Source organism: Lycium barbarum, chromosome 8 (genome assembly GCF_019175385.1).
Source record: "Lycium barbarum isolate Lr01 chromosome 8, ASM1917538v2, whole genome shotgun sequence".
NCBI classification, from domain to species: Eukaryota; Viridiplantae; Streptophyta; class Magnoliopsida; order Solanales; family Solanaceae; genus Lycium; species Lycium barbarum.
Window position 1 is genome coordinate 128,954,379 of NC_083344.1, and position 72,089 is coordinate 129,026,467.

Sequence of the window (72,089 nt, forward strand, 5' to 3'; positions counted from 1 at the left end):
ACAAACATTTTCGTGTCCTCGTCCATCCGGTTCCGGTAATAACCGGCCCTGACAATTTTTCGAACCAAAGCCTCTGCACCGGAGTGGTTGCCACAGGTTCCCTCCTGTACCTCCCTTATCACGTATTCCGTCTCCCCGGGACCCAAACACTTGGCCAGAGGACCGAGGAAAGAGCGTCGATACAGTTGGCCGTCCACCAATCAAAAGCGGGCAGCCTTGGTCCGTAGCGATCGTGACTCCTTCGGGTCATTTGAGAGCTTACCATCACGCAAGTAGTCGATGTACTTGTTGCGCCAATCCCAGGTCAAGCCCATTGTATATATTTCAGCGTGCCCGGTTTCTATGGCCGTGTTCGATAAGTGTACCGTCGCCCCGAGGTCGATTTCCTCCCCTTCGACCGAGGATCCCAAGTTTGCTAATGCATCGGTTTCGCTGTTCTGCTCCCTTGGTACATGCTGCATGGTCCATTCTCTGAATTGATGAAGTACCACTTGGGTTTTTTCGAGGTATCGCTGCATCCGTTCGTCCTTTACCTCGAATACGCCGTTCACCTGGTTTACGACCAAAAGCGAGTCGCACTTTGCTTCGATTGTTTCGGCTCCCATGCTCCGAGCTAATTCCAAACCTGCAATCATAGCCTCATACTCGGCTTCATTGTTAGTTAGTCTAGCAGTTCTAACGAACTGTCGGATGACCTCCCCGGCCGGGGTCCTAAGGACAATCCCGAGTCCGGAACCTCTAAGATTCGAGGCCCTGTCCGTATGTAGAGACCAAACGCCCGTGATCTTTCCCGAGGTCAGCAAAAGTTCCTTCTCGACCTCGGGGACCATGGTCGGGGTAAAGTCTGCCACAAAATCGGCCAAGATTTGGGATTTGATGGCTGTTCGAGGTTTATACTCGATATCGTAACCGCTAATTTCTACAGCCCATTTTGTTAATCTACCGGATAACTCAGGTTTATGCATGATGTTTTTTAAAGGGTAAGTGGTTATTACACATATGGGGTGACATTGAAAATAAGGTTTGAGCTTTCTGGAAGCGCTTACCAATGCTAATGCCAGCTTTTCCAAATGGGGATAACGGGTCTCTGCATCCCCCAAAGTTCTACTTACATAATAGATAGGGAATTGCGTACCTGATTCTTCTTGGACCAAAACGCCGCTTACCGCCATTTCGAAGACTGCTAGGTAGAGAAAAAGCGGCTCATCGGCCTTCGGTGTGTGCAGTAACGGGGGGCTGGACAGATACTTCTTCAACTCCCTTAGGGATTTTTGGCACTCCGGTGTCCAATCGAAGTCGTTCTTCTTTCTGAGCAAAGAGAAGAAACGGTGACTCTTGTTCGAGGACCTCGAAATGAAGCGACTCAGCGCCGCTATCCGCCCGGTGAGCTTCTGCACGCCCTTTATGTTGTTCACGACCTCGATGTCCTCGATGGCCTTGATCTTTTCCGGTTGATTTCAATTCCCCGGTTCGACACCATGAACCCCAGAAATTTACCGGACCTTACGCCGAAGGCACACTTCTCCGGGTTGAGTTTCATGTTGTATCTGCGGAGTACATCAAAGGTTTCCTGCAAATGCTTTAAATGGTCCTCTGTTTCCAGGGACTTAACAACCATATCGTCAACATAAACCTCCATTGTTTTCCCTATTTGTTCTTCGAACATCCCATTAACTAGGCGTTGGTAAGTTGTACCGGAATTTTTTTAATCCGAAAGGCATGACGTTATAATAGTAAGTCCCATAACGCGTGATGAAGGATGTTTTCTCTTGACCTCCGGGTGCATCCAGATTTGGTTGTACCCGGAGTAAGCATCGAGAAAACTTAACATTTCATGTCCGGCCGTCGCATCGATCATTCTGTCGATGTGAGCCAATGGAAATGAATCCTTCGGGCATGCCTTGTTTAAATCCTTATAATCGACAAACATTCGAAGTTTATTACCTTTTTTAGGCACCACCACCACGTTAGCAAGCCAATCCGGGTATTTCACCTCCCGGATGGAGCCTATATTCAAAAGCTTTGTTACCTCGTCTTTCACGAAGGCGTGTTTTTGCTCTGACATAGGCCTTCTTTTTTGCTTCACCGGTTGAAATTTTCGGTCCAAGCTGAGTTTGTGTGACGCTATTTCCGGCGATATACCTGTCATGTCTATATGCGACCATGCAAAGCAATCGGCGTTAGCTTGAAGAAATTCAATTAATTTACGCCTGAGCTCCGGGGTAAGCCCCATGCCCAGGTATACCTTTCTGTCCGGTAAGAACTCGAACAAAATGATCTGCTCCAGCTCCTCCACGGTTGACTTGGTCGCGTCCGAGTCATCCGGCGTGACGAAGGACCTGGGCGATCCGAAGTCATCCTCTTCATGTACTGGATCCGGTCCAGTGCTCGTTAGTTGCTATTGGGGGACCTGCCCTCCGGTTGTACCCTTCTCTTCCTGAGCCGGCTTCTCGGGCCGGGGAGCTGCCTCGTCTACTGTGAACATTTCCTTTGCTGCGGGCTGCTCGCCCCGGATGGTTTTCACCTCCTCCGGAGTGGGGAATTTCAGCAACTGATGCAGTGTTTAGGGTACTGCCTTCATGCTATGTATCCAAGGTCTGTCCAATAACGCATTGTATTTCATGTCCCCTTCGATCACATAGAACATCATTTGCTGAATGGTGCCATCCACGTTTACGGGCAACGAGATCTCTCCCTTCGTGGTTTCGCTAGCCATATTGAACCCGCTGAGTACCCGAGCTACCGGCACAATCCTATCAAGCAACCCTAGTTGTTCGACCACTCTCCATCGAATGATGTTGGCCGAGCTACCTAGGTCAACCAAAATGCGTTTAACCTTAGTTTTAAAGACAAGTACAGAAATTACCAGTGCATCGTTGTGCGGCTGAACGATGCCTTCCGCGTCTTCGTCATCGAAGAAAATAGAGCCCCAGGTCGGATGGTCTCGGATGCGTTTTTCATGAACAATTGAGACCTTAGTCCGTTCATTACCGGTCCCCGAGGGACGTCAATACCCCCAACTATCATGTTGATCGTATGCTGGTGTTCGGCCGGTTCGACCCTTCGATGAGTTTCCCGCTTTTTGTAGCGATTTTTGGCTTGCTCGCTCAATAGGTCTCGAAGGTGGCCGTTTTTTAATAACCGGGCCACCTCTTCTCTCAACTGGCGGCAATCCTCAGTTTTGTGACCATGGGTTCCGTGATACTCACACACCATGTTAGGATCCCGCTGTCCCGGGTCTGACCTCAGCGATTTCGGCCATCGCACATCCGGTACTCTGCCGATGGCCGATACAAGGCCCGAAGTATTGACGTTGAAGTTGTACTCCGAAATCTTCGGTGGACCCCTATGGTTGACGGAACTCCCGGCGTCGCTCCTGAACGAGAGTCCCCGGCTGTTTGACGGGCGCTCGACCCGCTTGCTACCCCGACCGGAGAGGTGGTTTGGGCTCTCCCTCGACCCTTCCGACCTGAAGTTTGGTCTCTCCGAGTGAGAGTATGGCCGGAACCTCTCTTTTGACGATTCAGACTTCATTTCATAACCCTTCCTCGACTTCTCGAAACCTCTATCCACTTTTAACTTCATCGGGGAGAGCTCGCACTGATCATCCTCTACCCGAATCTTAGATTCATACCGATTGTGGACATCGGCCCACGTCACGGCCTCGTATTCCAACAAATTTTCCTTTAACTTGGCCGAGGCAACTGAACTTAGCATGTTGAGCCCTTTTATGAAAGCTTGTGCGGCCCATTCTTCTGGCACCGGGGGTAGTTCCATCCGTTCCCTCTGGAACCGGGTGACGAACTCCCGTAGTAGCTCATCGTCCCTTTGAGTTATCCGGAATATATCGGCCTTACGGGCCTGCACCTTTATGGCACCGGCATGTGCCTTTACGAAGGCATCGACGAGCATTTCGAAAGAAGTGATCGAGTGCTCGGGTAGATGGTCATACCACGTCAACGCTCCCTTCGACAGAGTTTCCCCAAATTTTTTCAGCAATACCGACTCGATCTCATCTTCTTCCATATCATTGCCTTTTATGGCACAAGTATATGAGGTCACATGCTCGTGTGGGTCCGTGGTGCCGTCATACTTCTGTACGTTAGGCATTTTGAACCTCTTCGGGATCAGTTTCGGGGCCGCACTCGGTGGAAAAGGCCTTTGGATGTACCTTTTCGAATTCGACCCCTTCAGTAAAGGTGGAGCCCCCGGTATCTGCAGCATTTCAAAAATTAAGCGTAAGTTAATGCCGTCGTTTGGCGCGTCCGGTTCTCTCCGGCCCCGATCCCGGGATAACGTAACGGAATGGTGAGTGTTGAGAGGATCGGTGGCCGGTATGGCGGCGTTCTCTTGATTTACGGTATTTTGCCGGTTGAGTCCTTCCCTTGAATCAACGGGGTTCGGATCAGCGGGGTTCGGCAATGCTCGCAGCCCACTCCCTTCGTTTTCCGCCACGATTTCGGTATTATTGGCATGACCGGATTGTTTGACGTCAGCCATTCGGACCGTTTTCACAGAGATAGGTAGGGACGCTTTTGGTTTTGATGAATATGGTAGAAATCAAGGCCAAAGACCACTATTATCCTAGCCCCACGGTGGGCGCCAAACTGTTTACCCCGGATTCGGATAATCAATTAAATTTGTAAATTGGTATAGGATACGTGCTTTGTTCTTGATGTGTGTTGGATAAGGAAAGTGAATATTTGAGAGCGCCTTAGTAAAACGGCTAAAGACGATAATTGGCTAGTAACACAAATGTCTGTGTATAATGTATGATACTTGATGGATGGAATGCAATAACAACAAAAACGAGTGGCCTTGGCCGAATCAAATAATGAGAGAGATTGTATATATGAATTCTTCTATTACAAATGTTCTTGGAAAGTTAAAGGAGCCAACCTCCCCAAAGGAGGGGGATATGGCCTATTTATAGTGACCCTCCCATGGTTCTCCTACAATATGAGTTAATAAAATAATGATAACAAGGACTGTTCTGCACGGATTTGGTGGGATTGGACTGACGGCGCCGCCTGACACACGCAAGGTAGGTAGTTGACTATGGCAGGACGCTACTGGCGCGTGGCCCGCATATACCGGTCACACGGACCAACGGCTACTCGGACTAACGGCCACGAATGCTCGGGTCATCGGGCTTGGATGTTCTAACGATGTCGAAGGCAGACCTATCGGTGCCCATGCCCAGCTCCGGTTCAAGCATTACCTCGGTCTAGGGCGAACGATATCGCCACCCCATTCCCATTCCTTGCTCCAGCTTCGTTCCTCCGGTTTGTCTTGTATCCGGTATTATCCGTATACAGTCTTGTCTATGAAACCTCTAACATGGGTCTGAAAAACACGTAACATACTTGCTGGGACAAGGCCCCCAGCATACCTTTAGATGCAAAACAAGATAAAGAAAGATAATGCCTAAACCCCTAATGAGATGGGGCTCACCAATAAGCTGGTACGTGCAGATCCTAATGAGCAGAGGCATCGTCCTGTAAATCTGTACCTGCATCGTGAAATGCAGGCCCCCGGGCAATAAAAGGGGACTTCAGCACATTGAATGTGCTGGTATGTAAAGCAACTGAAAGAAACAACATGAGACATGGAATAACATGATAAGAACTGAAACTGAAAACCTGGACATGAACATGAGCATGAGTACATATATATATATATATATATATATATATATATATATATATATATATATATATATATATATATATATAACATAAGTAAAACACGATAAGTAAGGAGAACATTTCATAAACCGACACATGATATCACCACGTGGATACGTGGAGTCTGGTACCTCGCCGGACCAGCAGAGCCCCTATACCTTGCCAGGGTATAAGGTGGTAACTGGATCCATTCAGTGTAAAATTAAGGTATCGTTCTAACTGGGCAGAGCGATCCTTGTCCTATGGTGGCTACATAGTTTCAGGCTATCTGAGCCTTCTCGATAATTCGTGCAACTCCCAAAAACATGAACGTAATATAGTTGGCTAAGAAGCCCATGATTTTCGTGAATTAACTTGTACTTGTCTTGTAATCATGATTTCACGAAATAGCTTGTAAACATGGTTTCATGAAATAACTTGTAGACATGGTTTCATGAAATAACTTGTAGACATGGTTTCATGAAATAACTTGTAAATATGGTTTCATGAAATAACTTGTATTTAGTATGTATGTATCTTGTATCATAGCATGAAAGTAATTATATAATATAGTTGCATGAAAACTTGTAGACATGTAGGATATTCATGAAACAATCATTCTTAGTCAAAAACATGCATGCAAGAACCCATGGAATACAAGGTATGGGTTTTCATAGATTACGGACGGATTCTCAATAATCATAAAGAAATATTAAGAACTCAATGATGGAATTATGACAATTCATACATAATATAATCATGGACATGGACCTAGGGTTATCATGAGCATGGTATAGAAACCCTAGTTTTTAGTAGAGAATCATAATTTTATGGATTATGAGGCGTGGGGAAGAACAATGATGTTCCCACACGTAGATAGTAACTCTACATACCTGGTAATGCTCCAAACTTGAATTAAATATTTGAACTTGAAGAAGATTTCCAAAATCTTGGTTCTTGAACCTTGAGATGGGTTTTCTTGAAAACCCTAGTTTATGAACAATGATTTCTTGCTTAGATTACAAGGATATATTTTAGAATTGACTTGGAATGATTAGAATAGGCTTACCTTAATGTTCTTGATGATGGGAGAGAATATAAGGTCATTCTAGGGCTTGGGGGTGTGAAGACTGAAGTGAAAAAGCCTTAGAACGAAGTTTTAAAATTTCTTTCGGACCCATTTTACGCCTCATTTTACGTCCCGTATAATTTGTACGGACCGTATATCATACCATACAACCATTCCAGTGATTTGGACTTTCTGGACCAATTTTACTACTGGAATATACGGCCCGTATAATTTTTACGGTCCGTATGTTCCACCGTATAATTTTTACGGTCCGTATGTTTCCACCTTAAATCGACAAAACACTGTTTAGTAAAACGGGCATAACGTTTTGTACATAGCTCTGTTCAAGACACATAATATACCGTTGGAAATCTATTTCAAAGGGCTACAACTTTCATCAAGGAAGTTTTCTCAAATTCCAAATTAATAAAGGGGTTATGGTCGTTGGAAGTAAGACCTTCTACAAACTCACTTGCAAACATGCCCCGTAGAGTAGCTTTCAACTTTGCTTTGCCCAAAGACTCTTCTCATGTCTTGATTGGGTTTTCAAACACCATTTATACTCAAATTGGGTTCATTATACCCCTGTCTTATGAGACAAATCTTAGCCCGAATGCACGAGGTGTTACATAACCGATGATGAAGATGATGATGATGTTCAAGTTTGTATGACCAATAATATTCCTCAAAGCCAAAACCAACAAGAACCAATGCACCACCACGTACAATTCAGTGGCATTCTAACAATATCCCTTATCTTGACAGCCTGCAGGGTCGTGATGACGCATTTGTCTTCACAAGAGAAGATGCTGATAGTCGCCAAAAAACTTGGATTGAACCAAAGGATCTCAACAAAGATCGATGCTACCTTGCAAAGGGAATGTTGTTCGCATCCAAAAAGGCGTTGCAACGGGCTGTCAAAATTTATTGTTTTAAGGACATGAGGGAGTTTAAGGTTGATCAGACGAACACAAAAATATGGAGACTAGTTTGTAAACGACGGTATCAAGGCTGTGAGTGGTTGCTTCGGGGAATTGTTAAGCCTGATGGTATGTGGGCTATCACAAAATTCCGCGAAAGACACACTTGTGATATGGAAGAAAATCGAGTAGATCATTATAATTTAGATACAAACATGATTGCTCAAGTATTACTTAAAGACGTTGCTGAAACGCCAAGGTAACTTATCCTACCTAGTACATTATATGTCTTATATCGATTAAAAGATCGATTACTAAATGTTGTTTTTTTAAACTTGTGCAGGATCCCCATCAAAGATTGTATTCGAAACGTTCAAACCGTATACAGTAAAACTATAAGCAATAGAAAGGGATTTCTCGGGCTTAGACGCGCTTTTGAGATGGTCTTTGGAAATTGGCATACTTCTTTTCAATCGCTGCCAAGGTATATGGCAGCTCTACAACATTTTAATAATGGTACTGTTGTAGAGTGGCGGCTTATAGAGGGTAAAATCTTCAACTTCGTATTTTGGACATTCAAACCATGCATTGATGGTTTTGCTCACTGCCGACCAGTGATATCCATAGATGGTACGCATGTATATGGTGCTTACGACATCAAGCTCCTAATTGCAATAGGAATGGATGCCAATGGGTCAATATTTCCTCTTGCTTTCGCAATTGCCGCTAACGAGAGCAACGACACATGGGGGATCTTTTTGACCCATTTGAAAACTCATGTTATTAAGGATCGTACAGGAATATGCGTGTTGTCTGATCGTCATAAAGTCATATTGCACAATATGGCTAATTTACCGGGGTGGCAGCCTCCCTTTGTTTACCATCGCTATTGTTTAAGGCACTTGAAGGCAAATTTGCAATCAACGTTTCACAATGGCACTCTAAACAAATTGATGTGGGGGGCTGCGATGGAGCATCAACAACGAAAATGGGCTGCAAAAATGGATCTGATCAGGGCAGTGAGTGAACCCGCATATGTTTGGTTGATGAAGCTCGAAGTTGAAAAATGGACGTTTCATGCTGATGGAGGCAAAAGATGGGGCATGCTCACAACAAACAGCTCAAAATCTTTCAATGGCTTGCTGAAATCTGCTCGAGGACTACCTGTCACCGCAATGGTGAGAATGACTTTCAAGCAGGTTGTGGAGCGATTTGTTGTTAGGACAAGGCAGGCTAGAGCGATATTAGCCGACGACGGGACATGGATGCCAAAGCCCTTCAAAATTATGGAGCATTATAGAAAAAAATGTGAGCATCACCAAATGACCGAGTATGACCCAATTCAACATGTGTATGAAGTTAGGACGGGTTATCACAACAGTAAGGGTGGAAACGTGCATACCATTTATGAGGCAATAAGAACATGCACTTGCGGTAAGTGGCAAACGTATCACATGCCGTGTTCTCATGCTGTCAAGTGCTTCGAGAGAATGAGAAAAAAGGTAACAAGTTATGTGGCGGGGGAATACAAGGTCCACAGTTACCTTAGAGCATATTCCGGCCAATTCCACCTACTTAGTAATGAAGCTTATTGGCCAAACGAGCCGTTTTCGATGGTTGCTAACAAGGATTACATCAGGAAATTGGGCATTAACTCACGGAGTCGTAGACCCAATCAAATGGATGTTAGTGAAAGAACTTATTCTCGCAAGTGCTCTACCTGTAAGCAATATGGCCATGACAAGCTTTCGTGTGGGCAACAAGGCCGTGGTAGTACAAGCACATCTCGAAGTAATAGTCTCTAGAACTTGAAAATTGTATTATTATTGTAATTTATTATTGTATTACTTTGAATTAGTATTGTAATTAAATGGAATGAATTATTTTTTAATTAGTATAAACCTCTCGTATTGAATGAATTATTATTAAATCAAATATTTATATTTGTACATTCAAATATAATAAAACACTTAAATCAAAACCCTATAAATAGACAAATTTCAAAACTTACTTCGGGGCACTTTAGAACCCCTAAAACGGCGATCCAAACGTTTAGGTGGACTTGATGTAATGAGCCGACATTATTGTACGCAAAAAAAGATATTAAGTTTTATATAAAATATTGATATTTTGGGGTTTTGAAACATGACTAATTTTTGCCCAAAGTATAGAAAAAAATGTGATTTGAAAGGTAACACAAAAAAAAAAAAAAAAAAAAAAAAAAAAGGTGTGCTACTTCACGCACGAATTTCGTGCGTGAAAGGCTCAAATTGCAATTTTGCAGTTTGGTCCTTTCACGCACGAAATTCGTGCGTGAATCCTATTAATGTGCTTTTTTTTTATACTAGTTTGATTCAACTTTTCTTTTTTTGTACTACTTAAGTCGCGGATTCGATTCTTTTTATATCCATAGTGTCAATGTCAACTTGCACATATTTCGATTATTCCATATGATATTTGCTACTTATTGATATTTAGTCTTAATCTCTCATGATTTTCATTCACTTCATTAATAACTAAATTCTTAGAAGCAGGTTTAGACTAAACTATGCCTCTCAAAGCCCTTTTTTCACCATGTACCTCTAGATTCTCATTCACGGTGTAACTCTATCCTAAAAAAGAGTTTATTACTCTCTTCGTATTAGTGTATGTGACATAATTTTCTTATTTGTCTGTTCCAAAAGAAATGATGCGCTTTTATATTTGGAAAATATTAAAACTATTCTCATTTTATCCTTAATGAGAAGTTTTTATATCCACACAAATGTTATGTCATACGTTTCAAAAGTTTTACAGTCGCACAAATATTATGTCATGTTTAAGGTCTCAAAGTTAAAAATCGTCACTTCTCTCTTGTAACTCTAAACCGATGTCGCATAAAAAAATAAAAATAAAAAGAAGGGGGAGGGGGGGGGGGGGTTGTTCCAAGAGACGTTTAAATGTCCTTGTGTTGTGTGACATCGTAAACCATAAGATGCGTTCTCAGAATTTCCTACTATTCGTAGATGCCTTCTTATAAGAGAGTTGTGCAAGTAAATAAGAATGAATAAGCAGAGATTTTTCAGTTTGCGGGGCAATAGATTTCATTTTCTCAAGTTGTATGGGGCAGCAAAGGCCAGCGAGGTATGAATTGAAAGGAGCAGCTAATAGACGTGGAACAAAAGCAAAGAAGTAAAGCCCAATGACACATGGTTGTATTATGTATGGAATTGGACCATCTAGCAATCAATTTCTACCATATTGAAGTAAACTTGAATAGGACTTCAATAGCAGAATTGCACGCTCCAAACTCTAAAAATGGAAAGGAGTATAAGTTATATATATATATTGATAATATAATTAGTGTAATTTAACTTGTTGCAATTGATTACTTATAGAATTGATGATTAATTCACTTGATGAGTTTATTGCCTTCCGTAGTTGAGGAGAATTGACGATTAATTCAATTGGTGAGTTTCTTATCTTCCGTAGTTGAGATGAAGAATTCAAACTTCATATGTGACTTAGTATCCCCTCGCTTGATGAATAAAAGAAAAGGTTATATAACATTTATTAAATATTATCAATCAATCAACCCTATTTTGAAAACTTTTCTTAAGCCGAGGGTCTATCGGAAATAATCTTTGTACCTTATTATAAATATAGGAGTAAAGTTTGCGTACATCTTACCCTTCCCTGACCCCACTTATGAGATTACACAGGGGTATGTTGGTGTATCGAACTTAAACTCTAACCTAAAAGAGTGTGATAGACAACCTTCTCTCTATTAGGCGTTTGTCTTTTGCCTCTTTTTTTTTCTTTTTTTTTCATAACGAAGCAGTTAATCGAAAATACTAATTTAGGAGATTTACAGACTTTTATTTAGCAAAAATGAATCTGCAACAACCATGATTCACGTCACCGGTCATTGGGAATCTTCACAAAGAAAATGAATATCCTTTTCCACAGCATAAATATCCTGTAAAATAATTTTTGTATATATTTTTATGCAGTTTTGATTTTTTAGGTCCATAACAACTACTCAGGAACATAATTCAAGAACTATTTCCATCTTATCCCTAAATGTAAGTTGTTATTTTCTCAAACAAAATTTAAGAATGGGTTGGGGTTTAATTTGGTTTAGTTTCGTGGGTCACGGGCTAGGTTAAAAGAGGGAACAAGTAATTTCAATTGAGATCGTGTTATTTGGGTGGATTTGGGGTTTCCATTCAAATAGGAGTACAAGTGTGAAGTTTGAAGACAACAAGGGTATTTTTGTTCACAATTGCTAATGCAGGATAAAGTTAGCTAATAAAACAAAATAGAGTGGTATTTTTGACCCTTTATCGATCAACACTATTAAATAAAATAATTTGTATTATTTGTTAAATGATCTGATTGTTTAAGTATTTTTTATAGTATTAATGTATCGAACTTAAACTCTAAAAATAGTATTAATGGACAACATTCTCACTGTTAAGCTTTTGTCTCTTGTCTTTTTTCCTTCATAATGTAGTTGTTAATGAAAAATACTATTAGTTTAAAAGATTTATGGGATATTATTTAGCAGAAGCAGATGTGCAATAATCACATTCGTGTCATCAATCGTCGTGAATTCTCACGAAGCGAATGAAATTTCTTTAGCCACTGCCTAAACATCCTATAAAATAATTTTTTGTATATAACTTAAGCAGGTTTAGTTTTTAAACTTTTTAAGTTTATCATAGCTGCTCAAGAACATAATTAAAGAACTACTTCCATCTTATCCCTAAATATAACTTTGTCATTTTCTCAAAAAAAATTTAAGCAAGTTTTGCCAAGAAAATGTCGAGGAAATAAGATCTCTTGGCCTCTTACAATTTGAATAGAAGAAAAAATAACCTTTTCAGATCTCTTGTGTGTTTTTTTAGATTTCTTATATGTAAAATATGAAGATCTCTTGTAAAAAGTTGTAAAACTAAAATAACTTTGTAAAAGGGCCAAATAACCATTTCTCCCGAAAATCTCGTTTAGATTTTAATGATAAGAGAAAATGACACAATGATCCCTTATGTTTGACTATAGGATCAAAATAGTCCCTTTAGTATGCAATTAACAGTTTGGTCATTTAAGTTTGTCAAAAGTTAACACTTTTAATCCCATGATAAAATATATATCGACTTTGTTGCTTAGATTTGATAGAATAGTGAACAAATTAAATATATTTAACTATAAACACCAAGAAAGTCTCATCATTCCTAAAATATGCAACACAGAAAACTACACTAGACACTAAAAAGATATAAAAAAATAATATTACAGTAGTAGAAATTAACCTCAAAGGACTGCATCACGCTTTAGAAATAAATTTAAAAAAATGAAAAAATACAGAAAAAAAGAACATATCTCTAAATGTGAGTTCTTGCTTATTTTGTTCATAGTTCCCGTCAAATCTAAATGACAAAATTCGGTAAGTATTTGATGGAGACTAAAAATGTTAATTTTAATAAACTTAAAGGACCAAAACTGTTAAGGACAAACTTAAGGGACTATCTCAAACGTATGGGACCATTTTTGTCTCTAATGATAAATAAATGTGTAGTTTGGTACCGGGTAGACCCGATTGGGTGGGGAAAACCCGATTCGTTTGTGAAAGAAGGGGATCCGCAAAACCATATACAAATCCCTTCTTCATTTTCATTGTGAAAACCCCTCTTATCGAACCTCCAGAGATCGGAAAAGCACCATATACACATGGAAGTGACCGCAGAGAAGAGAGAATTGGATAATAACAATAAGAACAATCAAACCCTAAATATCGATCCGTTGACTGCTGTAGAGGATCGCGAACGCATCGCTCTTGACCTTAAAGCCGGCTTGCATCCTCTCAAGGTTTCACTTGTTTATCTTTTGTGCTATTTCTGCAATTTTTATTTCATTTTTATGTTCGTCAAGTTTAAATGTTACATGCTTTTGTTCGTATGTTTTCTTATGTTATGTGATGCTATTTGCAGCTATTTTGTTAGGTTTGATGCAATTTGTGAAAAATGTTTTCTATTTTGTTAGATATCGTAATTTTTAGGTTTATCGAGTTTAAATGTTACATGCTTTTGTTCGTACTGACGTTGTTTGATGCTATTTGCAGCTATTTTGTTATATTTAGGTTTATCTAGTTTAAATTTGTATGATTTTGTTTATACTCGTTGTTTTGTTAGGCTTGATGCAATTTGTGAAAAAACGTTTTCTATTTTGTTAGATATCGTAATTTTTAGGTTTATCGAGTTTAAATGTTACATGCTTTTGGTCTTATGTTTTGTTAGGTTGTTTGATGCAATTTGCAGCTATTTACTGATAATGTTTTCTGTTTTATTGTATCTAGTTCTAAGGTAGAGAGGCTGTTTGATGCAGTGTGCAGCTATTTACTGAATATGGTTTTGATTTTATTATATTATTTTAGGTTTAGGAGATTAATTTTATATGCTTTTGTTCATACTTGTTGTTTTTGTTAGGTTGTTTGGCTCAATTTGGGACTATTTCTAAAAAAAAGTGCTTTCTGTTTTATTTTATGTTATTGCTAGGTTCATCAAGTTCAAAGTTATATGCTTTTGTTCATACTCATTGTTCTGTTAGGTTGTTGATGCAATGGTTCTGAACTCCTCAGTGTGTGACTGCTTTCGTTTTATTTTATGTTAGTGCTAGGTTCATCAAGTTCAAATTTATATGCTTTTGTTCATACTCATTGTTCTGTTAGGTTGTTGATGCAATGGGGCTGAACTCCTTAGTTTGTGACTGCTTTCGTTTTATTGAATAACAACAACAAGAACATACCCAGTGTAATTTCACAGGTGGGGTCTGGGGAGGGTAGAGTGTACGCAGACCTTACCCCTACCTTTAGATGTAGAGAGGCTATTTCCGATAGACCCTCGGCTCAAAATAGAATAACGCAGCGAAATAGCAAGATATGAAACAAATAGAGCAACAGATAATAATATACATTGAAAGAATAAGAAACTACGCGATAAATAAATAGTACTACTAAAATAAGGAACGTTGAATGAATAGTATTAAAAAGTAGGTGCCCGGTGGAATATCCCCGGTGCACACAAGTTAGCCTGTACACCACTGTTGTGAATAAAGGTTATTTTAAGTTAACGAACAAGTCAATTGAAGGTATGAGTTATAGGCCCCCATTACATTAATACAAGGAAATAAACTTGTCCATATACTTTTTGAACCAGAGATATAACTAAATGTGTAACATAGTAACTACTAGTAAGCCACTTCCTATTAGAGAAAGGAAATACAACATAAGGTATAAACATATGCACAACTAAATCAATGACCTTGGGTGATAAGGATTGGACATAGTGCTTCTGAGAGAAATCTGCATCAATATCTTACCTTTATACTTATATACTCCAAAGATTTGGTAAATACAATAGCGTCAGGTGTTGGAACTGGGAACATGAGTATGGAGTATCAAACTTTGAGCATCATATGTCCCATACAATTGATGCTTACTTACTGAAAGTCCATAGTAGAGCCTGATAATCTTGTAGGATCCTGTGATTCAATATTCTTGCATTTCTTCTCCGTTTTATTAGCACCTCCATTGTTTAAACAATCAGCACCTATATCGGTGGTCAAGTTCCTGACATGCCTCCAAATTTCTGCTTTTCTTTTTTGGAAATGGCAACGCAAATATATTCATCATTGTAAGTACCACTCAGGCCTGGAAGATTTTAGACTAGGATATGCTTGCAGCTTATTATCATGCACTATTTTCCCACTCTTTATAAAAAAATATATGTTTGGGACGCGACTTTTTAGTTCCATATGCACATTTATTTTGTAGCCATGTTTACTTTTCATCATTTGCTTTCTTTTGTGAATTGTGCTTCTGGTACTCACTTAGCTTCATTGTCATGATCAGAACAAGTTTGTTTTCTGGTACACCCGCCGGACACCTGGGGTTCGAACACAAACATCGTACGAGGATAATATAAAGAAAATTGTTGATTTTAGTACTGTAAGTCAATTTATCTCTGGCCATTTTGTCAATACGTGAATTTGATTGCCTCATTAATAAATTCTGTGCTCATCATCCATAGGTTGAAGGTTTTTGGGTTTGCTACTGCCACTTGGCTCGTCCATCAACATTGCCCAGCCCAACTGATTTGCATCTTTTCAAGGAGGGTATTCGTCCATTATGGGAGGTTAGTTTTGGTGCTCATGCTAACTATTGCTTTACTGCTTCCTCAATTTCGTTGAAGTCCTTAACTATGTATCTCTTACCCAAGTTAATTTCCTGATTATATTTGTCTCTGAAGGATGCTGCTAATTGCAATGGTGGGAAGTGGATAATTCGTTTTAAAAAACCTGTCTCTGGACGCTTTTGGGAGGACCTGGTAAGCAAGCTGTCTCAGTGATTGTTGTTTTCTGTCAACTTAACTGGATCATTATGGCTATAAAGCCATTAAGTGGAGAAACAAATTTTTAACTCGACGAAAGTAGGATTGTAAGCTTCAGACAGTATAAAAAATGACTACCAAAATAGAGAGCAACCTTCTATTCCTTTTTATGCAAAGAATGATGAGATGCCACTTAACAAACAATCTCACATAGGTTTCTTGCCATAAGTAAGCACGAGCAGTTGATCAGAGAGCTCACCAGGGGGGAATTGGAAAAGCCCCTGCTTATTTATGCGGGGGTCAGGGTCGGACCAGACCTTTTGTCAAGTAAACCAGCCAGCTCCATCGAGTCTGGTTGGGCCTTTCATAAATCTCCAGCTGAAATACATTGGAGGTGGGGGCCTAACCTTTCCTCCACATACATCTTAAGATTGCATCAATCTATACTATAGATGGTCAGCTAGGCTTCTCACAGAATCATATACAAAACAAATTACATACAAGAGAAGCCGCCTATCCATCCAAACTTGAAGTTATATTAAGGAACATCAAAAAGGTTAATTCTATACAAGGTCCTATCTACAGTGATAGAGTTTGTGCTTGCTTTCATCCAGAATGAAGAGTATTGAAGTTTATCCATTCTGAACTCCCTCTAGTAGCTCTAGGCAGCTAACAACAACATACCCACTGTAATCCCACAAGTAGGGTCTGGGGAGGGTAAGTTTATGCAGACCTTACCCCTACCTTGACAGGTAGAGGGGCTGTTTCTGATAGACCCTCGGCTCAAGTAAAGCAGAAACACAGCAGTTAGTAGCTCTAGGCAGGTGATGGAAGGAATTGAGCCAAGTTATCTGTCTGAGGTTAAGCCATGGTTAGCAAGAGAGGCTGCTACTCTGTTACCTTCCCTAAAGCAGTGAGAGATCATTTTTCCATCCATTAAACGTAGTCGCCATCTAGTATCCTCAATAATGTTGGACAAGTTCCAAGGAATCTTACTATTGTAGGTCACCCAGTTCATACGAAGCACAGAATTAACTTCGATCTCGATTCTGCTAAAACCATTATCCACACACCAAGTTAAGCATGTATGAAGGCTAAAGCTTCAACCTTGTTATTAGAGGAGATATCAAAAGGAGTAGCAGAAGCAGCAATCAGATCACCCTTATGATCTCTGACAATACCCCCATATCCACTAATCTGTTATCCTGAGAGATGTCTTGTTTCATTGACGTTTCTCCTCTTTTTTTGTCAGTAATTACTCAGCTGGTCTTTTCATCATGCTGCCTTAGATTCCCAGTAGCTAACGAAAAAGTGTTTTTTTTTTCCCCTTTTGACAATGCTAACGAAAACGTTGTCTGTTTGAAGTATTCTCATCTTGGAGTGTACATTTGCTAATTGTAAATTTACTCAAACAGATGTTGGAAGGTAGGTTTGAAGTTTTTGTTGCCAAATATCTAATTATTAAAACTAAATTAATCAATCAACTCCTCAATCCTGTGTCAGTTGGGGTCAACATTAATTTGGGAAATTTCACTAGACAAGTAAGCATTAATCTGGTAAACTCTTTTAAAATGATTTGTCGGACTACCCTCATGATCATGTTTGTTTCCTAAGCTTTGCCAGAGGAAGAATTATGATACTTTCTGTATCATTATTTTCTTTTTGGAGGATAAGAGGATGATATGTTAATAGCACATTCATCACTACAGCACATCTGAATAATGTAATAAAATTCTCCCTGCATCCTCAAAAAAGAAAAATTGTTAATTTGACATCAGCTAAGATAAGATCAATGTGACTTCAGATGCAAATTTTGGCAACTGTAGGTGATTTCTTCACATCTGTCCAAGTCTTGAGGGACAAAGTTACCCGGTACCTGTGTTGGTGGGAGGTAGCAGGTACCCTGTCCAAGTCTTGGTGAATACACACTTTTGTAGCAATTAATATTTTAAGGTGGGTGCACCAGACCAAGACTGGAGTGCAACGCCTAGGCGACACTTGAAGGCCCGATAGTAAGCCACTTTGATGGGCCTCCCCCCTAAGAATTGACAGCCACGTATCAGCGATTGCCTCCCACTGTTGTGTATCATGTGCATAACATCAGGGTCACAGGTTGTCTGGTGATGTTTGAATTCCTTTGAACTTATGAAATGTTGATGGATTTCTTGTCTAGGTTCTGGCTTTGGTAGGTGATCAACTCGATTACGGTGACAACATATGTGGTGCAGTTTTAAGCATTCGTTTCAATGAAGACATATTGAGCGTGTGGAATCGTAATGCATCAGATCAGCAGGTATGCTAATTGTATCCCTTAATCCACACCACTTTATTCCATATTAGGCTAAACAAGTAAACATGCTCACATCATCTTGGTTTTGGTAGGCTGTGATGGCATTGAGAGATTCAATCAAGCGACACTTGAAGCTTCCCGCTGGCTATGTCATGGAATACAAAGCCCATGATGCTTCCTTGCGCGACAACTCATCATACCGCAATACTTGGATAAGATCATAAATAGTTGCTAAACTCTTATTTTGCTGTTAAACTTTCAGAAGAGAGATTGCATAGTTTGGTTGGTATTCGGTCAAGTGATTTTCATGGCATGTTGTACGAGCTACCAGTCGTGGCAAAATCTCAGATTACCAACACTTTGATCTTTTAGTTGTCTGTAGTTCGTCTAAAGTGCATGCACTTGACTCTATTGAGTATTGACAAATGGGTTTCCCAGTAGTTTGTTACTAGTTACCACCAGTTTAAACTAGCAGTATTAGCTCAAGTATAATTGACAATGAATTATTCCCAGTAATATGTTAATCTAGTTACCACCACTTTAAGGTAGCAGTATTCGCTACATAATGCTAGTTCGTACGATTACAAAAAGTTACATATAAACGACATGCGTGTAATATGGAATTCCAGTGTTTGTATTTGCAGACATTGTTTTCGACGACTGGTGTTGCATAACTAAGGTGGCATTACTTCAAAACTTCGAAGCAAAAGTTTGTAACTGTTTCACAACAGGACTAAAATTGATTAAAGGTAGAAAATATAAACTGTTTTTGACGATACTGTCTTCTTTAAGTGGAATTTTCATATCATATTAACGCAGAAGCAGCTCCGGAGGAAGTTGACATAGGGTAAAAATTTACTTGCACATGGTGTTTACACTAACCCAATATAAGTATTTACACGTGTTTTACACGCTACTCTTATTACTAAACTATAATTAATTAATATATAATTAAACCTTAATTTATAATTTAACCTGATAAATTAGTATGAGTTGATGCGAATACCGGATAAGATTAGATTCGCGGTACGGGAGCTTCCAGACAAAGGACTATATTTTGATATGCCAAAAAGTATCAACACATCAGAGTGGCGCAGCGGAAGCGTGGTGGGCCCATAACCCACAGGTCCCAGGATCGAAACCTGGCTCTGATAATTTAGTGAAAAAAGAGTAGCTTCCACTCCCAGCCATCATTTTTTATAGAAAAAACTTTTTTCTCATTGTTTTAGCTCTTGGCAATCAGTTATAAATTAATAAAAGAAGAAAACAAGAGATAACATTAGCTTTTGCTCCTAAGCTATTCTATAAATATCAGAAGGAATTGCTTGGACCAATAATAAAGAGATATGCTTATTTAACATATTTTACTCATTCTATATCAAAACAGAGTCTGTCTCTCAAATTTTCTCCTTGTTTTTAGCGCTTGGCAATCAGTGTCTTAACTACATTTGCTAAAATGAAAACAAAATAAAACAGGAAAACAAAAGGTAATAGTAGTAACAAAGACCCTTGATATTTTTAACAATACCAAGAATACTAAAGGGGATGATAATCCCAAAGAGACTCATATGGATCATGTACAATTTCCATGTAATCTTGAACACCATTCACTGCATAAAGTGATGCTGATATTTGTCTTTCCACTTTCATTACCTCAAATTCTGAAAATCCCATCTCAGTCTTGGTTGGAATATCTAACAATTCTAGAGCAAATTCGAAACCTTCTTCAAAATCCCACGATAATTCTGGCTGTGAAGACGAAAAACAAGAACTTGAGAAACAAGAAGACGTTGGAGACGGCGATGTGCCTATGTCTAAATCAGGCTTGTACAAGTTACTGTCATCAAACAGTTGACTTTCTTGTATAATTTCTTGATCACAAGACATTACTGTTTCATAAAGGTAGCTCCTTTTTGCATTTTCACTAGAAATTGGATCATCAAAATTGCTAATTGGAGTAGTAACATTAGTAGTACTTTGAACAAAGTTACTATCAAACAGTTGACCTTCTTGTATGATTTCTTGATCAGTAGAAAGTACTGGTTCATAAAAATAGCTCATTTGTGCTTTTTCACTAGAAATTGGATCATCACAAGTGCTAATTGGACTAGTTGTCACACTAGTAGTACTCTGAACAGAGTTAGTACTACTTGTGGAATCAGCTAAGCAATGCAGGCTTTTCTGCTTTGCGATTTTCTTGACGTTGAGAAGATTTCTAATCCGGGAAGCAAGAGGGGAATCTTGAGAAACACAAGTAGCAACAAAGTTGGTTCGTGTGTTTGATCCACGAAGAAGAACAGCAGCTTGATCGTAGGCACGGGCAGCTTCCTCTCCAGTTTCGTAAGTTCCAAGCCACATTCTTATCTTTTTTGTTGTGTCTTTAATCTCAGCTACCCATTTTCCTGAAGGCCTTTGTCTTACACCAACAAAATGGTTAGAACCTTTGCTTCTTTTTCTCCCCTTGGATTTGGTTGCTTTGTTAAGTGAAATTGGTTCTGTTTGCTGTTGTTTTTGGAAGTTAATTTCCATTGTAACAAATTTTGAATCAAAAGAAAGAGAAGTGATAGGAGAAACAATTAGTAGTAGGACTATTGAGAAAGTTGTTTACATGTCTTTGTTCTTTTTGCTGTTTATATATATTATGTTCTGAGATACCTATCATTCAAAAGTTTGCTCCTGTCTTATGTTATGTTGTTTTCTTGTGTTTGTTTTGTAGTAGGTGATATATTCTGATTCTTTTTTTTATCTTCAAATGGAAAGGATTTTAATAATGCAACTTGACTCATTCCTCTTTCTTTTGTGTAGACCTTTTCTTCTGAATTTAATCAGTATTTGTGACTCTGGTGAATGATTTAACAATGTTTTTACTGTTTTTTACGGTTGGGTTGACTTTCATCCAAAAGTTTGAGTCAATTTCTTGTTGACATGGATACATTCTTAAGGGAATATTGAAAATATCAAAATCCTTAGTTGATTGATTCTTTGTTTGGGTAACGCCAACATCTTGCATATGCCAAGACCCAAAGTGAATAAGTGAAGGGCCCAGGATAGCCTGGGTTCGAGTTATGATCGAACACGGTGCTTGCTTGATGGACTTGATTAAGAAATAAAGTTACGTCCTTGCTATCAGCTATAACTTTTAACATGATCATAAACACTTGATCATAATATTATTTACAATTTAAATTCCGCGAAGTATGCCAAGAATGTCATATTAAGTCGAGAAGTTAGCTTTCAGTTAGATGTCATTTTTAACTACTTATAAATTTTGTCTGCAAAGGCACATTTTCTGTTGAAATGTTTACTAATGAGTGTGGTAAGGAGAGATCGATTTTATGACTTATTATAAATGTTTTTTTTTACATGACTTTTTTCCAAAAGATTTGGTAAAATACAATACTTACAAGAGAATTGTGTAGGATTATTTTCTTATCTTTAAATTGTAACTATTCGTGGGAGACCATTTTCTCTGGTAGCTTGATTCCAATGTTTGTTAACATCAAAATTAGCCAGAGGTCTCTGCTTCAACTCATATAGGAGTATTTTTTTTTTCAGAATTTGTATCAGACTCCATTGATCCTTTTGTCAGAAAACGCCAAATTTGCACTTTTGCTGGAAATCATAATCTATTACAATTTCAAAAGTAGGACTTTTTTGTCCCTCGCCTCAAAATTAAAGGACTAAAGTCGAATATTCTCATCGAATTATTCTTAAATCTAAATTTAGCTAAATCCTTAAGTTGATTATAATTTATAAGATAAGATTAAACATCTTTTTCAAGTGTTGTCATCCCTAGATTTTTAATATAGTTGAGCCAAAAACGCCGAAGTTTCACTTTTGCTGGGCAATCATACTTTATTACTACTACAATTTTAAAAGAGGGTGATAAAGACAAGAAGGTTGCAAATAGCAAGACTAGGAATTAATGATAGTAGATTCCAGTCAACACTTTCTATAATGTTCCAAAGTTTTCCATTTTTTTCCCCGCTTGTTACAATGTTAATAACTTCTTCTTCTTTTTTCAAATAAAAGAAACACAAAAAAAGGTGAAGATTTTGCGCAATTAGCTAGCTGATAGACTAATGGTTATGGCAGAACTGGAAGGTTACCTATCGGCGGAATGCAATAATTTCAGTTTAAATCCTATGTTTATATTAAGAAATTTACTAAATGAGTACAAAAATTAAATCTCAAAACCCAATTAACGACGTCGTATCTCACAATAACTCTTGAAGTTCAAATTTTGACTCTACCTGAGGTCATTTTGGTTAAATGTAAAAGTATTATCTGTTCATATGAGTTCGAGCTGCAGTAGTATCTTGAAATTTGAATGGTGAAAATATAGAATTGGAATAGCTGATTGGTATTTTTCAAAATTAAGACAGTTGGATTTGATAAAGGAGCAAAATAACTTACTCCTTGGAATCCTTCTAAGGTAAAATTGAGGCCTTGTAGATAATCCAAATAAAAAAAAAAAGTTTCAAGATTAAGTTGTTTTAGAGATTTTTTACATTTTGTAGTTGGGGGTTGGAAGGGGTCAGATTAGATTTAATTAAATATTTGTTTAAATTAACTAAGAGATAACGATGGAACTAAATTAATTAGATTTTTGTTTAAATTAGATTTTTTCATCAACCCCAAAAATTCTCTTTTTTGTTACATTCAAAGATACCATCAATCCTTTGGCCAAGAAACGCCAAATTTGCACTTTTTGCTATCATAATCTATTATTCCCTCCGTTTCATATTACTTGTTCACTTTTTTTTTTTAAAAGTCAAACTATAGAAACATTGATCAATAATTTGAGATATATTTTTTCACCACATTAATATGAGAAGAATTGCAACTTATAGTATTTTTCGTGTAGTTTTTATATGTTCAAATTATAATTCTAAAATATTGAATTGATCTAATCTAATTTAGCTCCGAAAATTAGTCAATTCGGCTCTCGAAAAGCGAAACAGGACAACTAATGTGAAACAGAGGGAGTACAATTTCAAAAGTAGACATTTTCTCCTAAAAATTCAAGGACTAAAGAGGAATATTCTCTTGAATTCTTCGTAAATCTTCATTAGCTAAATAATTAAGGCGATTATATTAGAGAAGATTAAACATCATTTTCAAATATTGTCATTCCAAGATTTTTAATTTAGTTGAACCGTAATCATACATACTGGGAAATATGCCCCTTTGGTATTAGCCATCATAATCCTTTGCCAAAGGATGCCAAATTTTCACTTTTGATGGGCAATTATAATAACCTATTTTGTAACATCCCTTGATGAGCTAATACAAAAGGGGCATAGTTTGCGTTAGTACAATCATGGCTCAATTAAATTAAAATTTTGGAATGACAACACTTGAAAAAGATGTTTAATCTTCTCTTATAATTTATAATCGCCTTTTTTTTTCTCTTTATAATCATCTTAAGGAATTAGCTAAAGAAGATTGACGAATAATTCGAGAGAATATTCCTTTTTAGCCCTTGAATTTTGGGGTGAGGGACAAAAGGCCTTCTTTTGAAATTGTAATAGATTATTGACAGCAAAAGTGCAAATTTGGCGTTTTTTGGCAAAAGGGTCGATGGAATCTTTATTGTAACAAAAAAGAGCATTTTCTTTTTTGGTGATGAAACAAGAGCAGCTTGCACGATTACATTGTCTAATTAAATTAGTTCCATCATTATCACTTAGTTAATTTAAATAGTATAATTAATTAATGCTTTTAAATTTTACCAAAATTTCCTCCCTTAATCAAGTTATTCATACTTAAGGGTCCTTTTGGACATCAAAATCTTTTTCTTGTTTTCCAAAAGAAAAAAAAATCAAATATTATTTGGTTATATATTGAAATCATTTTGGGTTAATGAGCTTTTCAAGTTTGAAAAAGTGATTTGACTAGTTTTTTAAGTGAATTTTTTCCTGCTCACAAAACTTTAACATTTTTTTCATGTGAAATGCATGTCAAACACAATTTCAACTTTTAAATATTATTTTTTTACTTCAACTTTAACAGAGACCTTCTTTTTCAAGTTTCAACCAATTTTCCTGCTCACAAAACTTCAAGTTTTTTTCAAATTAAATGTATGTCAAACACAATTTTAACTTTCAAATACCATTTTTCAACTTCGAATTCAAAAGATATCTTTTTTTCAAGTTTCAACCAAATCAAAAGCCTAACTTAAACATGTACTATTTTTCACTAGGTTAAGCGCTTGATGGTATCTGTCCTGTTGTATCATTTGTTGTGTCATTGTAATTTATTAGTGCACCAATTTTAGTAAGTTCGAATTTAAATTTTATGAGTTCTAAAATTTAAGATAATAATATCATATGTCAGTAATTGAGTTTTAAATTTTATCTTTACACTACCTAGAAGATATCTAAATACAAATACATGATTTAAACTAAAGTTTATGAATTTCACCGAATCCACCGCACTTGACCATTAGTCCATTTGCTAAATAATTGCCTAAAATCTTGACCTTTAGTTTTTTCTTTTGTTAACAAAAAAAAAAAGTTAATATAACATTGTAACCAAGCAGGGATAAAAATTGAAAACTTCTGAGCATTACCAAAAACAATATTGATTGGAATATATATATATATATACCATCATCAATCTACAGTCTTGCTATTTGCAACCTTCTTGTCTCACTTTTAAATTTGCAATAGTAATAGGTTTTCTTTATTTCCAATCTGCAATGCGATATTTGGACTATTTTAGAACACTAAGAATATTTCATTCTGAATTAAAACATAAGAAACTTCAAAGTTATAGAATCAATCAATAGAAAAACTGATTAAAATAACATTATCAATATGATTTATCCCAGATTAAATGATCTAGATTAATGCCACACGATATTTTTATTTAGTTATCGTTGTTATTTCATTTAACTTAACGATTACATTATTATCATGTTTCCGTCATATATCTCTGATTAATCATAAATTTGTCACTTAAAACACTAAAAACTACATCAAATTTACAGACCAGTATTTCTTTTAATCCATGAAAAAAATGGACGTTCATCTCAATAAATAAATTGTAAGGAAAAACTTTTCGAACATGACCTTATCAAAAAGGATACTGACATATGATTCACTGCCTAGTGCCTACAAACACTCAAAATATTTATTGCCTCGGGTAAAGAATGCTGGAAGCATTGGAATGAACAAAACCCTTCCATCCTTAAATAAAAGTCTCAACTCTCAAGTTTCAAACCATGGGAATGAAGGCACCGAGGTATAAGCAAAAGAAAGAATTAGTAAGAGCCCATTGGGATTGGCTTATAAGTTGATTTTTAATTGATTTGATCAAACCAGCTTATCAATCATTTTTAATTTATTTGAAAGTTTAGCAAAAATAGAAAACTTAAATTAAGTTAAAAAATACTTAAAATAAACCAAAATCAAAAAATTACTCAACCCCAACTTTTTTTTTTTGATTTAAAAGCCATTTTAATTTAACCAACAACTTTACCCTCCCTTATATTTTCTATTAATTCCAATATTACACGTACTTCTAAAAACCCTTTAAGCACTTTTATCCACTGCTTATTTATAAAATAATTTTCAGCACTTCAAAAGTACTTTAAGCACTTACGCTTAAAAGCCGCCTTTTTCCAGCTAATCCAAACAGGCTCTAAAAGTTACTGAAAGAAGGGTTATACAACCAGCACATACTAGCATCGTATGAAGTTCAAAACAGCCAAGAATAGAATCAACAATAAGAAAAGCTAGACAGCAATCACAACATTTTCCCCATAATAACTTGCAATAGACAGAAAATTACTCAAGCCTCATGGTTAAAAGCACCACCCAACCAATCTAAATATATGCTAGTACACACTAGTCATGAAAATAAAACCAAGCATTTAATATTGGAGAACACTTAACAATAGTCATCACAGTATCAAGGTAAACAAAACCATCTCCACAATTAATTGCTCAACGCAACCTCCTGGCTTCCCTCTCGGACTCGAGCAGTGTTAGAACATCTCCCTCTCTGACTGGTCCCTTGACGTTTCTCATGATAAACCTGTTCTGGTCATCAAGAAACTTGACTCTGACCTGAGTCACCTGTCCTCTGGATCCGGTACGACCCATCACTTTCACCACAATGGCGTGCTTGGTTGCAGATTCCATTCTGGAGATGCATTAAACATATTTGTAAGAAGCAATGATTGGAGGAAATAACAAAAAACTGAATGGAGCAACAGCAGAAATCGCCAACAATTCATGCCAAAGCCAATTAAGTAATTAAGCCTTCATGTTCAATAGTATTAAAGCATAAGATGTAATTGCAAACAACCATTTTCTAGTTCAAAGACGCAGACTATATATGAAAGTAAAGAAAACCTGGACATTAGAAATTCAGAAAAAAATTAGTAGCAAATAACTTTTAACTTTAAGGATTCCCAAAATCTGTAACAGCTAACGCATTTGACTCTATTGGAGACAAACATTTTCCAGTTCAAAGAGAAATACTCATTAACAAAAAACCCTAGACATCAAAACAAAGAAGCGCAGCTTCTGCAACCACTTTCCCTCAACATGCTCTCACAAATCAATATCATTTAACAAAGCGGCGATACAGGGCTGAGATTTTTATGGAAGTACAGAAGATTGTTTTTTGCTGTTGGACACACAGCTGTTTACTTTGTTTATTTGAGCAGGAACAGTCAAAATTTTAAAAATGTAATGGCGTTTGGAGGCGAATTTGTGAACGAAACAGTCTTAAGACGGAAACTTCTGAAAAGCAAAAATTGGCTCAAAAAAGAGAACAAAAATCACTTTCAGAAGCATAAACCCACGTAGAACTGCAACAAATCCGTACTATGATGCCATTTTTGCTGTTTAAGGCTTTAGAGTTGCAGGGCACCCCACAGAAAACCTGTAGATATTTCAGAGCCATAATTCAGTAGCTCTCCCCTATTTGCAACCCAAAGCCCTTCCCAGTTCATCTGAACTTAGAATTTATTCACAAAATAAAACCTAACAACTGAAGATTAGAAAAAGGAAAGACAAAAAAAAGACGATGTTACAGAAGAAAATGAAGATGCATTCCGCTGTAAATACATCAGAACCTTTCGGAACCACAACCAGGTTTAGAATAGTGCTAACTTGCTTATCACACAACTGTTTACTTGTATTCGTATGATAAGTACATTGGCATGCAAAATCTTGCTTTCAATCAAACTTGCAACTTTTAACTATGCTACAGCCTACATGGATTTAGACTGCCTTAGCACACCTAAATGGGTACTGGACTCTTCATGATACATAAAAATCTAGTTATTACTAGAGTGGTAATCAGGGCGAGCACTTTGTGTGGATTCTTCATGATACACTAAAATTGTATATAAGAAAAAAACAACAAAATACAGGTTTGTATAACAGCCATATTATGATTCCCCAAAATTGAGTCAAGCAGGCAAATCCACAAAAAAGTAACAAAGACATTCTTTTACACCATCAAAATCAACTTAATTTTTCACAATTATCTCATACACCCATTGCTAAAACCAGACAACCTAATAATCTCACACATAGACAACCTAATAATCTCACACATAGACAACCTCAATAACAATCCAAATAAAGTATTCCACATTGAACATGACCAAGTAAATTACTAATGATATCACAGCATTGAACATGACCAAGTAAATATAACTTATTATTATACAAGCACCAATGTGGAAAAAAAAAAAAGATAACGATTATTGTGTAATTAGTGAAAGGAGAAACATACATTTTTTATTGCGTCAAAATCGAAGCTGAATTCGCTGGGGAGTTAGCGGCGGAGTGTTGGCTTTGAGGTGAACAGGTTTGGGTTTGGTGTTTAATTTATACTAGCAAATTAGGTATTCAAGGGCTATATGGTTTACCCGGCCCACAAGAATAAATTGGGCTTGGGCCACATGTCCATATGTTTCTTTCTTTAGAAAGGGAGATGGCTGATTTACCAAATGTTCTTTTTTAGGGCACTATTTATATTTTATTTATTTCAAATATTAAAAGTAACGTAAATATAACCCTTTAAAAACTAGTTCTTTTTGAACAATATTAGGCTTGCTTCTAATGTTTGCTCATATATTGTTCAACCTTATAGACAAAATATTAGATTGTAATCTAACGTCTGTAGTAGCTTAAATTTTTAGACCGTTGTCTAACATTTTCTCATAAGATTTTGCGTTTGATAGATCCATAAACTGTGGTCTAAAAGGTCCATAAGTTACAAGAAAAATATATATAATAAAAGGATCATTTACTAAAGGCAGGCATGCTAGAGCCGCAATGACAAGACAAGACTTTCACTATGAGGAGTCAAAATATAATTTACAATGTAATTTTCTAGGGAAGAGGTGTCAATTGACTCCCCCGGACAAAGTGGCTCCGCCCTTAGGTGGAGGAGCAACTCTACCATTGTTCCGAAGGATGGAAACTTCCAACAATCTTTTTTTGTCTTCTTAAATAAAGAAAAAAAGGGGGAAAAAAAGATTGTTGGAAGTTTCCATCCTTTGGAACAATGGTAGAGTTCTGATATATAATTTTGCAATTTTAGCAGAAAGCCATCTCACCAAACTATGCATCTCAAAATTTGCAATTTCCCACACTTTGTACATAAGAGTATTTGAATCAAGATATTCAAATGTTCCAAAGTCTCTATAATTCTTAAAGGTGAAACAAAACAAGTAATCATATGAACACTAGAGAGATAGAGGAGAATTCTGGCTGATAAAGAACTTTGACAGAATTCATTTGATCTTTTTTATGTGTATCTACAAAAGAATGAATGTATCCTACTTTACAAATGTATAGGAGTTGTCAAATATGATCAAGAAAAAAAATGATGATAAAGTTGCTACTTTTCAATTGAAAGAACTACTGAAGGGCAGAAACTTTGCTACTTCAGGAAAAAAAAAAAGGAAAGAAGTACTGTAAGAATGATTTAGTTTCTCCTAACTACTAATCACAATATTTTCGCATCTCTTCTACTAGTGGGGCTGATTGAAAAAATACCGCCGATTCAGAACCATAACGTCTTCTGCCTTCAGTTGCTTCTATAGAAAAGATGGTAGGAGTATGAGGTCGAGCAGATTTCGGTGGAGTTAGAGATGTAGTTCTTGGAGAAAAATACACCTCATCTATAACACGAAATTGGAGCTCTGTTGGATAGTCCCTCATACATCCGATCCGAGGTCCAGCTCCCGTTGTCCATCTACAAGATAATTGATGAGCTAGCTGGAACGACTTCGTTCTCTTATGTGTATTTATTCTCTTCATTATCTTTTCTGTAGGGATAGTCTCTTCATAATCTTCTTTAGTTTCATCATCAAATAAATTCTGCTTTGAAACCGAAAGCTCTGTATCTGATAAATATTCTTCCGCTGTTTCATATCCATCTACTGGAGTATCCAAAGGCTCTGGTTTTGAGAATAACTCAAACATGTCTTCCCTGAGTGGTATTTGGACTACAATTTTGGGTCGTAATCCTGGGGATCGCCTTGACAATGGAACTGAATTTTCAGCATCCTTGCAATATTTTGTAGTAGAATCAGTCTGCTTCTTGTCTGAGCATTTGGTGTTGCTCTCTTCATTGGATTGGCTAAAATCTGGTGCGGATAAGCTGTTACGAAGGCCAAAACCACCGTCTTTCCTAATAAAGGGTCCTTCCTCCCCATCACTTGGATATTTCTGCAACAAAAAAAGAGGAGAAATTTATATACTTAGATAATAAATGTGATAAGTGTTGCAACCGAGTTGTTATTTGCATGAAGACTTTCTAATTAGCTTGACGGTTGCTTTTCTTGGACAAAAGCTCTTATGCTAATGCCAGTCCCAAACACTAAACTTCGTTTGAAAGAAAAACTTCTATTGTGATTATACAGTGTGTCTTTGCTTCTAAGGGTGTCGTTTGGACATGTGATTTCAAATTTGTGTTTGCTTGAAGTTCTGATTTCAAATCCCAAATTCACCTCAAAGGTAGAATTTCAACTTCGGATTTGTGATTCCAAATTTTCTAAAATTTAAAACTTGGACCATAATTTTAGATTGTGGGAAAAAAGACCCATCTTTATTACAAAAGTAATTACCCAACTCCCACTTTCCCCCCTCCATAAAACACAACCAAAAATCAGTTGGTGCTACTGCAAGAAATCCATTGTTCATCGCTAAGTTAGGGGGAGGGTACAATTTGATTTCAAATCTTTGTTTGCAAAACTTATGACCAAACACATTACAACTTTCAAATCAACCTTCACCCATATCAATAATTTCAAATCATGACTTCAAGCTCATGTCCAAACGCCTACTTAAGTTTTGATCATTTAAGAGGAATGTTGCATCCTGTCTAGGGGAAAGGGAAGAAGAGAAATGATGTGTGCTACCTGAATAATAGTGACATCAATGTTGTGTTGCTCAAGATATGTCATAAATTCTTCAAAATTCTCCCTTGTAGGGAGATAATGTCCACTGTGTGGCCAGACAGCCTAGATTACATGAAAAGGTTATATTCATTAAAACCAACTTCAAGAAAAAAAGTTGTTGCGAGTTTGGCAAAACTATAACATTTTACTGGATCTGTTACCTTTAGAATACCATCTTCTATCACTAATCTTCCTGCAGATAATGTGGCTCCACCAGCTAAGAAACTTGAATGCTGAAAAGTTCCTTTTTGCTTCATCCCAATGTACAAGTCCTTCGACACGCTTAGAACAAAGATCCACTTGGCTTCTTCTGGTCCTCCCATCGTATCAAGAAGCCTCCCGCTCTGCTTGTAGATGAATTTTCCACCCACAATTACAACTTCATATGCCTCCCTCTCTACCTGTAATTATTTATAACCGGTGAGTTGCATTAACCATGTATTCTTGACATTTCTTCTTACTTCATGCAGTTGAAGAATTATAATCTCCTCAGAAGTGCAAATACTTGTTTCTAAATTTTACAAAGAAAGTTAAACATTTAACGTTTCCACACATCAGATGTAAAGTAGCATTACTCATATCAAATAATACACTCTCAGAACTGAACAAAAAGCCATTAGTTGAACCATCACTAGTATCTAATATCCATTATGCACAACTTATGTTTTTGGTTACAATTTTCAAAATTGAATCTAAAAAATCCATTTGCGGATCCTTGCATAAATATCATAAATGGATAAACAAGCGTAGATTTGAACACCTTTTTTGGTCACATGATAAACTTTATGCCCTACAGAAAGAAGACAAAACTCACCGGACCAAGATACTTGATGCATTGTTGATGAAGTTTTGATCTAGGGCACTTCTCAAGATTTACTTCTTTACCTTCACCTATGTCCAGCCTGCAACATTAGATAGTAAAACGTCTAATTTAGTGAAGTTGAAATTGGAGTCAAGTTGTTAGTTTGAATTACTTGCTGATCCAAGAAAATCTCACCAATAGAAGAAAGGTTGTTTACTGTCAGCTTGGAGCCACTTGGTGTAATAAAATTGAAGATTATGGCCATAGCGATGTCGAGGATCAATCTGTTTTCACATTCAAATCAACGAAAGTCTCATAAAAAAGAGAATTCATGACATTGTTATGTAAACTGTGTGGGGAAACTGTACTTACTGCTTCAAGCCAATGCTGTAAAGCAAGCTTACAAGCCTTTTCATCTTTTGACAGACCTTTACCGACCTACCAACACAGATAAAGTCCTAATTATAGCACAACTTAAATAAGGATTCTGAAATGGAGTTTGTAAATAGTAAAATCAAATCTACCCGTACCTTAGCAGCTCTTGTTAAAGCTCTTGACCAACGAGAAAAAGCAGTTTGGGGTTTCTGAATGTCAAAGAATGATACAGAACTATGCTTGAGTTCAACGGAATCTAAAACCTTCCACCTGTAAATTACACTCAAAATCAAGAACAAATAGAATATACATTAAGGCAAGAAATAATGTTTAGACTACTATACCATCTCTGCTCAACCAGAATAGCACAATCCGCTAGTCGTCTTCGAGTACGAAAACTTTTGTAAGTCTTCTGCAACTTTACTGCAGCCTCATCTCTTTGTTTCTCACGTACTAATGGAATCAATTTAGTATTTTCATCAGGCATGCTATGCGTTTTTTCAGAAATATCTTCACTGCTCGTAAGACTGTCTGATCGACTCATCGTCTTATCCTCCTTATCAAAAGCAGGAGACATCAGCCCGATCCTGGCCTCTAATTCTCTCCTTTTATAGCTAAGAGTTCCTTCAAGCATCATTTTCCCAGAACTGTGAGACTTCTGCATTTTTGACTGCTGGGGATTTTGGTCATTGTTGGAATTAATAGGCGGTAACGTACTCCGTGTACCATCACTTCCAAAACTTAGAGTTCTCACTAAATAAGACTCGAATTTACTATCTGAATCGTCAAAATTGGCAAAAGGACATGAATATGTTATTCCCATCTCACTGTCAAAAAATTTATGGGATGTCCTACACTGATTGAAATTCCCAGAAAACAAGAAAAAGAAATTAATTCTGCAAAAGTAAAGATAATGCATCAGACATTAATTTCATCAATGCTAATAAAAATAAAATTACCCCACTACTCTATGTACTTGGTATATCAGAAAAACTACAATAGACCCCGAGCCAGATGCTCAACTTGATTCCAGATAATAGCCTAAAGAGAGCAACATTACCAAAGAAACATAGAGTATGCATAACCTCGAAAGAGAAAGAGAATAAGAGGAAAGCCTAAAGGGTATGCCATTACAATTTGCAAAAGATGTTAGAACCCAACTTAGAGTGAAACAAACCCACAAATCTGATATGTTATGTCAACCTCCTCATTTAGGTGTAATGAACAAAAGAAAAAGCTAATCACGTCGAGACAGAAGAAGGTTTTGAATTTGGCTTACAAGATTGGATTCAACATGAATGCCTCAATAACGCGATAAAAAATAAGTTGTTCCTAAATAAAAATTTCATGGTAAGCAACTATAATGTCCGGAATGCAAAATTTTGAGATCCATTTCGACAAATAACCACTTTCTTTATATGGCACTGAACTGTTTAATCCAATATATAATCAGAAATTATTCATCCCAGGAAATTTCAACCAAAGTACATAGAAGCAATATAGCAAAATTCATTGCCCCTTTTCTGAAAAATAAGCAAACAAAATGCAGAATTTCATGTCTGAGGCAGCAGGTACCCGGTATAATAGTCCAGGTGTGCAAGCTGGCCTGAGCATCACCGTCATTGAAAAAAATGCAGAACACCATGAATGATGGAGAATATGCGTTTTCTCAAGGAATGTGACAGGTTTAAGACAACAGAAGATCCATTACAGAAATAAAAGATTGAATATGATACCATGACTATGATTTTTGGAATATACAGGTTGGAGTCAAACCTAACTCATCCATCACGATGATGGAACCTTATTTAAAAAAAAAAATGATAAAACCGTGAATCAAGAAGAAGTTTACAAAATGTACAGATGATACTATTCCATCAAAGCAACACAATGCAATGCTAAAGACGCAATCTCTTCACAATAAAACAAGAAATAAAGGAAAAGGATACACAGCTTTACCAACCACAATACCTATGAAAATGACAAATTAAGTACTAACACATATCACAATTCACCATAAAACAAGAAATGCATTAAGAGAGTGCAACATTTTACCTACCTATGAGAATGATAAATTAAGTAACACACATCATAATAGAACAAGACATAAAAATGGTACAAACATTTCACCTTTTCTAATACAAAAATGTCCAACCTTGAAAGAAAAAGCTTGAATCTTGTGAAGCAAATGGGAATGAATAGAACAAAAGAAAGGGCAAAATAACAAAACCAAGAAAGAGAAAAAAATAATTTTGGTTGAGGAAATGGAGACTAATTTGAGAGAGACCGCAAAATATGGGGATTTGAAGGAGAATTTTGGGCTAAACAAAACTAAGGAAAAACAATGGCCATTTGTCTCTCTCTTTGCATGTGTTATGCTTTTTTCTTGCTCACAGTCCACAGACTCACTAATTATTGTATTGAGAAATCAAAAATGTATGTTGACCCTCCTTAGCTATTCCGTCCAACAATTAAAACAGTATTTATAGGAGAAGGAAAGCGAGAGGAGAAGAGAAATAAGTGTCAGATAGCATAAAATAGTGAGTGTAATAGATTAGATACTTTACAACTAGGTGTCGTTCTTCTTGACTACATAAGGAAGTTTCAGACGAATATGTGACACATTAGTTGGGGTTATGTACATTGACACAGTAAAAATATTTTGATACTACATGTGAAGTTTAATTGTAACAATATTTTAGTTATTTTTACAAGATTACCAAATCTAATATTTATCCAAAGACATACATGTAGTTGTCTATTAAGTGATATGATTATATTAATATTTTTATAACAGTGTAAAAATTTAAATTATGAGAAGATTAAGTTAATATTCCATTTACTTTTAATCTGTGCTTAAGACTGTGAACAATATAAAATGGAAGCTCAACTTCGATATAGCATGAATTAGGATATCACAATAAGAAACGAATATTGAATTTACACAAGATCGGACCAAACATTAGTTCATGGGCCAACTGACGCCTGACAGTTTCCCTTCCAATGGTTAATATTTAATCATAATAACAATATTAAGTTTTTTCATTATATTTTGAACTTAATTAGAGTTGAGTCTCTTATAGGACGAAAATTTGAATTAATTGAAGTGGTGAATGCTTAAAAACAGATCCGTTGGCTTACCAACTCAATACTAATGCATGGGACATGATGGCTGGAAGGGGCGGATCTAGGGCCCGCGGAGCGAACACCCACGGTAAAAAATTACATTATATATATAAGGTTTTTATTTTTATTTTTTATGTACATATATAGATTTTGAATATCTTAAACACAAGAGCAGAAATTGATTGAGTGGTTTAGGGACGTTCAAAACTCACTTTGAAGTTCCAAATTCAAATCTCATGCTCTATATTTTTATTTTTGACATCTCTCGATGAAAATTTTAAATCCGCTGTACTGACATAAGCTGCTAGTCACCAACTTACACTCGTGAGATGAGCTTTATTATTTCCGTACGTACTCTTAAAAGTTGACTGACACAGTACAACTGATCCACTGACATATATTGTCATTCCCTGCTAGTCACCAACTTACACTCGTGAGATGAGCTTTATTATTTCCGTACGTACTCTTAAAAGTTGACTGACACAGTACAACTGATCCACTGACATATATTGTCATTCCCTGCTATTTCCATATTTCCACCGGCACCGACTTATGAAATTTGTAAGACATCTCATCTTCTTTGCTTTTTCTAATGTTGAAGTCATCGAAAACGGCATATGCTTTTTTCTTTAAAAAACATAATACCTTTTCCGTACGCAGAACTTATTCAAAATTTCAAATCTTAAATGGGAGTAGCTACTTTAGACGTGTGATCGATGTAGCAGATGCAATATTTTGTTCTTAGCTCTTGTCGGTTCAGTGTAGTCAAATTTAATCTCTTTGCAGAGCGAGGGCATTCGATTTAACCTTAATTAGAAGGAATATAAACTCTGCTTGAATTTTATAAAGCTATAAACTCTCCTGACTCCTCAACTCAAGTAACGTAAGTTGATTTGTAGCATACCGGAGTAGCGGAGCTTTGTTGAATCTCGAAGGAAATTGCCAGTAACACCTAAAAATTTACGAGCAATATCTCTTTAACTACAATAACTTTTCATGGCAAAGTCTTTCTTCTTCAATTTTATTTCCTACTTTCTAACAAAAATAAAACTCATTGGTTATGAATTTTTTAGTTTTTGTGAGCCGCAAATTTCGAAGTATTATATATAAGTGGCACACACAACATTAATAAATTGTACAAAAAGTTGTCCCAGCTGTATACTAAATTTGGATTTATTTTAATTGTACTTGGTTTCTTTCCTTTTTTTTCAATTGTGGATTCACTTCATTTAACAATGTACTACTACTTGGTTTGCCGCCTATTCTCTGTACATGTGTATTCCACTTTTACGTTATCATATTTCTTTACTTCTACACTTCATTTTATTACTCTATTATAGAAAGCACATGAAATTGTACTCTAAGCGGGACTAACATGTGTACATTTTAGAAGTTTAACATTAATTCTACCTCTTGTGTGTTTACTTTTTAAGTCTGCAGTGTCTCGATTGTCCTTTCATTTCCTTCATTTGACATATAGTCCCTCTGTCTCAATTTAAGTGTCTAAGTTTGATTAGACACAAAGTTTAAGAAATAAAGATAGACTTTTGAATCTTGTGGTTCTAAATTAAAAATATTTGAATTCTCAACTTACTACATATAAAAAGAGGCGGACATAACCAAAATAAGACAAATTTTAACAACAATTGAGAAATTAAGGGGAAAACTAAGAGGAAAAGAAACAAAATATGGAGACTCACTGAGGAGAATTGCGGTATCCTTTGCAAAATATACAAACCATGAAGACTAACTAAAGTAAGTACACGAAGACTAACTAAAGGGAGCAATGCCTTTCTTCTTCAGTATTCCGGTGGTCTCTCAGCCTTTCTTCTACTTATCCGGTCTTAACTCGCTCGATCTGATTTTTCTCTGGGACGCTTAGTGGTTCATATAGTTGGTACTCGGAATTTGAGATTTTCTTTTAATTTTTCATGTTTAAATTAGAGTTTTGCTATTAATTTTGGTGAGTTTATTCTACAAATTTCTTTGTTAATTAGATCTAACGCAGTGTCTCAATTGTCCTTTCATTTCCTTCATTTGGCATATACTCCCTCTGTCTCAATTTAAGTGTCTAAGTTTGACTAGACACGGAGTTTAAGAAATAAAAATAGACTTTTGAATCTCGTGGTTCCAAATTTAAAATGTGTATAATATAATAAAACATACTTTGAATCTTGTGATTATAAACTTGACATGTAGAATATTTGAATTGTCAACTTACTAAATAAAAAAAGGTGGACATAAACAAAATAAGACAAATTTTAACAACAATTGAGAAATTAAGAGGAAAAATAAGAGGAAAAGAAACAAAATATAGAGACTCACTAAAGAGAATCGCGATATCATTTGCAAAATATGCAAACCATAAAGACTAACTAAAGTGAGTAACCTAATTAATCATGTTGGGCCCCGTGCATCGCACGGGCATAGTTTGCTAGTATCCCTTATAAATCGCAGGATAAAATAAAAGTTCAGAAAAAGAAAAAAGTATATATTTTCTTTAGCTTATCATATCCTCCAAAATTGCATATTATGGAAAGGGTGTACGATTCACCCTTTGAGGTAGACATACAAACTGTATGTGTTACTGATATTGCATGAAACATGCATACAGCTAGAATAAGGAGGTGGTACGTACCAGGCCACTCTAAGAAAAATTACATAATCTAGTTTAGAATATCTTATAGTAATAGTCAGATGTTGATATTGTAGAAGTTTTATGCTTATTGATTTTAAAAAACAAAGCTTGCAACCAATTTTTCCATTAAAAAGGATGGTGTTTTTTTTGCTCTCCTTTATTTATTTCACTTAACTATTTCTTATCTTTACCCTCAATATCTATCTTGTTGCAACAACGAAAACTGTATTATAAGGAAAGCAAAAAAAATATATACTTCATTGTTGCAACCTTGCACGTGCACACGGTAGTGGCGGGAGGAAAATGGTAATTTTTGCTCCACTCATGTGTGTGGTTGGTTACCCATAACATATATATATATATATTACTTGCAGCGTCACTTTTAAGATTTAGGACTAAAATGGTCATTTTTTTATACATTACGGACTATTTTGATTGCGTGGTATATATGAAGAACTAAGATGATCACTTTACATACATTAAGGGCTATTTCAATTACGCAGTATATATAAAGTATTAACATGATAATTTTTTACATACATTAAAGACTATTTCGATTACATGATTTAAAATAGTCCAACCTCATATATTAAGGACCGTTTTGATCATTTCGCAATGAAAACAAATTAAAACTTGAACAATTTTTCTTTAAATTACATAAAAAAATACTTTTAGAATGATTAATTAATTGATGGAGAAGACAATGAGTAATTATAATTAGATTAACAAAATCTAAAGATCTCTCCATTTGGTCCCTCAGGGGAATGTGGAAGCTATGAATGACCAGTAAGTAAGTAAGTAAGTAGTTGTTAAGTGTACAATAACATCAAAATTCGGTGTTAAACATAAATATCGGTGTAATCTTGACAATTAAATTCATGAGAGTAATAGGACTCCCACGTAGTTCAAGGGTAATAGGACCTTTGCATAGTTTAGTGGTGTAAATAATGCGGAAAAATCAAATTCAGGATAAATAGAATCCTTGCATAGTTTATAACTTGATATATGTAATTGACAATTTCGTCATAGTTAGGGTTCGTTATGCCTTATCTCTAAAAATTACTCCCTCCATTTGTTTTTGTTTGTCTTGTATATTAAAAATAAATGTCATTTTTTTAAACAACCTCTCTGCCCCACAAAGGCAGGGGGTAAGGTCTGTGTGCATCCTATCCTTCTAGACCCCCACTTGCGGGATCAAACTGGGCATGTTGTTGTAATAAATATTCATTTTTACTTGTGCAGTTTGGAGAATCAAAAAATAATTTATTATTTCATACATATTTTACCCTTACTATTAATTATTGAGTTGAAACTATTGTTAGTGGCTGCACAACTTTTAAAATAGTTTGATTTATAATTTCAATCATTAGATTGCTTAGCAATAATTAGGATGATACAATAAAACTGTCATTCTATTTTTAGCTCCTTAATACGCGTGTCAAATCAATATATGAGTCATGACAAGTAAAAATAGACTGAGGGAGAAATAAAAACAATACTTTTTAAGTTTTATCAATAGAATGATTAGTTACTCAAGAAAACAAAGAGTAATTAGATTAACAAAATCTAAAGATCTCTCTCTCCATTTGGTCCCTCAGGCAAAGGCCACATGGAAATATGGAATGGATGAATGACGAGAAAAGGACCAAAATCATCCATAATGTTTGGGTTTGGATCAAAATCATACATATTGATTCACATGGTGCACTAATAGTACATTATGTTTGCATAAGTGGTGCACTTTTAGTCACAATCCCAAATAAATTTAACGGAAAAGAACAAAAATGCCCCTGAACTTTTAGAAAAGGTATAAAAATACCCTTTATTCATCTATTTTGCTAAAACTACCCCTCAATTCAACTTTTTGGCTCATTTATTCCCCTTGACTAACGGACAACACTAATTTTTTTTTTTTTAAAAAAATTAAATTGCACATGACATTTTATTACTGAAAAATTGATTTATTCTTTTAAAAAGAAATCTGAAACCTTGGAATTTTTTTAAATTTGGAAAACTTTTTTTTAACGAGTAAAACCTTGACTAACGGACAACACTAATTTTTTTTCTTTTCAAAATGTGAAAAATTGGATTTTTATAAAAATCTGAAAAAAATAAATTTTTTATGGAAAAACTGTGTTTAAAAAAAAAAACCAGAAAACTATCTTTTTTTAAATCTAGAAGAAAATTATGGAGTATTAGTTTTGCACATTTTACTTAAAAAAACAATCAGTTTTTCAGATTTAAAAATTGAATTTTCTAAAAAAAAAAATGGGGTTTCCACCTGTTAAATTTTTTTTTCCAAACTTAAAAAAATTCCACATGTTTTAATGAAAATCCAATTCTGTTTTTTTTTTTTTATATATATATATATATAAAAGGCTTACTACATTTGTTTTTTTAAAGAAATGGATGTTGAAAAATTATTTTTCCTTATTCTACAAATAATGATTTTTCAGATTTCTTTTTAAAAGAATAAATCAATTTTTCAGTAATAAAATGTCATGTGCAATTTAATTTTTTTTTTTTTAAAAAAAATTAGTGTTGTCCGTTAGTCAAGGGGAATAAATGAGCCAAAAAGTTGAATTGAGGGGTAGTTTTAGCAAAATAGATGAGTAAAGGGTATTTTTATACCTTTTCTAAAAGTTCAGGGGCATTTTTGTTCTTTTCCGTTAAATTTATTTGGGATTGTGACTAAAAGTGCACCACTTATGCAAACATAATGTACTATTAGTGCACCATGTGAAAGAATATGTATGATTTTGATCCAAACCCAAACATTATGGATGATTTTGGTCCTTTTCTCGATGAATGACCGGCGACTACTCCTACTTATATCTATTTTGTATCTTGTTATTATATTTGTTTGTTGTCGTGCTTTGAATCATTTCTTTTCTTTCGAGTCGATGTCTAATGAAAACAACCGCACTACCCCCACAAAATAGGGGTAAGATATAGGTACATTCTATTTTTTCCATCCCATATTCCACTTGTGAAATTATATTGAGTATATTGATGAAAAATTGATAGTGACAAAAGACATTTAAAATAAAGATAATAACGGAATTTTCATAGAAAAAGGGTAAGTTTGGGCAAATATAAAATAAATCGCAAATATTAGAGATACATTCAGACCTCTTCTCTTAAAAAAAAAAGAGTAATTTTCTTTTTCAATTTATAGGAGGATGATGGTAAATTGAATACAAATTCGAAAAATTTAACCTGTTTATTAACTAGTGGTAATGAAAACATATAAAATCTTTTAAAAATTGCATAAAAGTAACACTTTTATCCCGAATGGGGCCCTACGCGATGCGAACCCGGATATAATCGGGCTTCAATGTGAGTGTCGCATAACGGGTGAAAAAGAAAGTATTTTTATTTATAGAATGATTAATTGACGAAGAAGACAAGGAATGATTAGATGGGAAAAGGTGTAAATATATACCCCTCAACTTTGCGACTTAGAATAGATATACCCATTATAAAAGTGGTGTATATATACCCTCGCCGTTACAAAATGATGCAAATATACCTATGCTGTTACACAAATAGTGCAAATATACCCTTTTCGCTGACTGATTTTTTTGAAAAAATCATTTAGCTTAATTTTTAATTAAAAAAATGTCTACTCATTTTTTTTAGTAAACATATTTTTCTAAGGCCAATGGTAAATTCTTTTCCGATGGGTTAGGTTTGGTTAGTTTAAAAAAATATCTTCGTGGCTTTAAAAAAAATAAGTCTACCCATTTTGTTTAAATGAACCAAACCCGACCCACCAGCAAAAAAAATTATCATGTGACTTTAGAAAAATATGCCTACTCAAAAAAAATTGGTAGACTTTTTTTTAAGCCACGTGGTATTTTTTTGAATTAAAAAATAAACTAAATGTTTTTTAAATACATTCAATCAGTAAAAAGGGTATATTTTTACTATTATGTAACGGTAGGGTATATTTACACCACTTTTATAACTGGGTATATTTGCGCCTTTTCCCTAATTAGATTAACAAAGTCTAAGGATCTCTCAATTAAATTTATCTGGTTTATTAACTAGTGGTAATGAAAACATATTAAGACCTGAACAATATTTTTTTCAAAAAAAAAACATAAAAATAACACTTGTTTTTTTTGTCAATAGAATGATTAATTAATTAATGAAGAAAACAAGGAGATATTAGATTAACAAAATCTAAAGATGTGTCCACATGGAATTGTAGAATGAAGGACTGGTAAGTAGTTGTTAACAGTGACACAAACCTTCTTTTCGCTTCTCTTCTTCAACTCTAATGCAATAATAAACCCTAATTAAAGAAAAGTGAATCGAATTAAGTAATAATTATTAATGGCGGTTTCGGAGGAAGAATCATCGACGTCATCATCATCATCATCAGCAGCCGGTTGTAGCAGCAAATCACGATCAGGTGCTGCGCGTGGCGCGTGTTATTTGGCTAAAACTGTTCTTAGAGGAAGTGTTGTTTTACAAGTTGTTTATGGTCGTATTCGCTCTTCTACTTCTTACGACGTCGTTTTTGGCAAGGTAACACCGTTTTTAACTTCATTTTCAGATTACTGAATTTTAATGTGTTTTTTTTTTTTTTTCCTTCGACTGTTATGTTTTGTAATTATTAGATTGAAAATTGACTAGAAGAGAGCAAAATTAATGTAATAATGATGATTCTTTGACTAGCAAGGTTTTAACTTCATTTGTAGATTAAGTTTGTGAATTTCAATGTGTGTGTTTTTTTTACCTTTGAGACTATTGTGATTTGTAATTATTGGATTGAAATTACTAGAAGAGAGCAAAATTGATGTAAAAAAACATCCAAAGGGAAGATAATTACGATGATTTGTTGATTAGCTATGCTGGGGGAATTACTGTTATATTATTGAAAAGTTTAGCGGACTTGAAGGCATTACCCTGGATTGATTAATTTAGATCGTATTTGGCAAGGTAGCCCGGTTTTAACTTCATTTTCAGGATAATTGTGTTTACCATGTGAATTTCAATGTGTGTGTGTGTTTTTTTTTCCCCTTTTTTCGTTTTTTTTTTTTTTTCATTCGACTGTTTGTTTTGAAATTATTGGATTGAAATTGGCCTGGAGAGAGCAAACGTGATTTTAAAAAACATATGGCCAACGGGAAGATAATAACGATGATTTTTTGATTAGCTATGCTAGGGAATTAGTCATGTATTATTGAAAAGTTTAGCCGACTTAAAGGCATTACCCTGGATTGCTTAGTTTAGGTCGTTTTTGGCAAGGTATCCAGGTTTTAACTTCATTTTCAGGTTAATTGTGTTTACCATGTGAATTTCAATGTTTTTTTTTTATTTTTTTTATCAGTCAACTGTTTGTTTTGAAATTGGCCTGGAGAGAGCAAAATTGATGTTAAAAAACATATGGCCAACGGGAAGCTAATAACGATGATTTTTTGATTAGCTATGATAGGAAATTACTCATGTATTATTGAAAACTTTAGCAGACTTAAAAGTGCTACAGTGGATTGCGTAATCTGGATAGGATCTCTTATGAATCGTTTAGATTAGTATATCTTAATATAATTTGAATGATGACTGGTATATTTGAAATTATTAGATTGAAATTGACCCGGACAGAGCAAAATTGATGTAAAAAGAAACATATGTCTGACTTGGGATTCTGTTTAGGGAAGCTAAAACCTAGGATTATTTGACTAAGGAAGGTAGGATGTACACATACCTTACCCCTACCTTGTTTGGGTAGAGAGGTTGTTTCCGATAGACCCTCGACTCAAAAGAAATGTATATAAATGTAATTTGAATGACAACTAGTATATTTGAAAGTAATGTGTAATGGAGTGAGGATGATTATTCCAAAGAGGAGGTTAGGCTTCCATGTCGGCTCTGTCTTTACTCTTTAGATGTGGATTAACTTAAGTAAAAGAACTATTATTCTGCGATTGATCATAGTTGATTGATCTATTTTTATCTTGATCGTGCAACTATTTTTGGGGTTCCAGTTGCTCTTTCCGCAGTCTTTTTCCCCTTATGTTCTATTTAAACCAAGTGGGTTGCGCCAATGGTCAATAACCGGGAATGCTGCACCACTATTCCCGTTTTAGGAATCCTACAAATCTCTTTGTGAGACTCTCTTCTCCTTTTGATGTTTGAAACTGTTGATATCTTATGGTATGAGCAGGTTTGTATCTATGAGAGGAAAGTGTCATGATTTAAATCCTTATGTCAATACAAATTCAACCATGATCCAGTTATTTTGTGGATTAATTTAGAGGGAAGAAGTAGAATAGCCGTATTTAGAAGGTTGTATTATCACAGTTTCAAGACAAAAGAAATACAATGTTAAGTTTGTGTATAAAGCTTTTAATGTAATAATATGTTGCCACTTTATTCTTTTCACGTACATATTCAATCTCTAGAAGAAGTACTTTTTCTTAATTGCGGGAACAACCACTTGCAGAAATGCAAGGTAACGTTTTGTACATAAGACCAATGTGGTCCATTCCATCCCGAACCCCACGCATAGTGTTTTATCCTGTTTTATGTAACCTAGTGGTGCCGGTTTGCCAAAATTTCTATCATAGAGGAGGGTTTTGACAATTTCACTAAGTGTCCCTGGTTTTCAATAATACCAAGCTTTCTGTTTGTGTCCTTCACTTGATGAAATTTTTGTTGGTCAAGTGTTTTGGTCCAAAAATAAAACTGGCCTACTCCCACTATGATTTTTGGCCTGTACACCTATTAGAAATTAGCTTTTTCCAAAATATGGAACTATCTCAAAATGTTTAATAGTCTATCTACCCTTCTCAACAGACAACTCAGTTCCATTAGTAACTAGAGGGACTTCCAGGTTGCTATCTGCATACTCACCAGCCACCACTAGCCGATTCCAGTAATAGGAAGAGAAATCTATACAATCAAAGGTCATATTGAACTGATCTGATCCCCTGACTTTAACCTGACCTCACTGCATATTGAAGGCTTAATTTCTTCTTGAGCATACATGCTCTTGTACCTTGAAGCAAATGGAAATTGAACTTTCCATCGTTTAGAGAATTAGTACTAGTGGAAGGTGTGATTCCAAATTGTCTGGATAATAGTATACCGACCAAAATATGTTTTTAGCCGCGCTGGAGAGTAGACGGCCATATATTTCTTGAGATATGGCACTTCTGTTTTCATATTCCTATCAGGTAACACCAGTTAATTGCATGATGGTTATACGAACTTTTGTTTTCGCTATTGGCTAATGGGAATGCGGAATGAAAATTGTCCACAGGTTGAGCTTGCCATCAAAAGCTTGAATCATGTGTGAGATCCATTCACTTTATCAATAACCAAGCTGGATATGGTCTATAGGCATTTGCCTTTTCTATTAATTCTTGTTCACTTGCTAAAAAGCCTTTTTTTGGGTGGTGGGTGGGAGGTTGAAGAAATATATTTGATGGCAGTTGTTCTACTTGTATTTTTCATCCTCTTATTATCTGATCATGCTGATCTATTTTTCAGTATATTACATTTTGCTTCTTTTTCATCTCAGAATTATTGGCAATCGATTAGGTTATTAAAAAAATGTTGTACCTCCATTAATAAGGCTCATCTGTAACACAATTGGAAAAAACATAATAGCTCACATGGGGAATATTATTATAGTTTAATTAATTACACTATCGTAGTTACATTTCAGAATTCTATGTTGTAGAAGTTATAATATTCAGCCACCATTCATCCTTTTACCCTGCTTCTATTTGTATCTCTGAATCTTAGGACGTGTTGACGAATTTGGCTTCTAGATCGATACCCATATTAGATGCTTTTGCCTTATTTTTTCTAGGTCTATGTTTAGGTTGTATTAAGTACTCAAATCTGGGCAGAAACATAGATTTCTATTTGTTTGAAATGGCAGTTTTGTACAGTAATTAGAGGAGAAAAATTTAACATGTTACTCGCTATGGGAGTCCTAGACCATATTCCTACATATACCCATCTTCTCAGCTTGGGGTGGAGATCAGCTTCGTCATCTCTTCAAATAGATTCTTTTTTATTTTTAAATAAGATTTCTTGAAATAGATTTACTAGTTGAAATGTGTCATACTAATCTTATCAAAGTATCTACGGTTATTGTGGCAAGAAATTGAGTTGCTACTTCTGCTTTTACTAGCTATTTTAGATTCTCTAGAATGATGTTCTAAATCTGTATCTCTAAACATACTCCATAAGTTGTTTAACATATGCCTGTGCTAGCTATTGCACATCTTTTACCCAAGATGTTGCACAAATGCATACACTATGAGTTCTTCTTTCAAGAATGTTTGTTAATACTCCAGAAAACCCAATATCTCCAGATCAACTTGATTGCCGAAGTACCAATCTCTTTATTCTTTTACTTGAAGGCTAAACAATTTCTTATATTAAAGGGTTGTGTGGCCTGGTCAAATTTTAATGCCGATAGCTACTGAACGAAGAACCTTTTATACCAATAGCTTGTTGCAGATACTGGGACTGGCCTGTGTATATTCATGACAAGTCATTCCTACATGCAGCTGTTTTTCTGCTGCTTAACTGCAAGAGGCACTTTTCCTATTATTACTCGCTTCTTTGGTGTGTATTTTCTGGCTAAAGGGGACAGATAGGCATTATATTTGTCATTCACTGCATTTTATTTTATTTTTAAAATAGTTTTTTAGTAGCTCTTGCATGTCTCTTGATCTCTAGATGCATGAGTTATAGTATCGTATGCTTATGTAGCACAGAGTATGCTGCGTGCTTAATGATTGATTCCGTGCGTATGGGCTTCAACATGTTGTTGAAATGTTATCTACTTGGTTTACAGTTTTAATTAGCAAGTTTCAGTCTGTGATATGACATTGGCTTTTGATGCAGGAAACATCTATAGAGCTGGTGATTATAGATGAAGATGGAATTGTGCAATCTGTTTGTGAGCAGCCTGTATTTGGCATAATAAAAGATATAGCCGTCTTGCCCTGGAATGAGAAGTTTCGTGCTGGAAGCCCACAGGTGTCTTAGATTGTTTCTTCCGACTAATCTTATATATCTAAGGTTTTATACTCATAGCATTTTCCTTTCACTTTTTCTTTTAAATAGCTTCTGGGCAAGGATCTCTTGGTTGTTATTTCAGATTCAGGGAAGCTGTCAGTTCTCAGATTCTGCAATGGAATGCACAGGTTAATTGTTTTTCAACTGCATTTTTTTTCTTTTATTTTTGTTTCACATAATATGAGCAGTTATTGTTTTAAATCTTAATTTAGCTAAGACAGTCATCTTTCTCATTAAGGCTTACCTATGCATTGTTCACATAGGTTTTTTGCTGTAACACATGTTCAACTTTCATCTCCTGGAAATCCGAGAGATCAAATTGGAAGGATGTTAGCTATTGCGTCCAAGTAAGTTGTATTATTGATGGACAGATGAAACCAATTAAATGGTCGGCAACAATTGAAATCAGTCACCCTAGGCTACTACTTAGAGATTCTAGATGTCCATGTTGGTAATATCTCACTCTGCTCTTTGCAGTGGCTGTTTCATTGCTGCTAGTGCTTATGAAGACAGATTGGCTCTTTTCTCCCGCTCTGCTTCAGCTGGCAGTGATATAATTGATAAGGTTAATATTTTTGCACACATGTCCTGCTAGATATGTATGCAACTTAATCACTTGAATAGCTATTCTATTCTACTGATGTTTTTAATAATGATACTAGAGAATCTTTTGTCCCACTGACAATCAAGGGAAGATCGAGACTGCCAGTGGTTTCACCAGTTTCAGTGGTACCATATGGAGCATGTGCTTTATCTCAAAAGATGTTCGTCAACAAAATAAGGATTACAATCCTGTATTGGCCGTTCTTCTGAATAGGTAGGATGATGGATGAAGTTTGCAAACCTAAGTAATTGTCAGATTTGCAATTGTCAAAATGTCTTTGTGATGCAAAGTGGGTTTGTTCCTTTATAGTTGCGTATAACAAATCGTCATCGTCTAATTTCTGGTTTGCTAGTATTGATACGGTGTTTCAAATCGGCCCTGCAGGAGGAGATCATATAGGAGTGAGATCATGTTGATAGAGTGGAATACGAAGGAGCATTCGCTCCATGTAATATATCAGTATTCTGAACCTGGACCACTAGCACATCATATCGTAGAAGTTCCTCAATCTTATGGACTTATGTTAGTATTTCGTGCTGGGGATGCTATTGTGATGGACTTCAAAGATCCTTATAACCCTTGTTTTCCTTATCGAATAAGTTTAAATTTTACATCTCCTTCAGTTGAGGAGCAGAATTTTGTAGAAGAGACTATTAGAATTCCCGATATTATTGACGAAGAAGGTATATATAGCGTTGCTGCATCTGCATTGCTTGAGCTTAGCGACTTGAATAAAAATGACCCAATGAACATTGATGATGATAGCAGTGTAAAGCCGGGTTCAAATTTCGCCTGCTCATGGAGTTGGAATCCTGAAAATGAGAACAATCCTAGGATGATATTTTGTGCTGATTCTGGAGAGCTTTTCTTGATCGATTTTCTATTTGATCCTGATGGCGTGAAAATATCTCTGTCTGATTGTCTTTACAAGACTCTACCAGCCAAGGCACTTTTGTGGGTGAGAGGTGGATTTTTGGCGGTTATTGTTGAGATGGGTGATGGCATGGTCTTAAAAGTTGAAGAGGGAAGACTTGTTTATAGAAGTCCAATCCAAAATATTGCACCAATATTGGATATGTCGGTTGTGGATTACCATGATGAGAAACATGATCAAATGTTTGCATGCTGTGGAATGGCACCTGAAGGATCTTTACGAGTTATACGCAGTGGCATCAGCGTAGAGAAATTGTTGAAAACTGCTCCTATATACCAGGGTATTACTGGAACTTGGACAGTTAAAATGAAACTTGCTGATTCTTATCATTCTTTCCTTGTACTGTCATTTGTTGAAGAGACCAGGGTGCTATCTGTTGGTGTGAGCTTTTCTGATGTAACTGACTTCATGGGTTTCCAACCTGATGTTTGCACGTTGGCATGTGGTCTTGTGGGCGATGGTATGCTGGTGCAAATCCACCAGACTGCTGTGAGACTGTGTGTACCTATTACTGCTGCACATCCAGATGGTATTGATTCGTCGTCACCAACTTTCACCTCGTGGTCCCCTGATAACATGACAATAAGCCTGGGAGCTGTTGGGCCTAATTTGATAGTTGTTGCAACTTCCAGTCCATGTTTCTTATTCATTCTTGGCATCAGGACCATATCAGCACATCATATTGAAATATACCAGATGCAACATGTGAAATTGCAAGATGAACTCTCCTGCATCTCCATCCCCCAAAGACGGCTTGAGCAAACATCCTTTATCTCTAGAACTAGTAATACAATTGGAGTTCCTCTGGATTCTCTTCCAGCCGGATTGGACATCAGTAGAACCTTCGTTATTGGTACACATAAGCCTTCTGTAGAAGTTCTATCATTTACTTCTGATAAGGGCGTGAGTGTTCTTGCTGTAGGGTCTATAACCTTAACAAACACTCTTGGAACAACCATAAGTGGCTGCATCCCTCAAGACGTAAGACTTGTACTCGTCGATCGGCTTTATGTTCTTTCAGGATTGAGGAATGGTATGCTACTCAGATTTGAGTGGCCTTCTATCTCGACAGTTTCCTCACTAGTCTCGCCTGGCCTTCAAACTTTTGACAATTCCTGTGTGGCTAATTGCACGAGTTCCTCAATTTTTGCCTCTCAGAATTTTAGAACTCAAACTATGCAAGTGTCCAGTTTATTGGATAAGACGAAGGGTTTTCCTGTTTATCTGCAGTTAGTTGCAGTTCGTCGGATTGGCATCACTCCTGTTTTTTTGATTCCATTGAATGATTCTCTTGATGCTGATGTGATCGCTCTAAGCGATAGGCCCTGGCTATTGCAAACTGCAAGACATAGCCTCTCGTATACTTCAATATCTTTTCCACCTTCCACACATGTTACTCCAGTCTGTTCAACTGAATGTCCCAAGGGAATTATCTTTGTTGCGGAAAACAGTCTTCACTTGGTAAGGAAAAAAAAATCCACATTCTATTGATAACAAAGCTCAACATTGATGTCTCACCACCCTAGTTGCACTTGTAATTTACATATTATATGTTGGATAGGCAAGTACAAGCCATATGATGGGTGGATTTCTTCTTGTTGCCCTCATTTCAGGTTGATGGCAGCTGTTCAATATCACTTTATTCATGTCGCCAGTGATCCTGTTTGCATGATTTCCCTATCTCATCCCCATCCCTCCCCCCCCAAAAAAGGAAATTAAATAGAGAAAGAAAACTAAACAAAGAGAGGTCGAGTGTGTAGTTGTATATATTGATCTTGGTCTTTGTTCACCTTTAATAGTCGGACAAAATATCCATCTCTTTTTTATTGTTTCAGGTGGAAATGGTGCCTAGTAAACGGCTTAATGTGCAGAAATTTCATTTTGGCAGCACTCCTCGAAAGGTTCTATATCATAGTGACAGCAGGTTGTTGCTTGTATTAAGGACTGATCTCACTGATGATTTATGTTCATCTGATGTCTGTTGCATAGATCCTCTCAGTGGATCAGTGTTATCATCCTTTAAGTTTGAGCCTGGGGAAATGGGAAAATGCATGGAGTTGGTAAAAGTCGGAAACGAACAAGTTCTTGTTGTTGGAACTAGTCTCTCTTCTGGTCCAGCTATAATGCCTAGTGGTGAAGCTGAAAGGTTAGTGCCATCTGCTAAAAAGGTTATAGCATTTTACCTCCATATATCTACAAAGTGTTTACTGTAATTGATTTTATTTTCTTTCCCAATAATGTATCTTTTCTAGGTAAATCTTTGTTTGTCTGAAGTGTATACATGAATTGCATGTTATTATTTTATTTTAACAAAGATAACTTTTGACAGTACAAAGGGCCGTCTAATAGTTCTTTGCGTCGAGCAAATGCAAAACTCAGATAGTGGATCAATTGCATTTTGTTCGAGGGCGGGATCATCTTCTCAACGGACTTCACCTTTCCGTGAGATTTGTGGATATGAACAGCTGTCTAGCAGTAGTCTCTGTAGCAGTCCTGATGATAACAGCTGTGACGGGATTAAACTCGAGGAAAGTGAAGCATGGCACTTAAGATTAGGTTATTCAACCACTTGGCCTGGAATGGTGCTTGCAGTCTGCCCTTATCTTGATCGTTTTTTCTTGGCCTCTGCGGGTAATTGTGTAAGTTGAAATAAATCTCACCTGTGGACTTTCTTGCAAAGTTAGTATTACCTCTTACTAAATATAATTCTCCCTGCAGTTTTATGTTTGTGGTTTTCCAAATGATAATTCCCAAAGAGTCAGACGCTTTGCAGTAGGGAGAACACGTTTTATGATCATGACTCTTACTGCACACTTCACTAGAATTGCTGTTGGTGATTGTCGCGATGGCATCCTCTTCTACTCGTATCAGGAGGTGAGTAGCTAGAGTTGATTTTACTTTTAAAACCTCTGTTTCTGGGTTGTTCGTGTTTTGTTGGGCATTGGTTGTTTGTATTCCATTATGTGGCTGGAAATATGGAAATCCTCTTTCTAGGTTGATGTTTACAGGGGACATGAAAATACTTACCACCTTGCATTGGTAGATTTGGAAACTTTGTTGCCTTACAAGCTATGCTCTTCTGTCAGGATTCAAGAAAACTAGAGCAAGTTTACTGTGACCCTGTCCAGAGGTTAGTTGCTGATTGCACTCTTATAGATGGAGACACAGCTGCTGTTTCAGATCGAAAGGGGAGTCTAGCCATTTTATCATGTTTGAATCACTTGGAAGGTAAATTCGACGTACCATATCTATGTGAAATCCGATTTCTAGAATACAAATGCTAAGAAAAGAAAGATCAGGATCTCTGTACATATTACTGGTTTATGGTACCTTTCTATTACTTTTACTAGCTGAGATTCTTATGACACATCCTCATCATCTTGTTTCTCATACTTTTCTTCGTCTACTAACCATTTCTAATTTAAATCCTCTACTTTTTTTTTTTTAATGGCTTTGTTTTGCAGATAATTCCAGTACAGAATGCAATCTAGCTCTAACATGTTCCTTCTACATGGGTGAGATAGCTATAAGAATTCGAAAGGTAAGCATTTGGCTGGAGCTTTTCAGTTTTGGATGATGGATTTAGACCATTTTTGTCAAAGATGATTGTTTTTAAGCCCTATATTGCAGCTGCTTTTGTTTTTCCTTATGAAGTAATATACAACAACAACAACAACATACCCACTGTAATCCCACAAGTAGGGTCTGAGGAGGTAAGAGTGTTCGCAGACCTTACCCCTACCATGAAGATATAGAGAGGCTGTTTTCCTTATGAAGTAATATAAATGATATAAACAAACCATATATAATATTTGTCGTAGGAAAGTAGGAGCACTTTCCTATAGGAGATAATGGTTGGATGCCAAGATGGACATTTATGGTATTTGTGGTTCAGAAAGCAGAAAGAATGGATATTATAGGATACATAGAAGATGACTAATCCAACACAGGCATGAACACGCACGGAATTTGTGATAGACCAGAAAATTCGATGTTAGGTGATATTTCATACCTCAAGGGATCTGAAAAGACAAAAATCGCTTTTTACTGCATTGCAAGGTCACGAACCACTGAACCAGTTACTGAATCCTCTATCTTAACATTTATGTATTATCTTAGATGATGCTCTGAGCTGAGAAAGAACAAATATGGTGCGGTTGAGGTTCTGATTGGACAAACATGAACAATTTCCTCAGTTCTGAATTTGGTGCTTGAGGAGACGGAGAGGAAAAAATCTTTTCTATTCTCGTATAGCAAATTGTCTGATTTCATTGTTTATTTACGTTTTTTACTATAAAAATTGTATTTTGTATTATATATTTAAGTATTTAACTAAACAGTATTCAACTTCAATTCAGATAATTCTTATACTTCTTCTAAGCCAATCAATTTAATATGAATTTAGTTGTTTACACATGTATTCTTAAGTTTAAATTAAATCAATACTCGAGCACCTTCGCTTTAAAAAAGAGTGATATTGACTTAAGAAATCGTAAATGATTTAATGTAGTCATTCTGAAACCTGCTTTGAGTTTTGCTTATACCCACAGAATGTTAACAGTTTGGTGGAATGGGATATGAACTTTGATGATTTACGAAAAATGCTGCAGCATCATTTCCTTGACTTCAATTTTGGTGGCAGCCTCAATTGATTTGACAAATATTATCTGTTGCAGGGGTCATTCTCCTATAAACTTCCAGCAGATGATGCACTTAGGGGCTGTCAAGTTGCCAGCAACGTCGGTGACCTATCACAAAATAGTATCATGGCTAGTACGCTTTTAGGAAGCATAATTATTTTCATTCCTCTTACTAGGTATCTTAAAACATCCTGTCAAATTTACTGTTCATCTTCATCTTCATCTTCATCTTCATCGGATGTGCTTTGGTCATTCTTCGACTCTGTACCTTCTATTTCCCATGCATCTTTTAGTCTTTTGGTCTAGTATGTGAGCTGCTAACTTAAAATATGATTATCATCGGATAATCACATTTAAGTGGTTGCTTTAGCTCCTCAGATCAATCAGCAAATTGTCTGATTTCATTGTTAAAGAATTAATGTATGCATATATAGCTGTCCCGGCATGTTGGCTCTACTGCAGCATTAGAATGCCAGTTTTGGGACTTCTCTTGGTTCTTGTTTGTGTGATTCAAACTGATTGAATTCAACTATTCTTTTGAATGGCTAGTATAGGGCATCCCGAGTTGGATTTTCCTGCTTTGCAGTTGTTTAGGAGTTCTTAGTCTCTCTAAGTACTGTATCTGGTGTCTTCTTTTCTTCTTACCCCACTCCTTGCTGTCCTGCAGAAATGGGAGAGGAAACAGGGATTGGAAAATTGGATAGGAAGTGGTCATAAGTAGTTTGAAGTATATTGGTGTTCTGCTTTATCCATAAAGGGATATGCTAATCTGTTATTAAAAAATAATTATTTGTAACATGGATCAAATGTTGAAGGATGTTTAAGTGAATGCCAAAATGTAGTATTTTCAATTGGCTTTATCTATTTTCTCTGCAAAAACTTAATTGTTGAAGTAGCTCTGAAGAGATTCACTTTCTCACAGGGAGGAATATGATCTCTTAGAAGCACTACAGGCTAGGCTTGTCATCCATCCACTGACTGCTCCTATATTGGGAAACGACCATACTGAATTTCGTTCTCGTGGAAGTGTGGTAAGGGATATATTTTTTGTTATAGATCTAAGGAACTTCTAGTACTTCTTTATGTTCTAGTACCTTTTATTTTATTATTATTATTATTAGTATTTTTTTATACGTATAATGTTGTGGGAGTAACATGGTCAATGAGGATTCATATAGCCGATCCCGACTTGCTTGAGACCGAGGCGTAGTAGTGGTTGTTGATGTTGTAAGTTGTTTTGAAGTTCTTCACTTCTTATTTAATTCCTGTTTTGCAAGGTGAGGTTTCTAGTCAAACCCGATGAATGTTTTGTGAAAATGAATATGTAGATACTCTTGTATTATGTTAAATTGAAATATCTCAACACTCTTGAGAAAGAATAAAGAGCAGCAAAGAGTCTATAGCCTTTGGCTATTTAAAGATTTTGTTTTGTTCAAGTATAGGGCTACAATTCACATGCTACTCATTGTGCTCATGTCAAAGGAGCAAAAAATAGAATGTCCTAGTAAGAACGTGAACAAGGACAATGTGATTGATAGCCTAGTGGAAAGGATCACACACCTCCTACCATGTGCTAGGTGGGGGGGTTAAGCCACCAAGGGAATAAAGTGGGAAAGGGCCATGGTTGACTGCTAAGTCGGGGGGTTTGCTGGAGTAGGGTTTACCATATCAAAAAGAAGCAGCAGCAGAAATGCGAGCCGAGGAATATGTGACCAGAGTCTTGCTGTCTATAAGTTCTCGTTTTCCTTGACAAAGTGTTTTAGGTGTGCAAGGCGGAAACTAGAGAGACATGTTTTTCATATTACTGTTTACAAATCCGCCTGAAACTGTCTCTCATCATTCTTGTGGCGTCTTTGGCTTTTTCAAATTGCAGGCTAAGGCACCTAAAGCTCTGGATGGTGATATGCTTGCTCAGTTCCTGGAGCTTACTAGTATGCAACAAGAAGCTGTATTAGCATTGCCTCTTGCCGCACAAAACACGATTACGTTCAATTCAAAGCAATCTCCTGCTCCAATTACTGTTAATCAGGTTGTGCGACTGCTAGAACGTGTTCATTATGCCCTCAACTGAATATCAAGTTTATCTTTGTCTGGTGCTTTGAGAGCTGTTAACTTGGTCTTTGATTGACTGCCAAATCAAGTGGCTTTGCAGCCTTGGTCCAGACTAATGTCAGTGCCAATGCCATCAGGTCATTCTTTGGAAGCCAAAGTGATCTGTGATTGCCTGAAGATTTTTAAAGCTGGATCTAACATTGTCTACATGGGAGGCTACTCTGCTTTTGTTTAGGGGTGGGGTTGTGGGGTGGTGGACGGGGGTGGGGGTTGCAGGTGCAGGGTGCCTCATTCATGATCATTGTCTGTACACAGTTTTGTATGGACATTTTTGAGTTTATGTACAACGCCTTTGTTTCGTTTGGAAGAGGGGGGTTTTTCCTGAGGCTCTTTACTGTAAATGATGCGCTGCGGTAGCTTCAGTAAATTGTAAATATGTCTGTACCACAATATTCTTTTTGATAGTTGAGACCTTTTTTCTTGTTCACATACAATATCACGCAACTGTCGCCCCTTTTGTTTTTTATCTTTTATCTGTTTCACTCTTTCGACAATGCTGCTGCTGTTTTTATATTTTGTCCTCTACCTTTAGATTTCTAATCATTTTCAGGCTGGAGTGCAACAGAGCAGTAAACATTCCTCCGGTTCATGTTATAGGTATTCGGACACTCTTCAAGAAAGATATTTAATAACTTTATTTGTAAGATTATTTATTACGATATCCTTTATCTTTTTTTAATATATTTTAATTAATAAGTATTTTACTAATTGGAGAAGTAAGGGTGAATTTGAAAATAATGTTTGGAACTGAAAAGAACTCAAGTACTATCATTTACAAACTCATGAAAATAATCATTAGCCAGCAAGCATATGATGATATCCTTGAGTAACACGTATATCCCAAATGTGCATTATTGCTATCCTTGGACCAACTATCATCTGCCGGTTTATACCATGTGAGAGTTTGTGTCCTTTTATCCGTCAAGTTTTCATGCACAAAATTATTCAGAATTTGTTTTCAAATAATTGGGGTGTGTCGATGAAAAAAGGAAAAAGAACTTGCACCTAGACTTAAATTGGTCAAGCCGACAAGGTAGTAAATTCTTATGCGTCATGTAGGATGGGACATGGTCCATTTTGTTAGTGTGATATAAACTGAAAATTTTGCATGAGCGGAGTGGAATTTAATGCAAGGCTTTTTCACGTACCTAAACGAATAAATTGACCATACCATAGATATACTTATAATAGAAGAGATTATAAGTCATTAATTTAAAAAGCTGACAACTGGCTGATTCAAATTGTGTGCTTAGCCGTTAGCGGTTGGATGTATTTTGATGCCTTGATTGCAGAGTACAACTAATTAAAGCTTTTTTCGGTCTAGCTAGGAATTGATCTGCATGAATATTGCTTAACTGTAATCATATAGCGTGTACATGCACTAATAGTAGACTTGTCACTTGCCGTATCTAACAAAAAGAGATTGCTAGTAATCCAATTCATAAAGGCGATATTTAATTAAGAATTACATGAGCAAATAAGTTACCAATTCATAAAGGCGATATTTAATTAAGAATTACATGAGCAAATAAGTTACAAATAATATCTGATACTACATTTGTTATTTGATAAGATAATAAATTTTAAGAGTTCCGTTGTCAATTGTCATACGTACATAAGATAAATTAAGGGTAAGTGCTTATCAATTAGTGTGTGTAACTTATTACTCCCTCCGGATCAAAAAGAGTGTCCACTTAGCCATTTGCACACCCCTTAATAAAATACTACTCCTAGACAAAAATAGGTAATTTGGCTAAACTACCCCTAATTAAATATGTATTGAGATTTGATCACATAGCACTTAATAGGGGCAAATCTAAAAAATTAAGGTTAATTCTTTCTTGAATATTTGATAAGTGGACACTCTTTTGACCCAAGAAAAAAAAGGCTAAGTGGACACTTTTTTTTATCCGGAGGAAGTAAAGTAAAGTAAATATACATTATTTAACCATGGCTAAGTAATTCAGTGATGTGTATATATATGTTTCAATATCTGTCTAAGTCTTCATTGGTTTGGTGTAAAACACTAATATTGTCTTTTGTTTATCGTATAGTTATAGAAAATTACATGGTTAGGTTCCACGAAAAAAACATTTCCATAAAACAAGTTACATCACTGATCGATGATCATATAGTAGATATCCCTATTGAGACAATAGTATGCATCCATCTTATTTTATGTAATCATAAAGTTGAAAAAAGTTTCTTATTAATTTTGAAATTGCCAGTAAATTGGTGACACATCCATATATGTTAATCCCATCGTCTAGTTTTGACTCTTCAAAGAATGTGTCCTATTTTGTGTCCTATTTTGTTACCATTTGCATTTAACAAGCAATTGAACTTTTGGCTGCTTTTATGGGTCACTTTAAGAGGAATTTTATAACTTCACAAGAGCTCTTTGTTCTTTGGATAATCTTGAATATGTACATTATTAGAATTACAAAATAATAATTGAAGAAGTATGATGAATTTAAGTTGTTTGGTCACGAGCTAGGTAGGTGTGAAGTTATTATAACACGTGACAGTAGTATATTATAAATGAGTAGCTGTGGATTATAGAACTCAAAAGTTTTGAATTAGCTTAGTTTAGGTTAAACAACTTTAGATTCAAATTTATTTGGTATTTACTAGGGTAAAACGTCAAAACTCTCTCTATATAAAGCGAAATGGAACAAGATTGCTCTCCTATCCGTTATAAGTGTCTCCTTCATATCCCCATCGTTATCAAAGTGGCTCGAGGCTCGAGTTAATTTGCTCTTATAGGCTAATTGTAGCAACTAATTAAAGGCAAATTTAGACCATTTGCAAAGTTCAAGGGCAAATTTTTTCTCTCTTTTGTCCAAAATTTTGACAAACAAATTGTTTAAATTAAACTAAACACAATTCCGAGTTACTAAGTATGAATAACCTATAAAAGAGGATGAATACATGTTGGAGTACATCAATTTAAAATGGAAGAGTGAATTTTTATGTTCTTTATACCGCCAACGAAAAAAAAGATATATATCGAATTTTCCCTTAACCTTGGCAAATAATTTAAGAGAATTTCACTTTAACTACTATCATTAGCCCATAAGGGCACACTCGAGCCATTTTGATACATCAAGAGTAGTTACGAGACACTTTTAACGGAGAATAAAAATTGTTTCATTTCGTATAATCTAAGGAATTTTTGACCATTTACCATTCTTACTACATGCCAGTCTTTTTTTAGTTAGTAAAGCTAAACAACTTATTTTTAAAAAAATAAGGGGGCTTATTATAATTCTGTAAATTGTGGACCATTTGTATACCACTAATTAAATATAGATTTAAAACAAAAGATATAACGAAATATGTTACTATTGGAGCATGCGACTCACATCACATTATGCTTACTGCATAGAAAACTTATCCATTAATGGACTCAATCTATATCAATGAGTTAGCTATACGACTAATATTTTTTTGTTTTTTTCAACATACGACTAATACTTGTAGTGTTGAAAATTAGTGCACTTTTTTGTCAGGCCACTGAGGTCTGAAATCATTGGAGAAAATTAAATTCTTGGAATAATTTTCAAAAAAGATCAATAGATCTGATCAAGAGCAATAGGAGGAAATGATCTCCTATTCCAAATTACGACTTGAATAGAATAAAAAAGATCTTTAAAAGATACTTATTATATGTTTTATTTACAATTTTTTTAGAAATCTTCTGCGGAAAATGTCATATAGCGAAATTAATATGAGTAATGGACTATAAAATCAATTCTTCCGAGCAATAGAGACTCTTAAGTTCAATAATCAAAGGAGTATGTTATTAACTTGACTGATTTTTTTTTTTTAATTAAAAAAGTTTAGCCGATCAAAATAGACTTGTCATTTTCAAGAAGATATTTAATGATTTAATCCATATATACTTCCTCTTTAGTCAGTTTAAGCAAGTCTATAGGTAATTAAATATTTCCCCATTTAATCCTTTTCGGCCTTTTTTTTTTTTTTTCTCCTTCATGTCTCTATCTGTCAGTACAAAAAATTCTTTTAAAATGTGTCCATTTGTCAATTAGCGTGTGTCAGTCTTTTGGTTTCTAGTTGTTAAGATCTTCTTTAAATCTTTTAGCTGATGTTACAAGTGACATTTTCTACAAAACACAATTAGCAAAATACAATTTATAATTATTCAGAAAGTAACGACACCGCCCCACGACAATAATAGCCAGTAGTATAATAATAGTCAAAAGAAGGGACATAACCATCTAATTAACCATTGAGACTAAACCATATGTGATTGATTTTAAATCATAGCCGTCGCAATAGTGGAATCTTATTATTAGACAAACATTCTGAACATTCAACAACATAACTTACATAATAATTTTCATATATCAAACATAATCAAGACAGACCACTACTATCCATGTGGTACTAATTTCACATTTTTTAGCGAGTTGTCAAGGACTCTGATTATGATATTTGAAATTCCTCTCTAATCGTTTTGAACACTTGTACATGACTCAGAAACATATCAAAAGGAGTTGAAGTGAAAGGAAAAGAAAAATTGGGACAGGGGGTGATATTTACTTATTAGAGAATATCTTAGTAAGAATAGTTAAGTCTCTGAGGAACAAACAAAACATTTATCAAAAATTAAAATTTAGAAATCGATAGTAGTAAATTATGAAATTAAGACGGAATCTATATGCACGACGAAATGACATGTAAAATCATTGATGCTGTGAGAACAATCAATTCTTCAGTGTTGTTTACTAATTCCTGACTTGAACGCAAAATGAATAACGAGACATAAATAGATAACACTAAAAGTTATAAGTTCCTAAAACAAGACTCAAAGAGGAAGGGAATAATCATTTAGTTTGACACGCAATTTGAATTCACAAGTAATGTAACACTTAAATAAGAGGCATGTGCAAGTGTATCAAAAGTCCAGTGTATTATTATAATTATGGGGGGAAACGTAACCTTCTTATATGGTTGCAAGTGTATATAATATCCAAAATAGAAGAAATGAAGCGTGCCTTTTGGAAGAAGTGAAATTTGGTATTATCTTAAAGAGCTAAAAGGGAAGTGGTCCTATATTTTGTATTCTTGTAGAAGCATTTCCTTAGGCAATGCTCCATAATCCATATATGTACAACCATTTTAGAACCACGAAACAAATTAAGTGCTTTCCTCTTGTCTTTTCTAAAAGAAACGTTCAAGATATATACAAACATTAATGGGTATCATTAAATAAAACTAATGACCTAACCTCAAAACAATAATACTCTAATACTTTCGAAAGATTGAGATTAGGTATTATGAGCAAAATATGGAAGTGGTTCAAGTCTTCTCGAAGCATTTCTTTTAACTAACGCTACGTATAATGTCTGTATACTTTATTTAGTCTCAAATAATATGTCGTCTGATAAATTGTGTTTGGCTGTTTGCTTTGAAATATTTGATGTTTACAAAAATATATATTTATACTATTTTTTCAAATTCACATGTGCTGCTGCAATCAGTAGAATAGAGCAAAGGTATTGGAGCAGCACAATTGAATTTTCCAAAAATAATGACTTGATCCAAAAATGTGAAATTGTTATTCTCTTTTTTAATCTTTGACCAAGGAGGTGAGATTAGTAAAATTCTCGAAATATTGATCAGTGCAGCATCCACTTTCCATTCCACCCAAAATATTTTCAAGCAATTTTCTCCATGACAGTACGTGGTAAAAGTATTCTTTGAGACATCTAGCCTCTAAATTTAGAATTCAAAAGATTCTCAAAGAAAATTATGAAAAGGCTTCATTGTTTTTAAGACTTTCGGGGACAAATAGAATCTTGATCAGTTCCATCTCTTCCAATTGTAAACAAGCAGTCTTGATTGACTCCCAAGGCAGGAATATTATTATTATTATTTACATAAATGTCCGCCATAACTATTACTAGTAATATATTCTTAACCTTTCTTCAAGTAATGTATGGAGATCACTTCTTATTCTTGAAGTCACGATAATATTCTCATATAGTCTAACCTTCGTTAATTCAAATCCTCAATTTTGTTCAAAAGTCAAACTCCAAATATTTCATCTATGGAGAAAAAAGGACTCATAGTTATTTATACTTTTGTTCCTCTTTTTTTTTTTTTTTTTTTTTTTTTTTCATAACAGCATTAATTGAAAGAATTTTTTATTAATCATTCTTAATTGCTGTTTAGTATTTTGTTTAACATATTTCAGGTGGAAAGTTAAGTTGACATTTTTTTTATACTCAAATAATTAGTTGACATAATTTGCCAAATTAGAAGCAACATTTGCATATGATGCCATGTTCATTTTCTCCGGAATAAGAGGTAAACCCGTCAACCGGTTCAAACCGGACCGGACCGGTAACCGGTTACGGAACCGTTCACCGGTTTGAAACTCCAAACCGGAACCGGTCCGGTTCAAACAGTCCAAAACCCTTTTTGTTTTTGTTTTTTGTATATATATATATATATATACACGTATATTCTGTATTGCTGACTTGCTATTAGCCTGTTAGTCAGTAAAATATATATATATATTAAGTTATATGCTTAAGTTATAGTGTTATACTACATATACCTAAAATATAGTAAGAATATACTATATATATCAATATACTTAGGTTATATAACTTATATATATATATATATATATATATATATATATATATATATATATATATATAGATATAGATATATGTTTAAGTTATATGTATACTATATATACTTATAACTTATATATTATAACTTAAGTTATTTATAGCTTAATTATTTTCTAAGTTTATAAATTCATATATATGTGTATATATATATATATACGTATATATACATATACCTAAAATATAGTAAGAATATACTTATATATATCAATATACTTAGGTTATATAACTTAATATATATAAATATGTTTAAATTATATATAACTTATATAGATGTATAACTTAATATATATCTATATGTTTAAGTTATATATAATATAAGTTATATATATATATATATATATATATATATATATATATATATGTGTGTGTGTGTGTGTGTGTGTTTAAGTTATATGTATACTATATATTATAAGTATATTCTTAGTATATTTTAGTTATTTTTCAAGTATATAACTTTCTAGTTTTTAATTTAAGTAGATGTATATCATAAGTATATTCTTAGTATATTTTAGGTATATTCCTAACTTAATATAAGTAAAAATATAAACACAAGTAAATAGAAGAAAGCTCAATGAGCCATATATTTTATTCATTCTTGGATAACATTTATTTACAAGTTGTAGTTTTTTTTTTTTAACTTGCAAATAATACATGAGTTGTAAAGAAATAGTAGAATAATAAATTCACCAATTCTGAATCATTTCGTTAATTTCCCCCATATCATATTCGGCCATGGAGATATCTTCAAAGTCTTCCATTTGGTTCGGTCCACTTGCTATCAAATCTTCAATTTCTTCCTCTTCGCCTTCCTCCGCTTCTAAGTTTTGGTTGCGTCGCTCCGATCTAATCCAATGGTGAATGCACACTAGTACTTGCAAGCTAAAGCCGGATAATGAATGTCTATGGTCTCCAATTTGCTGTCTTCCTTGGCTAAATGCGCTCTCCGAAGCCACGGTTGATACTTGAACCGTAAGGATATCTCGAGCCATTCTTGAAAGTATCGGATGACTTGCCTTGTACTTCTTCCACCATGCTAAGATGTCCAATCCATCCAGTTCCTTGATATCCACATTTGGCAGCATCAAATAAAAGTTATATTCATCAAAGTTTGCATTACAAGAAGTAGTTGGCTGTGAATGTAAATTTTTTAAATGCGACAAACCCGACAAGCCCTTTTTGCTACTTTGAGAAGTAGTAGGGGCGTGGAGCAACGGGTGTAGCACGTTCTTCCAAATTAGAATAATGAGTAAAAACTTTTCTAAACTCGTCATCAATAGCCAGTTCGGCTTCAGCTAAAGATGGTTGAACTCCCTCTTCAATTTCTAAAAATGTATAAATTTGACCAACCAATGCTTTAGTATAAGACACTTTTAAACAGGGATTTAAAAGAGAACCCAAAATAAATAAAATTGGGATGGGAAAAAAATACTTCTTAAATTTGATTATCATTTCAAAAATATTCGCTTGATAACCGGGTTTATATTTATACTCTTGTAAAACTCTAGCTATTTTCGCTAAGTAGGTTAAAATTCCGGTTACCGTGGGATAGAATTGTCTAGAAAAAGCAAGAGTTGCATTATAAAAAATTTCTAAGAGTTCAACACATTCTTTAACATCTTCCCAATGCCTAAAATTTAACCAATCATCACTATTAATATTATATTTGTTGTGAACTTGTTGTATGAGAATCCTATACTCATATGCTTGATGTAGCATAATGTAAGTGTAGTTCCACCTAGTCTCAATTTCTACTTGAATTTTCCTAGGTCTAAGGTTTTCCACACAAGCATTCTTAAAATCTCTAAGTCTTCCCCTATTAGCATTACAAAAAAGAAACGCAACCGCATCTCTAACTTTTTGAATAGAATCGTCAAAACACACAAGACCATCTTTAACAATTAAATTTAAAATGTGACAACTACATCTTACATGAAAAATATTTCTTAGCGGAAGGTTTATTTCTCCTTTTAAAAGACCAATCGCCTTTGTATTATTAGAAACATTATCTAAAGCAATACAAAGTGTTTTTCTATAAATATTAAAAAATCTCATAATAGTAGACATTGAATCCGCTAAAAATTTTTCATCGTGACGACCTTTTCCTTCATCATATAAAAAAGCTATAATTCTTTTTTGCATAACCCAATTGTCATCAACCCAATGACATGTAATAGCAAAAAAATCTAACTTGTTAAGACTAAGACCCAAATCAACGGTAATAGAAACATTACAATTTAAAGAATTAAATACATGGCGCAAATAAAATCTGTATTTTTTTATACAAATCTATAACATCCGCTCTACAAGTACTTCTAGGAATACCCTCAAATAACGGATTATAACAACGTTGAATGTAAGTAACAAACCCCAAACCCGAGGGAAAGGAAAATGGTAAACAATCATAAGCTATCATTTTAGCTATTTCTACACACTTTTTTTTCTTGTCATACTTAAAATGTCTACTGGTTCGTGGGTGTATCGTCATTTGAATACCCCCCACATTTGAACCCGTTTGCTCTCCCCAAACATCTATATGTTTTTTTCTCATATGACCATTTAGTGTACCCGTTCCACCATCCTTACTAGTTTCTTGCCTAAAAGCAAATACTTGTCCATATAGGGTACATGCAACTGATTGGTTTTCCCTATCCTTAGTCATAAATTTCCAAATTTTAGCGGTTGGCTTACGAGTTCTAGGTGGTTTGTCTTGTGTATGTGATTGTGCAGGACATGTATCTCCTATGGGATTTTCGGGGGGTTGTGTTTCATCATCATCATCATCAATTTCATTAAAAGTGTCGGTAAAATGTTGTTGCATTGCCTCATGACCTAAAAGTGGATTATTTCCACCAATATCAATACCTAAATTAGGTGTTTCTTCCACAAATGTTTCCTCATTAAGCCTACCCCTAACAATACCACTACTACTACCGGCACCACGTCTAAATCTCTTTGCCATTATTAAATAGAATTAATTTAAGTCACAATCAAATAAATCACAAGAAAATAAATTGCAACAAATTAAATTGCGTAAATTAAATTGCGAAAAATAAAGATAGAGTTGGAACAAAGGTACCAAATTGCCAGATTAATTTCCAACAAAGTGAAGGCGACTAGAATTGCAAATCCACCAAAGCTACTTCGGATTGTTGCAAAATCACCAACTCCACCAACAATATTATAATTGCAAAATTAATAATTGAAACTATAATAAGACTTTATAATATTTATTTGAGAGAAATTTAAAGTGGCTAATTATTGCAAAGTAACTATAATTGAGAGATTGAGATTTGAGAGAAAGAGAAGAGTGAATTGGTGTGGATTAAAATGAAAATGAAGAAGGGTTTATATAGGGGTGGGAAATGGGTTAAAGTGTTAAAAAAAAGTTTGGGGGGTTGGGGAGGGGGGGGGGGGGGGGCAAAAAATGAATTTATGGCCGTTTGGCAACGGCCATTTTTGCAAATGGACTGTTGCCAACGGTCCAATAACGGACAGCTGAGCCCAGCAACGGCTATATTAAAAAAAAAAAAAAATCACCGGTTTAACCGGTTCCGGTTTCAAAAAAATCGAAACCGGACCGGTAAGAAATAAACGGTTAACCAGTTCCGGTTCCGGTTCCGGTTTTACCGGTTCGGTTATCGGTTTGAACCGGACCGGTTGACGGGCTTAATAAGAGGCAAAGTTCGAGGAACCTTTAATTTATTAACCACTTGGATTTTGTGTGCATGCATTTATATCCTAAAACTATCGCATGAAGCTATTGAAGCAAATTCAATTTGGTCAACTAACTATACTTGACCAAAAAGCAGTGTTAGATGTGCTTTATCACTTTTTTGTGTTTGTCCACAAGAAATCCTCAAAAATCAACGATGAATGAAACATTCGTAAAATGTTTCGACATTCTAAAAGGCAAAAGCATGTACGTACAATTTTTTTGGTAAAAAAGGGCATTTTATTTACCATAAGAGATATTATGTACAAATGAAATCATTATAGAGAAATTCGCTATAGCAGTAAAAATAAATAAATATATATATATATATATAGAACAAAAAATACCGTTATAAAGAAGTTTTGACGGTACATTCTTCAAGCAAACAACATACATAATCAGGGCCTAATGCTCTGCAATATACACTGTCAATCTTTACACCCTGACTTTTCTACCAATACCAAAAACCTTATCCATATATTTGTACTTCCAAAACATAAGGCACAAAATGGTTTCTTTATTAAGAGATATTTTCTTGCACCCTATTGTTTGAGTTGGACAATTTTATCTTTATTATCCTTTTTCCAAAAAATTGTGGGGCAACCGCTTTAGTCATTTTCTCTCCCTAAGTCATCAAATCCAAACTAAATAATTCATCCGATCAACTCCATTGAAATATTCATCTAAAATATCCTAAGAAAGCTTTTCAAAAGTTTCCTCCATGGCTTCAATCACATTCAGTCATTCACTCTACAGCAGAAAAACGGCTTCTATTATTAAGGAATGTCATTTGAAGCGCATTAGTCCAAGATCATCATTTTCGATCTTAGTGATTTCTTGTCAAAACCACGAACCAAGTGATCCCAAAAATGCGAAAACGGCTAAGCAAATCAACAAGGGTATATTTCCACAACTTATATTTAGTGTGGGAAAATTGGGAAAGGGCTTAAAGGATAATTTAAGTCCAAAACAGAAGGGTGATTGGAAGGATTTGACCTTAATGAGCTTATCATTTGCTGTGTATGTATATATTTCTCAGAAACTTGTTTGTGCTTATTGTGCTTGGACGGCCCTTGTTGGACAAACTTGGTAGGTCATTTCAACGGCGAATTCAGAATTTTAGAAACAGTTGTTCTGTTTCTTATATGTACCTATTTTTATTTTTATTCTTTAACATAGTAATATGTAGTTTTAAGATTTGAATTCGATTAAATCTACCTCGTCAACTCTACATCGCCACTGGTGATGAATCCAACATTCATGGTCTTTCCTCAATTTCCCGTTCCCTGTGTAAAGCAAAAGATAGTTCTTGATTTTACCTCCCCCATTTATTTCTCTGGTTTCCAAATGCAGAGATTCTTGTCTTTACATATACAAGGATTGTACCATAAGTTGTGACTTGTTCTTAATTTATTTATGCTTGTATATAGTAAATGTTTTTGATTAATTGCCTTTTTATTAACTATAGTGTCTATATGATAATTAGAGCTTACGGTTATTCCACTTGTTGCACACTAGGAAAAACTTAAATATCGAAAATATGGACTCTCAACTATGTACACAGAAAATATACTAAAAAGAGATATCGTCAGTACTTAATTGACAGCATCCTGACTTGATCTGGGAGCAAAGATAGCCTAATCTAGGGTCCTTTTAGTTTAGATTTTTTATTTAAAAAAAAAAAAAAAATCAAAACCAAGGGAACTTGGCTTAAACGTGATTGAATAAGGATAACTAAGTCGATATTATTAGACAATATAGTGGACTTTGAGTCTAATTCAACTCTAACAACTAGTTAATAATGTGAAGATTATCAAGAACATATATAAGAAAACAACATCTTATTCTTTTTAAACTGCCTATTTATATTTTTTTCCCCCTTCTTTGAACCGATACAGGACAATTACTCTCTCCTAAACACTCAGGATTGACATATGTAGCATGAACGGCATAAAATGAGGTCCAACTTCTAATAAATCAAGAATAAAATGATCTAACTCTGAAACAAATGTATTGACAACCCAACAAACAGGATTTTGCTTTTGAACACTGACTTAGATAAGCAAGCAGCGTGTGATGAAGAGTGAATTTAATTTGCCCCCATGCTGACTGACAATGTTATCCAAATTCCAACTAATTGGCCCTACAAAATTGCTCCTTTGAAGTAGCTTTTCTCACTTTTGGTGGACCCTCTTAGCAAAATGATTTAAACACACTGCATTTTGAAAAAATCGTTTAGAACAGTCATTCTTTAAACGGCGGTCCACTTGGAACACCCAAAATATAAAAGCTCCAAATCCATGTTATTGATATTCCTTCTTCCGGATTTACAAATATGGGTTCAAGATATGAAATTTATGAGTTTGAATTTGGAACTCTTCATAATCTTTGAATTTACTAGGTCTAGAATTAATTATTTGTACTTGTTTATATTAGGTGTGCGGATAAAATTCATATTGGTATCTGAGAAAAGATGGAAGATACATATAAAGTATAAGAATACTCTAAGTGGCGTGAGATCTTTTGAGGAAAACTGTATGGGTTTAGTCCAAAGTGAACAATACCATACCATGTTAAGAGTATTTTTTGATTGTTTTAACCTAATTAGTATATATGAGAGTCAATGATTCGTCGAGACGAGTATGAAGATGGCGAAGTGATGACGCGAAGCCCCATTGACTAACCCGTTTGCAGCTAGTCTGTAACTATATTTTCTTGTAGCTTGGATACAAAAAAATATGTGATTTGATGGCCAAAAATACCCGGATAATTTGGGTATAGAAAATCTCTACATTAGTGAGAATAAAATCCTACATTTATAGCTCAAAAGAAAAGAAACTAGTACATACAAGGTGTAAGAATACTTTTAAAGGCTTTTCGAGAAAAATCGTGTAAGTTTGACTTAAATGGGAAAATATCATTTCTATATTAACAGTATCTTTGGTTTGTTTTAATTTAACAATTTAATTAGTAAATTTTCTAGCTCGAATATCATATTTGACTTCCAAGTCAAAGCTATTAGTTTTAGATAAACCCATTAGTTAAAGCTCTACATCCGCCCGTACTAATTTATCTTTCACTACTAATTCACTTAAGAAAGTCAAATTGATATCTACATTTATGATGAAACGGCTTAATGCATATGCGGCCTCTTAAATTTATCTCTTTTTTTCATTTTGGTATCTCAATTAAGTGTCGTTCTTATTAAACCTCTGAACTCGTCCTCAAGTGTGTCTATCAAACACAATCCGACTTACATAGTATTCCATCTTCAATAAAGCAATATGCTAATATATATTTTAATTTAATTATGTCATCTTTTAGCTAAAATTAGTTGCAATTGAGAGGGAAAAAAGAGTGACTCTTAATTAAGCTGACAGTGGAAGAACAGAACCAATAGAAACCGACACATCCATGACCTAAAGAATAGCTTACCACATGTTTAAAATATTACTCCACCTTCATTTCTTCAAATCAGATTTAGAGGGTTTGATAGACACGCTTGAAAATGAGTTCAGGGGTTCAATATGAACCACGCTTAACTAAGATGTCAAAATGAAAAAAAAAAAAAAAAGGGACAAATTTAGAAAGCCCATATGCAGTAAACCTAATGAAAATGACTGTAAGTACTTGATCCCTTAAGTACGAATTCATTATTCATATTTTTTTAATTTTTTTTTTTTGTGGGAAAGGAAAGAGTACAAGACAACCATTTGCTGTAAATGAGTTACCAAGTTTAATGTTGTACTATCAAAAATTAACTTTACGTATGATATTTGTAGAGTACAGACAACTGCACACAGCACACTTGGGGAAAAGAATAATAATAATATAATAAATAAATAAAAGACAACTGAATACCATTTTACAGTTGCAGACGTTATTTCGACAGTTTTGCGAAACATTCATTTTTCGTCCGGACGGGTATACAATTAATTGAAATTCAAAATACATAAACTTTAAGATTAGAAAAAGAAGCAAATATATCCATTAGGATACAAAGAATAATTTACTATTCTTTGTTTAAGTAAAATAAAAAAAGTTTGGCCTCGAAAGCTATATATACTAAGTACAGATTAGGATACAAAGAATAATTTACTTAGGCCAGCTTATACGTATTTTAACAATGTCACCGAATACATACTACTTCTCATAAGCTTGTGTACCAAGGAATTGTGCTTTATCCATCAAAAGTTATTTAGATACGAAAAATCACATACTCTTTTTGTCTCTGCTAAAATCATTATATCCTAATCTTTAGGTTGAAATTGATAACATTATTCTTTTTTTTTTTTTTTTTTTTTTGCGGGGGTTCAATTTTTTAAATTCCGCAATGGATGAATTTCTTGAAAATTCAAATTAACGATGGGAAAAAGGCATGATGGAAGAAGATTGTCAAATCTTCATTTTAGTTACTTGAGAGAGTTGAATTCATAATTTCATCCTTTTTTTTTTCTAGATAAATTAATGTAGGAAGAGGCGTACCGTGTATGTTGAGAGTATTCAATTTAATCTAGCAACAATCACGTATTGGTGGCATCTATGGGAAAGTAACAGGAGTATTAACTAATATGCATACTCTGACCATCAAAATTCAAAAGGTATGATAGAATGATTTGAATTTCTTCATTTTAATTTTAGACTTGGATTGGAGAAGTTGAACTTGAACTTAAGTATTCTTTAATAGAAGACACTTATTTTTACTGTCCCAATTTGATGAGAATTTAAATTAATTGAATCGTTAAATTTTGAATATTGAAATCCAAATATGTGTTTCTTTTTTTTTTTTTGGAGGGAACATAGGTGATAGGAGAATTGCTTTTGAAGAATTTCTCAAATTACAAATAGTGCAACAATGAATCTACAACTTGTAAAGACGATGACCCACATTTGCTTTTACTTTAACTTTCTCTTCCCAAATAGATGAAAAAAGGCTCTTGAATATTTGAGGGGACATTTTTGGATAATATATCCGAATTGTCTTTCATAAGAAAATATTTACAGCTCATTGTTCTTATCCACTTTCCTTATGGAGTACCTGAAATGGCAAATTGTTTACTACCTCTATATAATGGGGCCTCCAATTTGGCCATTGCCAATTTTATAAGTACGTGGCCTTGGCATTTCTATCTTGCCCCCGACAAACGTCTGATATTTGTACTGGTATCAACTTTAGAGGATTCAATGTGCTTGCTTATTAGAATTTTACTGTAAGGTAAACTTACTAGGTCGTCTTACAATTTGTTCGATCAAATTTTAAGGAATAAAATGCCTTTTAAAAAAAAAAATGGTGTTTTTAGAGAGTTGAAGTGTTTGTTTTTATAAAAGACCGCATCTTGTGAGATTTCACTAAGTTATTATTATTGTTGTTGAAGTGTTTGTTTTTAAAAACATATATATCTCCAAAAAATGGTGAAACTTATTGTATTGCTATGACTTTGCTCCAGGTGCAAAAAGCATGCTCAAAATATATTGTGAGAACGTTGGAAAGCGCTCATGGATACAAACTAGTGTTGAATTGAATGTTAGTCATAGCTATTTATATATGAAGTTACTCAAGTCCTAACGTCAAAATACAATAGTTTCATTATTTTTAAAGTTAATATGTATAATATTTTTTACATATAAATTTATTTTGTTCGATTCAATGTCTTTCCGGTTCCAGAGTGAGCACCACTATCTTGATGAATGCAATAGTAACCAAGATCCTTTATAAAATTAAACATTTACTCTAATAATTCAATACGATAAGTGTATATTTATAATTTCCTTTTAAAAAAAAAAATCAATAATCAATTCAATAAAGTTCAATTCGATCAATTTTTTATAAACTATTGACACACTAATTGTCATTATCAACAAGAAGGAAAAGGAGGACAACTAAAATGACAACGGACTAAATCTACTTGGCTAAGATAGCAAATAAAAGGAAACAAGGGGTACTAACAAAAGCTACTTGCCAAAATACTTCAAATATTAATTTACGAAAAAGTGCTATCCAAAATAACTACTACTACTAAACTTTAGTCAAAAAATTGGCAAACAAGCTTTCAACGGTTTTTGCCGGTCGTCAAGTAGCTTTTGTACTTTGTTCCAACAAAGGATATTCCACCACATTTACACTTTTTGTGACAGTAAATATTATTAAACAAAACAAAAACGAAAAATCACCTCACTTACAAACTACTGAGAAAAGTTGCCACTTGCCATTAACATAGCAAGTAAACGAATTCGAATTGAAAGTTGAACTATAAAGTCTATGGGTAAAATAATAGTATTACAATTATACAAAGACGAAGTCAACTAAATGAACAGCTCAATGGCGGAGGTTACAATCCAAAATGCAACATCACAAAGTTCGAATTTTCAATAAGAAAATTACCATTACTCAAATTGACATTTTTTAAAGCGGAGAATTACATACCAAAAGAAAATTGTACTATAGTTACTAACATTGCTTCTCTATTATACTATACTCCAAACATAGTTTTACATAAAAAGACTACTATGCTTAAAAGCTCAGCGCTACTATAAAGGCTCAAGTGGAAACAAACCAAAAAAAAAAAAAAAAGACATATTTTACATTTAATACTTACAATAATATTATCCAAAATTTCAGATCTCCACACAGCAACCAGATTGCACAAATCCTGAAAACTCATCAGGAACATCAA

General features: G+C 34.9%; 6 protein-coding genes and 1 non-coding gene across 7 annotated transcripts in view; 3 read left to right on the forward strand and 4 right to left on the reverse strand.

The window, feature by feature from the left end:
• The first annotated feature begins 13,236 nt into the window (after positions 1-13,236).
• Positions 13,237-18,754, forward strand: LOC132607364 (eukaryotic translation initiation factor NCBP). The gene is made up of 6 exons (XM_060321297.1): positions 13,237-13,505; positions 15,547-15,642; positions 15,725-15,829; positions 15,944-16,021; positions 18,198-18,317; positions 18,407-18,754. The coding sequence occupies exons 1-6, from the start codon at positions 13,368-13,370 to the stop codon at positions 18,536-18,538; spliced, it is 669 nt and encodes a 222-aa protein (XP_060177280.1). The 5' UTR covers positions 13,237-13,367; the 3' UTR covers positions 18,539-18,754.
• Positions 18,755-19,396: 642 nt separating this feature from the next.
• On the forward strand, positions 19,397-19,468 carry TRNAM-CAU (transfer RNA methionine (anticodon CAU)). Its single transcript has one exon. It is a non-coding gene; the product is annotated as a tRNA-Met (tRNA).
• Positions 19,469-19,850: 382 nt separating this feature from the next.
• Positions 19,851-20,843, reverse strand: LOC132608335 (ethylene-responsive transcription factor ERN1-like). The gene has a single exon (XM_060322369.1). The coding sequence runs from the start codon at positions 20,841-20,843 to the stop codon at positions 19,851-19,853; it is 993 nt and encodes a 330-aa protein (XP_060178352.1).
• Positions 20,844-26,056: 5,213 nt separating this feature from the next.
• Positions 26,057-28,211, reverse strand: LOC132607365 (small ribosomal subunit protein eS28-like). Its single transcript, XM_060321298.1, has 2 exons — positions 28,074-28,211; positions 26,057-26,465 (listed from the first exon to the last, which is right to left on the reverse strand). The coding sequence occupies exon 2, from the start codon at positions 26,462-26,464 to the stop codon at positions 26,267-26,269; it is 198 nt and encodes a 65-aa protein (XP_060177281.1). The 5' UTR covers position 26,465; positions 28,074-28,211; the 3' UTR covers positions 26,057-26,266.
• Positions 28,212-29,073: 862 nt separating this feature from the next.
• Positions 29,074-33,201, reverse strand: LOC132605478 (IQ domain-containing protein IQM6-like). Its single transcript, XM_060318616.1, has 8 exons — positions 32,272-33,201; positions 32,083-32,197; positions 31,925-31,990; positions 31,748-31,836; positions 31,565-31,652; positions 30,912-31,151; positions 30,712-30,813; positions 29,074-30,019 (listed from the first exon to the last, which is right to left on the reverse strand). Exons 1-8 carry the CDS (start codon positions 32,844-32,846, stop codon positions 29,291-29,293), a joined length of 2,004 nt encoding a protein of 667 aa, XP_060174599.1. The 5' UTR covers positions 32,847-33,201; the 3' UTR covers positions 29,074-29,290.
• Positions 33,202-41,869: 8,668 nt separating this feature from the next.
• LOC132607366 (uncharacterized) lies at positions 41,870-55,496 on the forward strand. Its single transcript, XM_060321299.1, has 15 exons — positions 41,870-42,227; positions 46,569-46,703; positions 46,791-46,870; positions 47,006-47,089; positions 47,220-47,307; positions 47,405-47,559; positions 47,731-49,741; positions 50,116-50,426; positions 50,610-50,919; positions 50,999-51,154; positions 51,367-51,508; positions 51,745-51,821; positions 52,957-53,096; positions 53,843-53,951; positions 54,794-55,496. The coding sequence occupies exons 1-15, from the start codon at positions 42,033-42,035 to the stop codon at positions 54,989-54,991; spliced, it is 4,191 nt and encodes a 1,396-aa protein (XP_060177282.1). The 5' UTR covers positions 41,870-42,032; the 3' UTR covers positions 54,992-55,496.
• A 16,282-nt stretch (positions 55,497-71,778) lies between these two features.
• Positions 71,779-72,089, reverse strand: part of LOC132607367 (F-box/kelch-repeat protein At1g15670-like) — a 1,381-nt gene continuing 1,070 nt past the window's right edge. The window contains exon 1 of the mRNA XM_060321301.1: positions 71,779-72,089. This exon is cut by the window's right edge and continues 1,070 nt beyond it. Coding sequence (XP_060177284.1) covers positions 72,031-72,089 — 59 coding nt within the window. The 3' untranslated portion in view covers positions 71,779-72,030.

Excerpts from the sequence above, each read along its gene's own strand:
- LOC132607366 (XM_060321299.1), top strand. The coding sequence starts at position 42,033 with ATGGCGGTTTCGGAGGAAGAATCATCGACGTCATCATCATCATCATCA. Across the intron at positions 46,704-46,790 it reads TTCGTGCTGGAAGCCCACAG|CTTCTGGGCAAGGATCTCTT; the intron begins GTGTCTTAGATT and ends TCTTTTAAATAG. Across the intron at positions 47,090-47,219 it reads ATGTTAGCTATTGCGTCCAA|TGGCTGTTTCATTGCTGCTA; the intron begins GTAAGTTGTATT and ends TGCTCTTTGCAG.
- LOC132607365 (XM_060321298.1), bottom strand. The coding sequence starts at position 26,464 with ATGGAATCTGCAACCAAGCACGCCATTGTGGTGAAAGTGATGGGTCGT.
- LOC132607364 (XM_060321297.1), top strand. The coding sequence starts at position 13,368 with ATGGAAGTGACCGCAGAGAAGAGAGAATTGGATAATAACAATAAGAAC. Across the intron at positions 15,830-15,943 it reads GTATTCGTCCATTATGGGAG|GATGCTGCTAATTGCAATGG; the intron begins GTTAGTTTTGGT and ends TTGTCTCTGAAG. Across the intron at positions 16,022-18,197 it reads GACGCTTTTGGGAGGACCTG|GTTCTGGCTTTGGTAGGTGA; the intron begins GTAAGCAAGCTG and ends TTTCTTGTCTAG.
- LOC132605478 (XM_060318616.1), bottom strand. The coding sequence starts at position 32,846 with ATGCATTATCTTTACTTTTGCAGAATTAATTTCTTTTTCTTGTTTTCT. Across the intron at positions 31,991-32,082 it reads CTTTAACAAGAGCTGCTAAG|GTCGGTAAAGGTCTGTCAAA; the intron begins GTACGGGTAGAT and ends CTGTGTTGGTAG. Across the intron at positions 30,814-30,911 it reads TAGAAGATGGTATTCTAAAG|GCTGTCTGGCCACACAGTGG; the intron begins GTAACAGATCCA and ends CATGTAATCTAG.
- LOC132608335 (XM_060322369.1), bottom strand. The coding sequence starts at position 20,843 with ATGGAAATTAACTTCCAAAAACAACAGCAAACAGAACCAATTTCACTT.